Consider the following 68,781-nt stretch of genomic DNA (forward strand, 5'->3'; position numbering starts at 1 on the left):
CCCCGGCCTGGGAGCGGAGGAAGCCGCTCACAGCAGAGGCTGAAGCCACGTGAAATCCGAGGGGTTTCTGATATGTGGCCAAGCCCGTGTCTGAGGTCAGGTTTATTGACAGGGTCACAACATGCAAACAGCACACGCTTCCCCCGCTCCAGACCTTGTGCAGAAAAGACGCCTTGTGCACAGATAACCACAGACATGCAGGGCAGAATCCTGGCTTGCGCAAGGCCCGGCACCTCTCCAAATTATCTGTTTTGCACTGGCCTCTTCCAGGAGGCACTCAGAAAGTGTGTCTTGTGACGGGTTTGTCCCTGGGATCGGCAGCAAACTTTCTTGGACTCTCTGCTCCTCGTGCTGCGTGCTCTGTGTGGAAACATGACATGAGCTCAACATGGTAAATGTGGAACGCCAAAGCAAGGCTGCTGTGTGATAAGGATTCCCGGGATGCCGTTAGGACTCTGTCATGCTCCTCTCAGTTATGCACAGAGGCAGCGTATGGATCAGTTGGCCCACCATCTCCCTGTCTACCTCTTCCCTGTCCTGCTGTGTTGTGCTCCACTCTGTTTCTCGCAGCAAGGGGTGGTTCTCTGTGTTTTGCCAGCAGAGCTTCATGAAGATGCAGCCGGAGGGGTGCAGAATCCTTCCTGCTGTGCCCTGCCAAAACTCCCCGCACTTGGGAGAACAGGCATCTTGTGACTTTCCAAGTTTCACAATGCAGAGTGAGAGGATGCTGTTCTTTCCATACTCATTCTGTATATTCAGATTTTTCCATTAGTGTCCTTCCTCAGCAGGAGGAGAAAATTTTGCAGTAGGATCGGAAACAGGGAACTGAGCAGGGGGGAAACAGGGAAACAACTTGTCACCAAGTTTTTGCAATGCTTGTCTGAGAAGCGATCTTCTGTAAAGCTGTTTCCTACTATCGAATTCCCTTCAGCACTCAGACTGTGAGCCCAGAGCAGGCAATCTGATGGTTGCTGTTTTATGAGCATATATGGGATTTAAGCACACACCTTGCTTTCCTTCATCCTGGAGCGTTATCTCTGCAGCAGTGTCCAGGCTTCAGATTGAGCTCAGCTCCCACTGAGATGAGAAAGTCTCATCCTCCTGTTCTCAAAAAACTGCTTTTTGAGGGTTACATAAACCAAGAAATGGTACTGTTACAAAGACATGGTGTACACCATACATTCTTTCACTGGTTGTTCTTGTTTCTACAAGTACTTCAGACTACTATTGTGTTTGTTATTTTCCAGCTGAAACAAATACAATTCTTCTTCTGTCAGTTCAGAGCTGAAGCACAGCCACAAACCCAGCACTGAAAAGCTGGTGTTTTGCTCTTCACTCTGGTAACTCTGATGACCTGAAAATAACCTAATGTTTCTGTGCTGGTTTAATTCCTTCTGCTACATGGACGTCAGCATTAAAATACATGAATTTCAACAGGAAAAAGAAAATCTGGAATTTTTTTTTCTAATTGGCTGTAAAAGTCAAGGGAGGGGACGTCAGTGGGGCTCCATCTTAGCAAGTTATAGGCAGCTGGACTGTATTTATGCTGTTGTAGGATCATCCACTTGCCTCTCTGAAAGCTGGGATGCTTCTGTCCAGCCTCCAGGATTTGTGAGACACAGCTGCATGGCAGTTTCTCAAATATTAATTTTTTTCTTCACTTTCCAAGGCTGTTCCTAAAAAGCCATTTGAAAATGGGAACAGGTAGTGACTAGTCCCAGGAGCCAGAGACATATGAGTGGGCTCTTTGAGTAGAGGGAGATAAGGACAGACCAAAAGACTGTGCAATGTGTCAGACACTGGCACTTTCTAATATGTTGTCAGCCTATGGTGGGGTTGTTTCCCAGAAAGTCACTGTTCTGTCCCAATTTGTCACCTACTCCAGCTCTAGGTCAGTGTTGTGCCCAGTTCTGCAATTCCTCGAGGAACTGCTAGGGCTGACTCTGGGAAAGAGCAATTGTTTAATTGCTCCAAGTGGTACAAAGGAAAAGATTCACAGCTATGCTGCAAAGCATGTGTTATCAGGGTGCCCTGCTCACACATGTGAGGAGCAAATCTCTGTTGCAATTTCTTTATCAAACAGATCTGACACTCACATCTCTTCTGCATACCAAATATTCTCCTGGGCCCAGACACAAATACTGCGGTGGTCTGTGTAGTCTATTTAAGAGGCAGAAGGCTTTGTTTTAAGCCTACCCACTGCTGTATGTAAGCTTTTCTTCACTTTTGAAGGTTTAGTTAGGAAAATGTAATGGCTTTTGGAGGTATATTGTTGATACACTGAGTTTCCAAAGAGGATTTTACGGTAGCAATAAAAGAAATTTTGCTTTTAATCTCTCTTTTACAGAAACCTGTCTTAACTAAGTCTGCTGTTCTTGGGCATACTCTAGTTGCAAGCCAGTATTTGATGGCATTCTTAATGCTGCCAAAGAAATTAGCCTCTCTCTTCCAGTCTTAGTCTTTGCCATCTAGTCTTTGCTCATGTTCACTTCCAGACTTGTTTTTGGGTGAACAAAACTCAACAGAATCCAGTTGTCCTGGAAGCTGACTGAGCACTACAGGTCACCGCAGGCAGGCTGGGATTTCCCAAGCCATCCAGAGGGATTGCTGGGCATCACACTGATGTCCTAGCTCAGGATCTTAGGTAGGTTGCACAGGGAGGCACTGATACAGCTTCTTGACAACACAAAATGACAGCCCTAACCACATGTTTCCAACACAGCCCAGGATGGAAGGAATTGTGGTCAAAAGCTTTGTTTGACAGGACAGACAAGTAGAAAATGTCCCTTACATGCAACAAATTACAGTCAGAGTCATGCTCTGCACAGACCGTGACAGCTCTTGAAAGCCAGAATCATGTACCCTCCCACCTGTACAAATCCATGCAAGCTGCTTCTGCTGTGCCACCAGCAGACAAGTGTTCTCTCCAGAACTAAGGATTTTAGTGTGGGAAGTGAAAATGGTGAAAGTTCCCCACTTTCTGCCCTGTTTGTTCCTTATCTTTGAGACAACAAGAAGCACAAATCCGTCCAAGGCAAAGGATTTCTCAGCTAGATGAAATGATTTACTGAAGGAATAACCACATAATGATAGGCATGAGACAAGTGCTAAATTTACTACGGCTCTGTACGGGCTAATCTTGCATAAAATAAAGACATTCAGTAATAGCTGTCCCTTCTCATCCTGCTTCTGGATTACTGCAAAATATCCCTGCTGGTCCTTAGCTCTTACAAAATCCACCATATAGCTTTGGCAACATACTCAAAAACACTGTCATCTCCCAGCACACTGGAAATATCGGTTGTTTGCCAGAAACAGCTCCTGTGGGGAAGGGGGACAGTCACACAGAGATTCTGCTGGGAGACAAGAGCTTCAGGTTCTTGCAAAACATTTGCCTTCGAGGTGCCAGAGCAATAATTGACCTGTACAGGAATGTCTGTAACAAACTGCAGGAAGGCTCTGTTTCTAATGGCTCCATCAACATGACTGGTAACTGCTGCTGAACTTGGTGAAACAGGTTGTTTACATGATACATATTTTCCTGATGGTCTGATACACAGTAATACGCCATTATGCAGATTGCAAGTGTTGGTTTTGGCCAGACAGCAGTTCTAGAGGATCTTTGAGCATAATGTTTTCAGTTCTGTGTCTCTTGATGAATGGTTTGTAGGGAAAGTAGGTTTTTCAGGCTTAAAATTTAATCCAGGGTGTGGACAGGAGAGTAGGACACAGCACACCCAGTCCCACATCCAGGGGTGTGAGCCACTGGCTTCACTCTGTCTCCATTTTTGCTCTGTTAGATGGAAGCAGTTATTTACTGATGGTCAGGACTGGTGTTTGGGATCAAATGTGCTTGGCTACCTAAGGGCTTGGCTTGGGGTTCCCTAGAGTGAACGGCAGTGGCCTTTTGAAGCTGCCCTGGTAACTAAGTTAGTATCGGCTACCTCATGATGCTCAAACCAACACTTCAAAAGAGCAGCCACTTCCAGCTGGAGTCCCACATCTGCATCCAAGGCCTTCAGCAAACTGGTTTCCAGCAGCACTGAGCTGTATATACAGTGGGAGATGGTAGATCTGTCTAAATCAGTGTAAGATCTTGGTGCTGAAATCCTGGCTGCTGAAGGCTTTTTTGGTTGAAAAGTCTTTCCTGAGTTACCATATAACAGTGGTCACATAGCTTCGAAAATAAAAGCTAGGGTAGTCCTCGCTCAGGTGGATCCTTACACTCAGAACTACTAATGATATACTATCTACCATGTTCTTATCCAGTTCTCCTGCTGGGACATTAGAACACTCTCTTAAGTACACTAAGTTGAACTTCCAGCTGTTGCTGATCTCAGCTCAAAAATATGATCAGCTAAGTCTGTGTGATAATGTGGCGGGCAGGTGCTGAGCTAATGTATGCATGTTACTCCTGATGTCTTTAAACACGCCCCAGAAGTGTCAGTGAGCACAGGAGAACTGGTGAGAGGAGCTGGTACCAACAGATCTCTCTTGTCTTCTTGACTAAGAACACAGCAAACATCAGCTGGGTGTCACGAATGAGAAGCAAGATAACCACCTAGAAACAGTTATAAATATTCTGCCTTCTGAGAGGGCTGCTTGGAATGTTTTCCTATGTTTGAATGACACCTCATTGTTCTTTTAAAGACACAACACATGGAAGAGCATTTGAGAGCCCTCCAGCACATCCCAGCTGATGAAGAATCAGTCCAAAGCTGTGGACATCCAAGAGAGGCCACAATAGATCTCTCACCCATCTGCAGGGCTGATGCACTGTTCCATAACAGGCATGGAATTTCATCCCATGATGTCCTTTGCTTCCCAATGCCAGTCATGGCACTCCTCATGCTGAAGCTGTATCTGCTGGTGGTTTTGTTTGTTTGTTTGTTTGTTTGTTTGTTTTTAACTTGAAAAATGTCTGGCACCTGGTCCCTGAAAAGGATTCTGGAATGGATTTGGTGCATGAGACAGCTGTAGCAGATGACTCGACCAAACCACCTGAGAAAGGAGCCAGAAGAAATACAAATGAATAGAAAAGGAGTAAGAATTCATCATAATTCCTCATAAGGATGCACCAATCTTCTTTAATTAGACCACTGGCTCTTGTACACCTTTACAAAAAAGTTTCTGGATGCAGAATGCCTATTGAGACAACTACTACCACTAATTTAATTTTTTTACCCAGGTCAGACCAAAAAATGCAAAAGGTCAAATTTTGCAACATCTTTGCAATTCCTGTGGCACCATGCATGCCCTGGAGAGCAAGTCTACAACTCTGTGGAAACATTAACACCTCTTTTGTGAATTTTATGTTCAGATTTATTTCTTCCAGCACACGTTAGATATTCTTACCCCCTGCAGAACAGAGCACAAAAGATTTCTGGGAAGCTGGGCTCTGGCTTTTCACGAAAGTAGAACAGACATGCCCTCAAGCCCTCCTACACTATACCAAACACTGTGCATTCAACAGACCTGCTGGTTAATGATCTCGCCCATAAGTAATGTTTTAACCTTAGAATGGTTTATGTTTGCTTCAAAAGCCACAAAGCCAAAGAGGAAGTGTAGGAGAACAGTGGGCAGGACAGTGGCCAGGAGCCTCATGACCTCATCTTTTTCCGCCTCATGGGGATTGGTGGCTGTGCTTGGGACAGGGTTTAAATTCCTGGAGCTCAGAGATGTCAGGCAGCAGGGAACAAAGGGAGAAAGCCAGAGCTGCTGGGAGCCAACTGGCTGGAGCTGCTGCTGGCATCACTAAGTGTGCTCTTGTCGTGGCTGACTCCTTCAGCACCAGAAAAGGTAATATTTTTTTGCTTTTTTACCTGACAAGTGCCGATCCATCTGCAGCTTTAGCCTAGGAAACACTGAGCAGATCTTTGGAAACTGCTTCACTGGGCAGGCATGTTTGATATTTCTCTGTGGAAAAAGGTGTGCTTTTATAGCAGCAAGGTTGCTTTAGCAATGCCAGGTATTACACATAATCACAATTTTAAATTTGTGTGCTGATAGATGTTGGGAGAAGGTTACTGGAAACTCTGCCACTGAATCATGCACTAGAAACTCAGAGCTAGTGCTTGAACACAGAAAGCTTTCTTCCTCATGTAACCACTGCCTGGCAGTGTCCTTGTTTCTCCTGGCAGGCTCACGGTTTGTGCTGCACAATCCTGAGTGGATGGGACAGTCACACTTCTCTGTGAAACTGGAAATTGCAATACCTCTATAAGAGTGTCCCGTCTCAGGGCCAGCCTTACTGATGCATTTTAAATGTCCCAAGCAGCTTTCTTTCCTGCTGTCACTTACCAAAGTTTTGAATGACTCTTGTTCATCAGTAAATTGGTTTAAAGTCTCAGGGATGTTCCTTATTCTGGGAACTGGTCAGTAAGCACTGAAATTTACTGCAGCTCTCCTAATTTCAGCAGGAATCAGTTCTTTATTAAATCACTAAAGCTGCAACGTGAGCAGCTATGGGAACAGCTATTTCACTTAATCTCGTGTTTGGAAACGCAGGTTATTTTGTTCAGAGTTCTGGAGGGGGAAATGCAGGTCTATCAATAAGAGTAGTTTCGGTTCATATAAATTGACATTACTCAGCACCTCAAGTTAATAACCCTAAAAACTGGTTTTAAAATAGCTGACAAGGGAATACAAATTGTTTGCCTTTACCTGCCTAAATTTTTTAAATTATTGTGTTAAATGAATGAAGATAAACCAAAGCTGATACTTATAACAATTTTTTACAGAGCTTTTCCCTTGCCTATGCAAGTCAGTAGACACCAGGAGTCAGTTCACCTTTTCAGTGGGGTCTTTCTCACCACTTCTCAGCTCTTCTCAGCGTTCAGTTTCAAAATTCTTGTAGCTTTTTCAGCTGCTCAGTCATTACAAGGTGGGTGGGTGGTGGTGATGGGGGATAGAAGAAATAAGATTAGCATGGGCAAGATGAATCCACAGCAGGGACCTGGTCTTGGCACAGTGAAGCACACCATGATAAAGGAAAAGCCTATAGCATTTCTGTGGCATTTTACTTTATTGACATACTGTTCCAAAATATTTTCTAGGTAAAATATCACAATGAAGGTGGCAGTTTTGTGTCTATGCCTTATCGGCATCACCTCTGCATGGCCTGTGAGTGAACCACAAACACCATCCCCAGCACTTGCATTATATCCTTTCCACATCAGTGAGAAATACTGATAAATGTTTTTTCTCTTTTCTCCCTTCAAGGTGATTCAATCCAAGCAGCATGCCATTTCTGCCAGCTCTGAAGAAAAATACGTAAGCTCATTTTGTCTTTCTGTTAATTTTCTTTGATAAATACTTTGGGGTGGGTGGGTGGGTGTATGTTTGTTTGTTTGTTTGTTTGTTTGTTTTCCTCCAAAACACATTTTCTAGTACTTGTTCTGTGACTGTAGATACTTGCAGAACATGTCCTCACCTGGCTGTTATGAGCCAGTTTCAAAGCAGAGAGCCACTGATGTCCACAGACTTTTTCCTGGGTCATATGTCCCAGATGTGGACTTTCTATCTCTGGAGCAGCACTGGAAATCTTTTTTCTTAATGAAAAATGTGTTAGCTGTTAATTAAAAAGAAAAAGGGACTGCAGTGTGGCAAAATTACTATAACCCATATTCATCAGATGACAATATTTGGTGTTGGAGGAGCACCTTAATCCAATATCCCTTTTTTTTTTTTTTGAGTGATGTAAGTGAACTGCATTCAGTCTTGTATCTAGCTCTTTAATTTATTCCCCATTGCCAGCTGTTACCCTTGTAAAATCAATTCTTGGCTCTGAGAACCAGCTGCTGCATTTAGTTTAGAGTCTTCATGATGTGGGAGATAAATCACCCTCCAGAAAGGGCCTAAGAATTAGCCGAAGCAATGATTTTTAGATATAACTCCAGATTCCACTCAATAAAAACAAACTGGAGAAACTGATCTGAATTTGCCCAGGCGCTGCCAGTGAGAGAGGCACATCAGTCTAATTTTTGGGTACAATGTTCATCTGGGATCATGGCTTGTTCTGAGTCCTCTTCCTATTGCAATGAATAGCTGAGGACACATCCCATACAGAAGGACTATGTACAGCAGGTGCCACATCTGCCTGAACACACAGGTTGGGATGCAGCAGCTCTGTCTGCTCCTTTGAGGATTAACCCCTCCCTTTTATTTTCTCTTGAAGGACTCCAGGGGTCATCACCTGCACAGATATCACAATGACCATGTGAATTCTCAGTCTCAGGAGAGTCAGCAGCATCCGCAGAGTGACCTGGCATCATCTCAGCAGGTACAGGCACCTAACTGGAAGAGAAAGCAGAGCATCTTTCCATGCCAAGATTTGCAAGTTATGACTAAGTGCTTAAAGAATAGTCAACATGATGATCAGCTCCCCTGTATGTGCCTTTGTGTACTAACACTGAGCTTTGTGTTGCTTTCAGACCCTTTACTCTTCAGAAGAAAGTGTGGATGTCCCAGAACAACTGGTAAGTGTTTTGAAGGACAACATGTCAGTTGAGTGCTGCAGGGCAGCCAATGTGTAGCAGCTCTCATTTTTCCTCACTCAAGTGTGGTTCTTGCAGTAACATCTCTCCCAAAATAAAACAAAGCTCCAGGCAGGGTGAAGTGAACTCAGTGCAATGCCTGCACGTAGCTCCTCAACAGCGCCTAAGCTCTGGGTGAATGGGACAGACACCAGTCTGCACCGCTCACACCCGTGTTCATTTGCCTGATGCATAATAAATGTTTTCCAGAACTTTCCTGATGTGTCAAGCAAGAGCCATGAAGATGTGGATGATGATGATGACGATGACAATGATTCCAATGACACGGATGAATCCGAGGAGGTTGTCACGAGTTTTCCCACAGACATTCCAGTAACAGAACCATTCCCCACTTTCCCTTTCACCCGGGGAGACAATGCTGGCAGAGGTGACAGTGTGGCCTACAGGATGAAGGCAAAAGCCTCACTGTTGAGGGCCAAAGCCGCACTGTTGAAGTCTATCAAACTCCACAAAGCTAACAAAAAGGTAAATAGCACTTAGTGGTGCCCGCGTTCTTGGAAATGGGGAGTGAACCTGAAAATGGATATGGCATTTTATGGGAGCTGGTTTTGAAAACTGGTATGGGGAAAGTAGGCACAAGTGAAGGAATGCATTTCCTTTCTGTGGATACCACAGATCGGGGGGTCTCAAAGGCTGCCCATGCACCGACGCAGGAGGGTGGTCTGCTGCAGCAAGCTGTGCAAAACTGCAGCTTGCACTGTCACGATATACTTGCACAAGTGAAATCTGAGGCCAGGCACAAATGAGAGTTTCTGATAATGTGAAAAGTTCATGTAATCCCATAAAACACCGCAGTATCTCCATGCAGAGGTTCATCATGCAGGCTGTGAGCGTCCCCGCAGCCCGAGCAGCCTGCGTTAGTGTAGCACTTGGCGGAGCAGTTCCTCAGGCGTGACAGTGGCTCTTGTTCTGCTCTCTAACACAGCTCAGCTACGATGCCACTGAGGAAGATGAGAGCTACATGGATGCAGACAGCGAGCGCTCTGTCTCCCAGGAGGATTCTGCTTCCCGCAGCTCCCTGAGGAAGCACGCCAGCAGCGCGGTATGGTCTGAGCGGGACAGCAGCGAGCAGGACAGCGACCTGCATGACCGGAGCTTGGAAAACGACAGCTGGCACAAATCCGGCAGCCACGAGGCAGAAGGCGACAGTAGCAAGTCTGGTGTCAGAGGGGACAGCCTCTCGAGTGTGGAAAGCAAGGAGAGCCGGGACAGCCAGCCTAGTGTGGAAAGCAGGGAGAGCCGGGACCGCGTGTCAGCTGAGCTCTCTGACGATATCAGCAACCAAACCCTGGAAAGTGCCGAGGATTCTCAGGATCGCCACAGCATAGAAAGTAACGAAGTCACCGTTTAAAGGGAGACAAAAAATAGTATTTCCCTTCTTTTTCAATCCCTACCTAAGGGAAGCGGGGAGTAGCTTCATTGCGGGGAACTGTTTGTTAATGTAGTTCGCGTGGTGACTTTTGGGGTTCGGGGCGGTCCGTGGCCCCTGGGGTTGTGCCGGCGGAGGCTGTGGGACACGGCGGGCGAGCGTCGCCCCTCGGGCACGCTGCTCCCTGCGCTGCCGGGAGGTGTTTTTCTGTAACGGGAATTAAATAAAAACCTCAACCCCCTGTACCCGCGTTATAGTTCACTGGGGCTTGGACGGGGCGGGGGGAGCTTTAATACTACTTCTTCAAATGATGTGAAATCGCTGTTCCCCACAAATTTAACCAGTACAGCCTCTTCGCGAGGCCTCCGTGTACTTTCGCCGAGGATGAGCGGGAGTCCAAACACTCAGCGCCGGCCCCTGCACCACTACCGCCGGGGCGGTCTGGCGTTGCCTTGGGGAGGGGAGGGAGGCGTGGGAGGAGGAGGAGAAGGAGGGCGGGAAGGAGGTCCCGGCCGGCGCTCCCGCCGGAGCCAGGGCGACTACATCTCCCTCCGTACCCCGGGCTTTCCGCCGGAGGGCGGGGAAGGGGCGGCGGCGGCGGCAGGGCCGATGGCGGGCGGCGGCGGCTGCCGGCGCGGGCGGGAGCAGCTGGAGCTGGAGCGGCTGGGCCAGGCGGCGCGGGCCGGCTCCTGCCCGCCGTCGCCGCCGCTCTCCGCCTGCTCGCGGCAGGCCTGGAGCCGGGACAACCCGGGCTTCGAGCCTGAGGAGGACGCGGCGGCGGCGGCGGCGGCGGGCCCGGTGCTGGAGATGGACGTGGAGTGGGGCAGCCGAGCCGCGTCGTCGCTGGGCAGCGGCGCGGGGGCCGTGGCGGGCGGCGGGCGGCGGGCGCGGCGGGGCCCCGCGGGGCGCGGCGGGGCCGAGGGGCCGGGCCGCCTCCCGGGGCCGCCCGACGGAGCCGCGCCCCGCAGAGCGGCCTGGGCCAAGCGCCTGGCGCGGAGACTGCGAGGTGAGGGAGCCCCGGCCGCGCACCCCACACCCGGACCCGGCTCCCCGGGCGCGGTGCTGCTTCCTGCGCGCTGTAGGGTTGTCTGATGTCTGTCCTCTGGAGTTGTCTATAGTCCTCCTTTTCCTCTGCCCCGTTCTATTCCATCTATCCTTGCCTGTGTCTTTGTGTCCCCATCTCTTCGTGCACATTCGTCTTCCGATCCCCGTGCCGGTTATGTCCCGCAGCACACGCACCCACGCTTCGCTCCTTTCCCCGCCTCTCTGCCTTTCAGGTCTTACTCCTGGCTGCTTTCTGTGTAAAACACTACAGTGTAGGTGAGGTTTAGGTTGGATATTAGGAGGAATTTCTCCATGATGAGATGAGATGAGATGACATTGGAATGGACTGCCCAGGGAAGTGGTGGAGTCACGGTCTCTGGAGGTGTTTAAGGAAAGGCTGGATGTGGTACTCGGTGCCATGGTGATGTTGGGTCATAGGTTGGACGTGATGATCTCCAGAGGTCTTTTCCAACCTTGGCTTTCTGCCCCAGCACCAGGTCTTTGGAGAGTTGGAGCAGAATGCTTGTGCTTCTCTCTTTCTCAGCATCCCCCATTCTGCAGAAGAGGCGGTTAGGATGGCATGGGATCCTTGGAGTGGGTTGCTGGGAGGGTGTTGGAATCACATTTTCTTTTCTGCCATGTTGTGCGGTGCCTTGGTGCTGCCCTTGACAGTCAAGAGCTGCCTGTTGTCACACAACTGGTGACCAGGGACAGAGTTGGGAGCAAAACTGGGCACACATCAAGCGAACATTTGGGGTGTCGTTCAAAGCTTACTGCATTTAACTCCCTACTGAGCTGGCCTTGAATAGGGTTGATTTGACAACAGCAGAGAGAACGCTGGATGGGGTGTCCTTTGGGATTAAGGTCCTGGGAGCACATTGAAAAAACCCTCCTTTCTTTTCAGAAAAGCTCAAAATGTCAGCTTCAAACTGCATGGATTTTAAACAGAGCATTGGTTTACGTGGCGGCCAAAGTCTTTATAGTTATACAGCTGCAGAAAAAGCAAACCATATTTAGAAAATAAAGGTTCTTCTTCTAAAATGTGGATTTTCTGAAGTGATAGATGGTACTGTTACTGGCTGCCGTGGCATCAAGTGGAACTGTCAAAACAAATTTGACTTTAAGCAAGGATTTGTACCTTCTCTGATTTTCATGTGCGTTCAAAGATTGTTTGCTGTAACGATTTCTGTGGCTTCGGCTGTAATGCACCAAAAGAAATCCCTCTTGAACATTGCAATATCTTAGTGGTATGCAAGTCGGACTTGCAGTGATTATGGAATAGAGCATGTTTTCTTTTTAGCAGATTTCATTGGGACCATGTTCAATGACCCAAGTCACTTTATAACAAGAAACCAGAATAGCCAGGAAAAACTACCAGTAATAATTGCATTGTTCATGAATTGGCACTGCTCTGTTTGGAGTCTCCAGTGGTGTGTGTTTGCTTTAGCCTGTTGCTGAGATTTGTAATTGCCTGGGAAAAGAGCTGCCTCACGTGTAGTAAGTTAAGTCTTTTTATAAAAGCTTTTATCTAAGTTCAGATGCCCTCTTCATTTTAGTTGTTGCCAAGAAGGAACCTCCTGTGCGTGTTTTTAGCTGTGGTGAAAAGCAGCAGTGTTTATACATGAGGCAAGCATGAGAGTGACTTAGTGTGGCTTCTGTTCCGTCTCTGTCATGATTTGTGATCCCTGTGCAGCACAGTGTAAACGGCTGATTGCAAGCCTGATGTGATCATAGGGCACTTGAAGCGTAACTGAGGGTTTACTACTGGAAGGAATACTCCACGGCTCTTTTGACATTCCGTGGATATCCATGGGGATCTTTGAAGACTGGAAAATGGTGCATTCCGTTTTATTTCAAGGACTACAGGAAAGTTGGCATAGATTTATTTAATGGCATTTCATCTCACTAGACAGAATTCAACAAGAGGGAATAATCTTTTGGATATCACAAGTGACAGTGTCACCATGCCAAAAAAGGTGCCACTCAGTACTGAAGGACCTTCAGTGACAGCTTGCACTTTACTTGCTGTGAGTTATGAAAGAAAAATGTAGAGAGGATTTAAAGTATTGGGATTTTGATAATTGCAATTGTTGGGGAAACTGTAACAGGAGTTACTAAGTGAATAGAAAGTCGACTCCTTCAGACTATCAGTATTTTATGTTCTTCTTTATGTGGAGTCTGTTGAGATTCTAACGTGAGTGTCTGTGAAGCGTCTTTAGTTCCTCTAGTTTTACAGGCCTCTTCAGCCAATATCCCAGATGCTGGGAGGAGAAGAGGGGCTGACTATTCTACTCTGTCAAGGAGGAAGTTACCAGTAGTTTTGATGGGTTAAAACAAGGTGTGTTTCCAGAGCCAGCCTGGAAAGGTAATCCTGCTCTGTAGAGCTGTACTTGGTCACCCAGCATTGTCATGTCCTCATGTGTGTCATCACTGGTGTGTGTTGGGCATTTCTTGAAAAGCTTTCTTAGTTATTGTTAAATGCAGGTACAAAATACTCTTCCCAATGACTCATTAATTGTTACTTTCATGAAGACTGCTGCATACAGAATGAGTATGAGCAACTGTTTGTTGTGGATTTATTTGATAAAAGTACACAGACGCTGTCAAAACATTGATGAATAGCAAATGTGTATAAGGAAACCATTTTGTTGCTTGCAGCAGATGTCAAATCCAGCACTGCTTACCTCTGCTGTGTTTGATGCATCTAAATCAATATTTTAATAAGGGAAATAGGGGAATAATATATGTATATTGCAATAATGTGACAGCTAATGAAAGCTCTGAGATCGCTGATGAGCAAATTATTGTTCATTTAGCACAAAGATCATTGTATGATCCCTGGTGCTGTTTGGTTGGGTTTTTTCTTTGCTGTAACTTTCTGTTCTTTGCTGACTTGACTCCTAACAAGGTCTAATATGACAGAGTTTGAGTTTGGAAGCTTTCTGCTTCTGCTCACCACATTTCTTATTGGTGAGTAATGTGCTGACAGCCAGGACTTGGCTTTCTCGCCAGCTTAGCTCACTGGCTTTTCCAACCTTTTCTTCCTCTCTCCCATAATGTTTTCCTGCCTTTATTATGAGGGTTGCTAGTGCAACGTAGTGCTGTGCTAGAGGCTGAATTTGTTGAGTTATTATTATTAGTGACTCTGTAAATGTTCTTGCATTTGTGTTTTTGTCTTCAAGAATGACCTAATGGGGAGGATTTGGCATTCAGCATAGTGAAGTTGCAGTCTTTATCTGCACATTTTCAAACTTGGTCTTAAAGAACAGCTTTGAAAAAGCTCTCTTATTTGAGGGCTGAGACTAGGGAAGGCTCTAAGTTACTAATTAAGCCATGTGAACAGCGATTAATGCTAAAACTGTTAGTGCTTGCTGTGCCAATGAAAGAGTAGTTTTCAGGTTTATGTCATGACTTAAAAATGTGGTAGCTGAAAGGCTTCAAGAAACATCTAACATGTTATTTTTTTTCTCATTTATGCAGGTAGAGGGAAGAACTTGCTTATTCCCATCTCTGTTAGCACACAAAGGTCTGCAGCAGGCAGCTTAGCCCTTTGTCTTAGTCTTACACCAGTGGTTGCAGATTGACTGAACTCATGCTTCATTGTCAGCTTTATAATGTGTTTTGGCAATCCCTTGTTACTGTTCCATTTCAAATTACTGTGGTATGTTTGATGGATCCAAGATTTTTCCTAGGGAGTTTGAGGTTAGTGCATTTCCATCTACTGAGAATGTAAAGGATGTTTTGAAGGGTTGGCTGTTTAAAACACCTGAAAAGGATGGAAGTTTACTGCAGTTATGTAGGAGTGAGTTTTTAGTTTTAAATGCTTTTTCTCTCATCAGAAACTAAGGTCAAATGCCTTGCTTTAGGTTTAAATGAAGAGAAGCTCCATGAAGGGAACAGTCTGAGCATCAGCAGCTGTTCCCAGCTTTTTTTCTGCTCTGTACTAGGCACAGGAAACAAGGATGGTGGTTGCTAGCTGCATTTTGTTTCAAGGTGATGGTTCCTTTTAGAGACTCCATTTAAAAGATCCTTTTCTGTTACCCATTTGGAAGGGATCACCAAAGTTCAATAGCTTCTCTCCCTGTCTTCTGGGGAATGTCAAGCATTTTATGAAGTGGGGAACAGGCAGAAACAGTTCAGCTGATGCAGTCGCTCAAGCTGACACCTAGACTGGGCAGCACTTGCTCATTTAGGCTGCTACTGATGTTTAATTGACAGCTCTTTGTGTGCAGGGAAAGAAACCATGCAGAAATGCTCACCAACATCCCTGCTGTGTCTCTTGCCTATCTGGGAGGGGAAGGTTATGATGTGGTGTTTTAAAAATATGTTTGAGTCAAGTACCCTCCTTTCATGTAGGAAATTAAGACTGCTCCTAAAGGCTCAATAATGAATGTGCATTTTCGTTCATCGTACAATGATTTTCATGTTTAAAAGAAAAAAAACCAAAAAACCATCTTGAAGGATGGCTGGCTGTGCGTGGCTCTGTATCCTTGTAACTGTTTTTATTCCATGTGGTTCTAAGCAACAGCACTTCTGCAAATCTTCCACAGATTCTGTTAGAGTTCTGCTAAGCTGTTCCTAAATTATTATACTATCTCATTGATAGTTGATACTGCCTCTGGCCCCACTCTGTCTACCAACAAAGCTCCTCTTGCTTAAACTTAGATCAGCTTATAATCCATAGAAGAACCTGCAGCAATGACAAAGGTTAAGCTTTCAACACCACTCACTATGTCACTTGTGTATCTGTACCAGACATCTGTGCAAATCATTATATATATATATATATATATATATATATATATATATATTTTTTTTTTTTTTTTTTTCCTTTTAAGGTCTGTGGGGGACAAGACTCATGGAAGAGAGCAACACCAGCAGAGAGAAGTACTTGAGAAGTGTTTTACGGGAACTGGTCACCTATATGGTTTTCCTCGTGGTCCTGTGTGTCTGTAAGTACTGCTCAGCCCCTGTGCATCCAGTTCTGGACTACCTGCTTGTTGGGATTCCAGAAGGAAGGCTGTTTGATGTGGGAGAAGAATTAATGGGCAGGTGTCTAGCCAAATATTTGGAATCAAATATTTCTCTTTTTTCTGCGTGTGGACTGTTGCTTGAGACTGAAAATACTACAACTTTCTACACCTTAACAAGTTTAGAATCTTTAGGCAGGATGATAATATACTTGTTCTTTGTTTTTAGAGAGCATTTTTTTATTGTAGTGCCACATTTCAGTATAATACTTCTGCTACACTTTTTGAAATCACTGAGCAGAAGTGGTAAAAAGGGGCAGGAGTTAGTCCTCTAGGACAAAAAATTGAACTAAATCACCACATTTGAAGTTCTGTCAGCAAGGTGCAGATGTACGGATCACAGCTGGAGACTTCTGTGGTTTGTGCCATTTGTTGTCTTGATACCATATGAAGCATCATAACACTAAAAAAGGCAGAAAAGAGCAATGCTCAATTTACAATGCAAGAAAGAACTTGTGGAGTTACAAAATATCTGTTTTATTTGTTTGCTAGGGAGAAAACCGACAACATGTGTACATTAAGTTAGTGTATCTTTAGAAAGCCAGTATGTTTCAAGTCTTCAGTTTTTCCTGTGGGCAATTCTGCCCAAAAGGGCTGAAATGTCGGTGACACTTGAGTTGCCATTTATGATCAGTTGTAATAGAACAAGGTGATGTTTTACATTTTTGTGAGAGGGAATCTCGGAGTGGAAAAGCAAAGGCAAAAACAAAAATTGGTAGACTGTCTCTGAGAGCAAACCTGCTCTGCTTAAATGTAGCAGAATTACTAAAAAGCCCAAATTTTATACCATTGACACAACTGTTTTGATGTTGTACTGCAGGTATGTTTATCTATTAAATATCATGATGTTTTCCTTCCTGAGTCATTTAAGAAAGCTTGGGGCAGGTTTATGGACAAAGCAGTGCAAGGCTGCTTGTGGCCGGCACACTGTACCACCAGGAGAAGTGTAGCTGTGAGGGGCCTGCCTTAAAGTTAAATTTGTTTCAGCAGGAGAAGTTTGATTCTTAACAGGCTGTTAACTATTTGTTTTGCTACAGAAAAAAAGATTTTTGCTAACAGAATAAAGGAAAAATACAGTGTGTTAAATATCCAGAGACATTGCTAACTCATTAGTATTTTTTAAGTATCCTTTTTATTTTTCACATAAGCAACAACTGTAGGTCAGTCTGGTCTGTGGCTTGGCATGCCCTAGGAGAGTTCTTCCCAGTGCAGGCTAAATGCTGTGGGCATTTCTTGTCCTCTTGTGGTTTGGAGAGCACACATTTAGAGAGAACCCAGGTATTGCACAGTCATGTGATACATTCCATGTGCTCAGCAGCAGTCTATTGAAAATAGTTCTTCCTGCCTGGTTGTTACGGGAAGAAAAAATTTATGAATGTTATAAAATTGCCAAAACTGACAGTGATTGTTTAGGGTAGGCCTAATCTTTCAGAATCCTCAGAGTTTTAGCCATAGAGTGGTTCAAGTATTTACAGGTGGTAACAATACCCGCGCCAGAGACTTATTTTCTCAACCCATCTTAGTTTTGTACATCATTTTATAATTTATGCTCTGTGGCCCTCAGCCATATCTTTGGCCCTGTTACGAGGAAAAGGAGTAACACAGTCTTTTATTTTCTGTGGGGAGTTTCTCTTAAAGGCACTGCTCATCTGTGCTGGAGGTTCATTGCCTAATCCATGTCATTCCCAGTGCCTTGCAGTATCCTGGCTGATTGTCATCATCTGCTGAAGCACAGTGTAGTTGTCCTGAGGTCTTGGTGCCATCTGTGCCAGATCTCCTTGGATAGCACAAGCCACCTGCCTCTCTTCAGGCTGCTGAATTGTGCCTTTGTTTTCCTTGAGGTTAGCTTTGGTAGAAGCATTAATAATAGAATGAGGTGGGGGAAGGAGAAGAGAGCATTTTAAATTGATTGGTTGGTCTGCCTTCACTGCTTCTTGTATTTTAATCACCGTTGACGGATAAATGCTGCCTGGTGGGGATTTTTTTTTGGAGCTTAATTAGTTCCACTAAAAAATCTGCACAAATACAACCTGATGTATTCAAAACAAATAAAGTACTTTTTTTTTTTTCCCCTCATTCCTTTATCTCTCATTCCTTACCAAATCTTCTGCAGTGACTTATGGGACAGTGAGTTCCAGTATGTACTATTATACAAGGGTTATGTCACAGCTCTTCCTGGAAACACCTGTGTCAAAAACGGAGAGGACTGATTTCAAAACTTTGTCCACAATGGATGACTTCTGGAAGGTAATCTAAACCCAAGTTTTTGTATCTGTGTTGCTCTGGTTCACCGGTTCTGTTGTGAACCATAAATTTAACCTGCAGGAGCTTATTTCCTGACATGGTCAGGCTTATGCATGAAGATCTATGTGCACAATGTTAAAGCTATGGAACAAAGTAGGCCTTTAATATGTGAAAATTTGGAACTCAAGTAGTGTTGGTGGGGTAGGGTAGGGCAAGTTTGTGGAATGTCTTTGGAGTACAGGTAATAGTAAAGTCTTACATCAGAAAAGTTATGGAATGAAGAGCTACAAAAACAGTGCTGGCAACATGCAAACTAAATTCTCTCATCCTCCCCAGTTCACAGAAGGCCCTTTGCTGGATGGTCTTTACTGGGAGATGTGGTACAACAACAAAACCATGGCAGAAAACAAAAGCTTCATTTATTATGAGAACCTGCTCCTAGGCGTGCCTCGCATTCGGCAGCTGAAAGTCAGAAATGGTTCGTGCACCATACCTGAAGATTTAAAGGATGAAATCAAAGACTGCTATGATGTCTATTCTGTAGCTAATGAAGATACTGCTCCTTTTGGGCTCCGGAATGGAACTGCGTACGTAGCATTCCTGTAGATACATACTCCTTTTTAATATACTTGTGACCCATCTTTCTATCTTCATTTTACAGAGGTAGTCAAAGGAACTTCGTAACTTCTTTCTCAGGGGTTACATCAAAGCTTTGTAGCAAAGCTTTGCAGCACAAAACTTTGTTTTATGCCTTGAATTAAAGCATATTTGAGTAACTAATACATGGTTTTTGGTCGGGTTTTGTTGGTGTGTGTTTTGTTAATTGTAAGTTGAAGGTGGAAAGACCAGTGTGCTCTCTTTCACTTCTGAACTAGCTGGACATACACCAATGAGAAGGATTTGAATGGGAGCAGCCACTGGGGCTTGATTGCCACATACAGCGGGGCTGGTTATTACCAAGACCTCTCGAGGACCAGAGAAGTGACAGCTCTGCAGATTGCGAGCCTGAAGAAGAACCTGTGGCTGGACAGAGGGACCAGAGCAGCCTTCATTGATTTCTCTGTGTACAATGCCAACATCAACCTATTCTGCGTGGTCAGGTATGGACAGAACCATGGCAGTGTTCAGTTGTACAGTGTGGGTTGTAGACTTGGGGTTTTCTTGTGATGGCTTTGTTTGGGGGACATAGGTAACTGTATGTTTTGTGTAAAGGGGTCAGACAACTGAAGTGCCATGCCTCCCTGTCAAAGAAGTGAGGCTCCTCATGGGGTCTGTCCTGGCATTCCTGGTGTCACAACACCTTCGGTGCAGTTTGAAGGACATCTCTCTAGAGAGCTGGCTTATTCAAGTAAATACATGGGTATAGAGTATTTGCCTTTGGTTTAGACAGCATGAAACAGGCACAGATTAAAACATTTCTTTCTGTCTCTGTTTCCTCACTGTTCCTGAAAGGCTTTGAGTTTTAGTCAAAATTGAGTGTGGTCACGTTTACAACTTTTGTGTGGTGTCTTCTCTGAATCGTATGTGGGTTTGTTCCTATTATTTAGATAATTATACAAATAATTACAAATTGTATTTAGATAATTATACAAATATTTGTATAATTATTTAGATAATTATACAAATAAACCCAAGTGTCTTTTAGTGGTGCTTTTCATCAGTTCTGGTTAAATTAAAATCTTTTTTTTCTTTGCCTTTTTTTTTTAAATGCAGGTTGCTAGTGGAGTTTCCAGCCACTGGAGGCCTGGTTACATCTTGGCAGTTTCAGCCTGTGAGGCTGATTCATTACATCTCCACTTTTGATTTTTTCCTGGCAGCCTGTGAAATGTCCTTCTGTCTTTTTGTTCTGTATTATATGGTGGAAGAGGTCTTAGAAATTCGCATTCACAGACTTCGCTACTTCAGAAGTCTTTGGAATTGCCTTGATATCCTTATCATTGTGGTAAGTAACCTTTGTAATCAGGCTAAAATTACATTCTAAAGTGCACTTTGTGGGAGACCACAAATTACTTGGTGTTCCTATTGTGGTTTTAAGGTATAGGACCACCATTAGGAAGGACACTTACAGACTGTTAGGCTATTCAGTCCGGATAAGACAATTTTAGTCTGTGTTGCAATGTTGGTATGTTTTGCAAAGTTGGTTGTTCTGTCTTCAGTGGTTTCAGCCTGGTGCAAAGTTAGGGCATTTGTCCATCATGCTTTTTCACAGTTTTTGTTTATACAGACTTAGCTTTTATTGGAGGTGACAAACTTGCCCTCTCTTCTACATATCTGGTACAGACTATTGCACTGGCTTTCAAGTAAGAAAATCGTCTGCTTTATAGGAGTGATTTGCATTTCAAGGAATGGGACTGGGATTTGAATCTGTTTGCAAAGAACCACAAGGAGATTTATCATGGTATTAAATATTCACCAGCTAATACCAAGTTTGAAGAAGTGCCTCAGAATTGTAGAGTGTTAGCAGCTGTCTAGGTTAAGTGGACAGTGTTGCACACCAGTAATCTTAGTGCATCAGAAAATATGAGCTTTGGATATAAAGCTGCATAATATAATTCTCTCTGGACTCAGATCAAGCTGTGCTTACCAAAAGTATACAAAGCCAGAAATGCTGAAACAGTTCCAGTCCCACACTCGTTTTGTATCTTCAGGCTTGGATGAATCAAAGGTTTCAAGTCTTGAAGCCAGTATTTGTAATCCTGGGAAATCATATTTGCATCACAGCGCTTTGTAAATGAAGGGCTGCTTAGGAGGATGTTTACATGAACTCTGTGCTTTTTTCACACTTAATGGTTTGGCAGTGATAAGATGCTTTGCTATTACAGTCAGTGAAGAGTTTTTAAATGTGAGTGTAAAATTCAGTTCACACAAGAGGTCAGAATTCTATGTTTATGCCTTGCCTGAGGGGCGTTGTTTAAATGTAGGATTATGTACTTGTGACTCTGTGTGTGGTGAAGTGTTCACTTGCAGTAATGAACAGCACAATTGCAGAAGTCAAAGCAAGAAACCTCTGTGGTAAAACCGCAGCTTCTCTTTTGTTGTTTGTTCTGGGCAATACTGCTCAGTCTGTGCTCTGGAGAAACTGTAGTACCTTTTTGGCTACTGATGTCTTTCTACTCTGTGTTCTTTTTCACCTTTGTCTGAGTTGTCATATTCCCTTGCTTATATTTTCTTCTCTGTGACAGCATCACTTCTCTAATCCTGCTAGGTGTCACTGTCACCTTGTTCCTCACCTGTGGCAAGGAAACGACTCCTAAACCTTCTTACTCCCAGACTATTTGTCTGTAGTCCAGGACTACAATGGTTTTACTGTGAAATGCATGAAGTTCCTCATATCTTAACTTTATCTGACATAAATGTCTCAAACAAGTTGTCACAAAACCCTGATCACCTTTTGTAAATGTTTATGTTTCTTTTGTCCTCAGCTGTCTGTGGTAGCTATAGGAATTAGCATCTATAGGACATCAACTGTTGATATGCTCCTGAAGAAGCTGCTGGAAGATCAGAACTCATTCCCCAATTTTGAACCCTTGGCATATTGGCAAATGCAGTTCAACAACATTGCTGCAGTCACTGTGTTTTTTGTCTGGATTAAGGTAATTCCAAGACACATCCTTATTCTAACATTAGAATGTAAGGAGTATTTTTAGTTTCATGAGACACATTATTTGAGGTTTACTCATCTTTCTCTCAAAGTCAGTTGTGAGAAAATCAGAACAGTGATAACTTCTTGCAGATGAAAAGCAAAGTTGTAACTTGCCACAGGTTTAGTCCGCTCTTGTTTAGGTCTAGAAGATGTAGTCAGTGCTTGTGTTTTGTCAGCAGACATGTTAAGAAACGTTTTTATTATTCCTCAATTGATAAGTCAGTAATTCCTACTGGGTACTGCTTTGTCTCCAGTCGTGTTCAGTAGGACATCTCATGTAAAAGAGTGGAGAGCAGTTATGTTAAGAAATTGTCTTCCTTGTCTTTTCAGCTTTTTTCTTTTCTTTTTTTCTTTTAACAGCTTTTCAAATTTGTCAACTTCAACAGAACAATGAGCCAGTTATCCACCACGATGTCTCGCTGCGTCAAAGACGTCATTGGCTTTGCCATTATGTTTTTTATTATTTTCTTAGCATATGCTCAGTTGGCCTATCTTGTCTTTGGCACTCAAATCGATGACTTCAGCACTTTCCAGGACTGCATGTAAGTACAGATATAAAAAAATGCAAAGAGGATTCTGGAGCATTGGTGAATCAGTTGCTTTACAAGAGGCAAATCCTGTGACATCCATCTAAGCGGATAAGCTGCAGGCACACTGCTGTTGATATAACCTGGTAGCAAACATGTTTTTATAACATTTTTATCTCAGTGTTATTGCTGGGAGATTAAATAGTCAGAGCAGTGAGCTAAAAATGACGGAGTCGGTGTGATATCATTTTTACAGCAGTTGGTTTCATTCCTAGACAAAGCAATGACTCCATGTTCAGTGGTTAAATATTTACTAAAGTGTTGGATGCATAGTAAGGCCATGTTCCTGAGAGTGTTCACAGTTGCTTGACTCAGAGTCTGTCTTAGCCAACCACAAAATGTATCTGGAAAGCAGCAGAGAGAGAGGACTTAATATAAGATTGCTAATCAATTTTTCCTTGGTTGATTTGGTGCAACTGATTGTAACTGAGGCAATTAACAGGTTGTTCAGTCACTGATTTCCCCTGCTCCCTTCCACTGGAGGAGTGTTACAAAGAGTTTCTTGCAGAGAAGTGAAGAAACTGGAAATATACTGATGGTGCTGTAAATTGCCAAGCTTCTTCCAGCTTAGTGGGGGAGGGCTGGGTTTGTATGTGTGTGAGAGAGATGGGAGTGGGTCTCAGAGCTTCACAGTAGTAATTGTTAGTTTGCTCTGCTTCCTGTTGTGACCAAAAGGGAGAAGTGACCACCATGGTTTTGTTCTGTGTGTGGCACCTGACTGTGAGTTTGGTTATGCCTAGACATGTGCTTGGTGAATTGTTTTTGCAGTTCCTGATAAAGTGTTACAACAATGCAGACTTCTCTGCAGCCCATTAGCCACACTGCTAGAATAAAATAGTTTGAGAATCCTTGTACAGCTCCAGTAGTATTTTCTTCAACACCTGGATGTGTTTTGTTTTTTAAGATTTACTCAGTTCCGCATCATTTTGGGAGACTTCAACTTCACAGAGGTTGAAGAAGCTAATCGAATTTTGGGACCCATTTATTTCACTACATTTGTGTTCTTTATGTTCTTCATTCTTTTGGTATGTACCCTTTGTTTATGTGGGGTGGGTGGTTTTGCATCACTTGTCATTTGATTCCTCCTGCTCCTTTTGGGGCTTTTTCTGATAATGATGAGTGTGTGGCTCATGAAGGGGCCTGACTGCTACATAGCTGGTCACTGCACTCTTTCTTTTTTCTACTCATTTAGAATTGATTTGCATTGTATGTTTGTTGTCACTCTCATGTAGTGCTCCATGTTGTGTTTTTTTAATTTATTATTATTATTATTATTAGTTTTATTTCTAAAATTTGAATAGTGGCTGATTGGTATACACAGCAAGGCTGCCCCTTTTGATGAAAAGTGGCTGTACTGTTCCATGCATCTCTTGGTTCATAAAGTGCTCTAATGTGTGGCTGGCTGTGTTTACAAGAGCCTTGTTCTTGCCTGTCACCACACAGCTTTGCCTGCTGCAAGAGCATGGCTCTAAAGCAGTCCTGTATCATTATAATTTTTAATGCTATTTAGTGACCCTTAGACTTAGTGCAGCTTTTCGTTACTGTTTGAGATGAGGAGGCATGGCATTCAGATTTTATTTGTGAGAGAAGACTTCATCTTGGATGTTTACTAGTAAGGAAGCAGAGAATTTTAAGTGTTTTGTGAGAAATTTAAGTGTTTGGTGAGATGGACCAGGTTTCAATGGGAAAATAAAGTATGTGTCACTATGTGCTAAAGGCTCACATAAAGCAGGTTTCCTATTTGCTTTGTAGCACCTCACACATTCCAGAGGAACAGTCTGGTGTCCAGCAAGGGATAGAAATATCTTTCTTTAAGGGGCAGCAGAAAAGCACTGGAAGGTGCAGTCAGAACAGGTTATCCAAAATACTCACTGTAATTTGTGTTTTTTTAATATCTGTACAGCCTCTCATATAGCCTGAATGAAATGATGCTATAAGTCCCTTGAGACCTGAAAATTAAGTTAGGGAAGATGGGCAGAAAGCACCAACTGTTAAAGCTGGGCTAAATAGCAACAAAAAATAGCACAACAGTGAGTTGTCAAGTTACCTCTTACTTCTCTAGTGTTGGGCATGAATGCATAAAGATACAGCACTGAAAGATTGTTCCAAAGCACATTTTTTAAGTCCATGAGGAAACAGAGGATAACACTGCCTTTCTACATTGAACATGCCAGTAAATTTAGTAACTCTTCCTGAATGTGAACATGCAATTTGCAATTCAGTCACGTTTATTCCATGTCCAGCAGGAACATTTCAGTAATGACAGCATGGTTTGATTAAGTTACATGCTTGGCACAGGGTTAGTGAGACCAATATTTTCTCCTTTCTCTGAATTACAGATACAATATAATAATTACAGATATAACCTGCTGCTTATTACAGGATGAATAGTTAACTTGATTCCTCAGGCATTCTTGTTGCCAGCTGGGTTGCCTGGATTAATTCACAGCTGTTACCTGTGTAATTTTGGCCTTGCAGGGTTTACTGCCACTGCTGTGTGTAGCTGTGAACTTTCTCTGGAAAGTAATTGTCCAGTTCTGTTAATAACCAGTGATGTTGATTAAAATTTGTTATACTGCAGCACATCATATTTCAGTATCAAGCTCTGGATGTTAGTTTCTTTTTAAACAGACCACCATTTTCTTCTGACCTTTTAAAAGAAAATTCATATAATGGTCTGCACAAGAAGGTCATAGGAGTAGTAGGGCTTAGTCTTGTTGAAGTTTGAAATGTCAACATTTTTGTTTTCTCTTATGAACAGAACATGTTTTTGGCCATTATTAATGATACCTACTCTGAAGTCAAATCAGATATGGCACAACAGAAGGCAGAAATGGAATTGTCTGACCTTATCAGGAAGGTAAATGTAATGTTTTATTTGTTTGACATCTTATTCCTCCCATCTGAACTTATTTCATAAAATACTACATAAACTGTACAAAGTAAAGCTGGCAGCAGCTGGTGACAATCCACATCTCAGCTGAAATAAATTAATCTGAGCTGAGTGTAAATTAAATGAGTGAAAACTTCACATCACAGTGTATGTCAGTGATCTGAGACTTTGCCTTGAATGATCACACTGAGCACACTGAATGAGATTGTACAGTAGCTGATTTCTGTAATCAATAAAGACATTAGAAATCTCGTTTCATGAGAAACAACAAAATTTCGCTTTCTCTCTTAGGGCTACAACAAAGCCATGATCAAACTTAAATTGAAGAAAACTACTGTTGATGACATTTCAGAAAGTCTGAGACAAGGTGGAGGAAAACTTAATTTTGATGAACTCCGGCAGGATCTCAAAGGGTGAGGGAGTTGTTACTTCTTACCTTGAATAGTATCCCCAGGGACATATGATGTTAACTTTTTGATGTGATTTTCCTCTAGCAGAAGTATACTAATGTAGATAAAGACACACACCAGAGTATTTTTCTCTGCCCAATGGCTGATGTTGGCATCCCACACCAGAGAAAGGTTTTGGAGCTCTGGGGTCCAATCTCCTTGAATTTCCGTGTTTTGGGGAGAAAAACACAGAAATCTGTGAGGAAGCAGAGACCTAAGGCCTTTGAGGAAATGGTAATATTGCTGCAGGAGTTTGTGGACAGTCAGGAGTCCAAGGCAAGGGTACAAATCAAGGACATATAGAAGGGAATTGTGAAGGAGAAAGGTTCAATGTGAGGAAGATTGGTGCTTTAACTAATGGAGGGTAAGGCTGAGGGTTTTTTATCAGTGTTGTGAATTTACAGACAATACTAGGATGTCTTTGTCTTGAGGATGAAAGTCTGTCTGAAGTGAAATGTTTTCTAATACACAGAGTTCTTTCAGCATCTGCAAAGTGGAAAGTAAAGGAACTACTTTTACTGTCTTTTCAGGAAGGGGCACACAGATGCAGAGATTGAAGCAATATTTACCAAATATGATCAGGATGGGGACCAGGAATTGACAGAGCATGAACACCAGCAGATGAGAGATGACCTGGAGAAAGAGAGGGTGAGCTCAGCATTAGGAGTGGGATGCCACCAGCACTGTTTTCCAGTCTGCTCCCTGTGCTGGTTTCCTGCCTCAGAAGAATCCTCTTGTCTCCCGTCAGTTTTGCCATCATTCCTTCCTGTCTGAGCAGAACTGTAAAAAGGCACAGGGGAGCTGATAGAGGACAGGAGCTCTTTGACCTTAACGCCACCATCCCCCATGTACAGATGAAAGTTTTTACATCTCCTCTCTCTCTCTCTCTCTGGCTTGTGTTTTCACAAAGGAGGACCTGGACCTGGATAGGAGCTCTCTGCCACGTCCTCTGAGCAGCCGCAGCTTCCCCCGGAGCTTGGACGACTCCGAGGAGGATGAGGACGAAGACAGTGGACACAGCTCCAGGAGGAGGGGCAGCAGCTCTAGTGGGGTTTCCTATGAAGAGTTCCAAGTGTAAGTTTATACTTCTGAGGGGGACAAATCTGCATGTTGGGTTTTGGTTTTGTTTTTTTTGGGGTTTTTTTGTTGTTGGTTTTCTTCTTTAGGTTATATAGTATTCTCTCCTTGATATTAATCAAATTATTAATAAAAGCAAGCATTATGATTTTGTTGTGCTTAAGTCACTCCTTTTAGTAGCTTTCAAATAATATCTGAACTGGATAGCCTCATGGGAGTTGGTTAGAATACAGAAAATCAGAACAAATGAAAAAAAAATCAGCAACAAAACCCCTGTCCTTAAAACCTTGTCATTGAAAAGTCAGAGAAAGGGATCATGTTACAATAATGCCAGAAAAAACTTTTCTGTTTCTCTAAGTAGTAAACCCTTAAGTTTTTTTTTAGGTTCAGTGAGAATTTCAGTGGTTGTTTTTAATAAGTTAAGTTACTCATGAGTGTCTGTTTTGTCTGAAGTGGTAGATCTCCATATTAATTAATTATAGCAACACTAGATGAATAAAGAATTGTGTAACTGGAACCAGCACATTTTCATGATGATGACCTAAGAGCAGTGAAAGCAGAGTGCAAGATTTTTTTTTCCCCCATGTGTTTTGCCCATTTGACTTTCTTGCTCTGATGTACCTTGTCCCTCCTGGATGGTAGGACTGGTTTGTGGGAAGTCAGAGGCGTGCTTGGATAACCGTGGTGTCTCATCCTCCGCTCCGTGTGTTGACATGCTAGAACGGTGCTGACTGGGCAATGTCCAGGTCACTGAAGCTCCCACTTGTTGCCCTCAGACTCATGAGGCGGGTGGATCGCATGGAGCACTCCATCGGGAGCATCGTCTCCAAGATCGACGCTGTCATCGTGAAGCTGGAGGCCATGGAGAGAGCCAAGCTAAAAAGGAGAGATGTGTTGGGAAGGCTGTTAGATGGAGTGACAGAGGTAAGAAACTCACTCTCGGTGGTCTGGTCACAGCCTGCATGTCTTCCTTTCTGTTGGCACTTCGTCCTATGGCCTGGCTTGGCAGGATTGAAGGGGTGGTGGTAAAGAGAAGATGGGTGCTTTGGCAATGGGTGAGTGATTTCAGTTAGGTGTTAGGAAAACATGAGATTTAAAACATGAAATTTTGGGAACGTGATTCAAGATTCAGGTATGACAGCATGTCTCACAGCAGGCCTGTGTCACCATTTAAACCTGTGATCTGGTCAGCAGTGATGTTCGGTAGTTGCTGACACAGCTCCTCCATCCCTTGGTGTCTGTTGGGATTAATACAGTTTTTTTTTGTGGACTAGTCTGTTAGAGCCTATGGAATCCAGCCCAGTCTGCTCTTATTCTCCTTTGTTGCTTCTGGGGCTGTGTGTGACAGGTGGGAGTCAGTCACCAGGGTTACCAGAGTTCTACTGCCTCCCCTTTCACTCTCTCTTCCCTGAAGGCCCTTTGGAATGGCCAGTGGGAGAAATGTGTTATTTCTGTAGATGCTAAAATCTGTCAGGTGGAATACAAGTTGTGCTTTCCTAGGTGGCAACCTGGGCATTTCATCCCTGGAAATAAAAGAATTTGCTGTGGGAGCTGTTTCCGCATTAGCCTGTGGAAGTACCCAAGCGGTGTAAGAATTTCCTGTGGTTGTATAGGGTTTTGCTTAGACTGCAGTTTGGAAGCTGCACTTCCAGCTTGTGTCTTTTCACGTGTTTAGGATGAAAGGCTGGGCCGGGACAGCGAAATCCACCGGGAGCAAATGGAGCGGCTGGTGCGAGAGGAGCTGGAGCGCTGGGAGTCGGATGACACGGCCTCCCAAATGAGCCATCGGCTCGGAACGCCCCTGGGGCTGAACGGCCAGCCGCGCTCCAGGAACTCCCGGCCCTCTTCTTCCCAGTCAGATGGTGTCGATGCGGGAGCAGGAAACGGCGGGAGCAACATCCACGTGTAGCTTGAGCTGTGTAGGTGATCCCGAATGTTTCAGGTCAGTGTTCAGCCAGCAAATGTCCCAACGCCGTTCCCCAGCGTCAGGGGATCGTTCTGCTTACTCAGACCTCTCTGATCGCTCGTCCTCAGACCACTGAGGACAATCCTTCACTGGTGGGGAAAAGCTAATATTCGGCCCATAAATCATTTCCAGGCCTGTGTAATGCCAGCAGTGAGAGTGTCACCCTTGGAATCAAGAATGCGGGACCCTGAATGGCTGTCAGGTGGGAAAAAATCTACTAGGACAGAAACTTGATTCCATGAGGGCAGCAAGCTTCAGACAAAATAATGTGCAATGGCTGGCGTGCTGAAAGGCCGTTAACTTTCTGCTTCCTCTTGGAAAGTACAATTTTTAAAGGTTTTTAAAAGCAAATGTTAAAATAATATGGCATCACTTCTTCTTATTCATTATAACAGCTGACAGATAAACCAGCACTTTTTTAAAAAAATATGAGTTTCCACTTGTCTTTCTGAGTTATTCTTGGTATACTAATATTTTACTTAATTTAAAATATTCTTTTTTTTTCCTGTTTTGAGAGGTACATTTCTTTATGCAGAAGAAAGTGCACTTAGTTTGTACAACTGTAAATTACATAATTCTGTGGTAGAAGCTGAATGCATTATAGTTAGCATTATGGAAGAAGTATTTGAGGACTGCCTCTTCACGCCCGACTAACAATAATTTTCAGCTATGTTGCAAAGTGCCCATTTTTTATCGCTACATTTTAATGATTTATGTGTTCCTGGGATAAACATTCCGGAGGTTCTTAGATAAATACAGCTACTTTGCATAAAATACATTATTTGAAAGCATGCAAAATTGAAAAACGCTATAAGTTTTCCTTGGGTGTGACAGAGAAAGGGGGAGAGAAGTTTCTGAAAGTTGGGAAAATCTGATCTTGTGCCATGTGAAGTTCTAATCACATCTTAACTATGTGCTTCTAGAATTATTAGGTGCATTTCTACACAGACTTTTCTGCTGAGGTGCAACACAGGATTCCTTTGGGAAGGTGTTTGTAGTATAATCACTGATTTTTAGTATTTAATTCCCTCTGCTTTGTTTCATAGAAGCTTTATTTTTGAAAGGGCATGCAGCGTGGAAATTCTGTTGGTTTCCTACAGAGAGCACTGAGGCAGTGTTTGGAGTTTTGCCTAGCAATATGTTCCCATGTGTGGAATGCTGGTTTAGGAGGGAGGCTGTCAATTGTGCTTTTTTCCTGAAGATGGCAGCTGTCTGATGTTTAAAGACTTGAGAGCTGGTGAAAAAGAAAATTGAAAGCTACATAATCAACCACATCTCAGCTATTAGTAGGATATATAGAGGAAAAAAAAGCCAGTTCAACAAAGTATAAGTAGCATAATGTGTTATGTTAGTGCCTTCTGTTTCCAAAGCAGTTATCTCTTCATTCTTGTGGGAGCGCTGCTTAGGTGAAGCTTCCATGTTCCATATATTCTTGCAATGGCATTGCCTGGATGAGCAGTAGCTCAGAATGCCTTTCCTCTAACCGGGGAACTTGCTAAAACTAAATAGAATTCATGCCTTTCCATTTTTGTGAGAGACCATACGCACAGAAACCTGATTTATATAAGGTGGAAGAGGGGGAAATTCAGTATTGGAATTTTATAATACCTGTGACTTGGGAACAGAATTATGTAGGAGAACAAGTTGTGGTTCTTGTGTGGGTTATTTTGTCCTGTATTGGGGAGAAATTCATACCCTTTCACAAGAGTCCTCATGAACTTGCCAAAACAGGGCACAGCAGAGTGGATAGGGCATTTGTGTGGGTGAGGGCATTCAGATTAAGCTCTCTCTTGCCTTGATTGAAGGGTTTTACATCTCAGAAACCTTTCTGAGGAAAGCTTTTCGGTGTTGAACTGCATTTCTGACTGTAAACAAACAGACCAAAAAGAAACACCAGCTGTACACATGGCCAGCTGGTGTGCAACAAAAGTAGAAAATACAATACCAAAGCAATTTAAATATTCAGAGCCTTGTCTTTATATTCATATCCAAAATGTGTCTTTCAAAATGTAAATTCAGTCACTCGGTTCACCTTTCATTTGTACATATGTGTTTATTATGGAAATGTTTCCATTAATAGCTGTATTTGCGGGGTGTATTTCTGTAACGTGTCGTTACTTGATAACAAACTTCATCTTGAAGTGCAATAAGTTTCCATGGGGTACCCCTGTGTGTTGACAGTGGGCCTTGCAGTGAGTGCATTGCCACTTGACAAATGTTACAAACATTTTATTGAAGCATTTTTCAGTTTTAGTATTATTTGTTGCTTATTATGAAGGTACAGTGTTTTGCATAGTAATGTACAGTGTTTGGTCTTATTAGGAAGCTGTTAATTATGCAAGTCTTCTACAATGATCAAGAATGTATTGATCTGTAAAACTGAGCACTTTACTTCCTAATAAACATTTTATGTAGTCTACTAAGCAGACATTGTGCCTACACTTGGTTTGTTTGTAATGGAACATGAAGAATCCTACATTTTATTTGTGCTACTTTTATCTCATACTTTATTCTCGGATTACCTAATAAAGAGGGTGGAGGGTGTGAATGAACACAGAGGACTGGGCTCATCCTACTGCCTCATTGCCCAAACAGTCATTTTTTAACACTTTATTTCAGATCTGTATTTCTGCGAATGCACAGGTCTGCTTTCTGCTACTACAGGTAGCAGCTCCCATTGCTAATAACTGTCTCTTCATTACTTGCTGTGTAATTTAAGTCTTTTTTTTTTTTCCTCCATTCCCCTTTATTTTCTCCCTTGTTTCAGGAGGGAATACTACAGTATCTGGAAAGTTTGAATAAAAGCTTGGAAAGCCCAAGCTGCCATGTAAGACCCATAGTTCTCTCTGGACAGCTATATTAATGAAAATCTATCAATGAAAATGGAATAATTAATGTAAATACGTCTCAATCTTTAATGAAATACATATATACTGAATTTATTAAGTATATTAAGCCTTTTGACAGAGCACTATAAAAGTCACAGTGTGTGGGAAGTAGGAATTTTATTTATTTGTTTGTTTATTTAATATTGTGTGTATGCTATAACATTGCTGATTTTGGAAGGTTTCTTCAGGAAGTGCAGTTGGAGATGCATATTTGGAGTAAGAGCTTTTTGAAGTAATTCTTCCATGTCCACAGGCATTACTTGGGTGCCTTGTATATTCCAGGATTTTTCTCCAGTAAATCTAAACAAGAAGAAAAACTTGGTCAAAAAACTGAGAAAAAGGTTATGATAAAAGGTCTGCAAGCGATTGTCACTTGTATAACAAGGACTTCCAGCTTTTAAACACTGATCGTGCGAAATAGGTGCAGAAAGGTGGAGTGACACCTTAGTGGTTCAGGTGACAGACTGACATTCCAAAGAGTTGTGTTTTCTTTGTGTCACCTCACACTGATGCCTGAACACACACTCAGCTGCTTCCAGCTTGGGCCGAAGGGCTGCTACAAACATGCTGCTTAAGCACCAGTAATGCTAAAACAGCAGTGGTAGCACAAGTTTTTCTTTGCACTGGGGATGCTGGCAGCTCTTCTGCTTTGCTTTTACTCCAAGGAATACTCAGGGAGACTGAAGCTGCACCGCAGGAGGCAAAGAGCAGCAAACTTGTGCCTTCTGTAACAAACCTGGATTTGGATGAAGTGTGAGGGCAGATTTCCTACAGCCAGCCAGGTGTTCAGGTGTTTTGGAGCAGGCCTGCCTGCAGTGGGGTGCCAGGAAGGGAGCAAGAAGGGTTTTGGGATGTGGGGAGTGTACTGGGTTTGTGTGGCTCTCAGAAAGCCATTAGTAAAAAATGCAATAGGATTGCCAAAGGACCAGTCATGACAGTTTGCATCAGCTACAGTTCTGCTGGTGGCATTTTGACAAAAGTTGAGACCAGAAATTTCATTCATTTGCAAAGTCGTGGGAAGAGTTAAAGATTGGCAGAGACTCACAGGGGACAAAATGCTCATTAAGGAATTATTCATAAAAAACAAATCAACAATGTTCAACTCTTACGGAGTTAGAATTTGTTTTACCTCCTGTTCAGTTTTTAAGACTTTTAGTTTTGAAAAAAAAATAATTTCCAGTGAGAAGAGTTAGACTTTGTTTTCTGGGAAGTCACATTTGAGGTATTTTTGAAATAAAAACACTGCCAAAAATCCTCTGTGTGTTGCTGAGGCTGCTGCTTTTCACTGTTGCATGGAGAGTGGTGTGATGTAAACTCTGAGAAACACTCAAAGGAAAAGAATGCTCCTTTCAGGCTAAATTACCAGATCATTCCAAAGTCTGAGGTAAGCACACTTCTGTACTGCCATCAGCTTTTCCTGGAGGTGGATGCTGTCAGACTGAGTTCCCCAGCTCCCCAGTTTCAGATGTCTCTGTGCAGAAAGATGCAGCCGCCAGAAACCTTGTGCTGCAGAAAGGCAGAGCTGGTGAGCACTGGAAAGAAATTTCCATTTCTCTCAGTGTTCCTGTGATGCCACAGCTGTGTAATAAAGGCCAGCTGTGTTTCCTGGCTTAGTTATTTGAAACAGTTAAGTGAAGAAACAGGTTTGACAAGGGCTTTAACTCTCTTAGTGGTTGTAATTTCATGCCTGGCAAGAAGAGGAGGGAGATATGGACTGAGGGAGGAAAAGCATTTACGTTCAGGAGACTTCTTCCTTTTTTTATGGCACAGGAAGATGAAAATAAGGTCCAACTGACAGGAGAACTAATTTTTAAAAAGAAGGGAAATATTTAGGTTGAAAAAAGTTGTTCATGTCTGTAAGAACCATAATCACAGATTATTTAGCATGTAGAAGTGTGTCACATGGAAGACCCAGGGGAGCAACTCCAGGAGTCTTTGTTGGCATTGCTGTTATTTACATTATCAGATTATAGTCTCTCCTCCTGCTATGTACCTTTTGTGTAAAAAGACACATCTGAATGCAAAGTTAGTGCTTGCACTTCCCTGAATGCTCAAGAGACAGCAAGTTGATGCTTATAAAAATGGCATTTGCCAGTTACTATGTGAAAACTATTCACTTTTTTTTTTTAAATTTTCCAAATTATGATGTTCTCTTTTAGAAGACCATTTGTATAATATGTGCAGAAAACCTGGCACAGTAGCAAGGAATACTGAAATTTTTATATCCAGGAAATAAAAGTTTGAATACTTGTAGTGTTTATCAGCATCCCAGAGAAAATTTGCGAACTGAAACTACGTAACCACAAATCCATAACCGGGATCATTTGAGGACGTTTGACTCACCTTGGACTGATGCTGGTGTGCACCCAGAAACAAACTCCCTCAGGTTACCTGCAGTGCCTGTCTGCAGCCATACACAGCAGGGTATTGCATCCTCAGCACTTGACTCTGCGCCCACCGGGTCAGTGGAAAAGCAGCCAGAAGGCAGGTGGCTATTTCACAATACTGGGGAGCGAGGGAGGAATTGCAGTGTTGTGTTGTGTTCTTGAAGAAGCAGGGTGACTAAGATTTTGGCAAGGCAGCTTTCTTGAGAATGAACCAGACATGACTCAAAACCTTATGGAGGCAAAGATGATTTCTCTTGAGATATGAAGGAAATACATGCAACTGGAGAAGCAGAGTTTCACTAGTTTTAGCAGGCTAGGTTAGGCTGCCCTTGAGTCTATCCATCTGTTTTCACGTGTAAAGAAACTCATTTTGAGCTCTTCATCTATAACTATTTAGTCTCTGAAGACAAGAGATAGACATACATAATTTTAAATTTTTTGTGATGTTGCTATCTTAATTGTTTTCTTTCTTCCTTTTCTAGTGGATATGTTCATTGTGATTATTGTTTGTCAGCTTCCAGTGTCCACCTGACATAAATTCTTTCTGTCTTTTATGATATTTTTTTTTTCAATCCTTCCTCTGTACTGGAACAACACAGAATTGCAAACTTTTTAATTGATTTATTCTCTGCTTTAGTGGGATGCTACTCTACGAGCACCTTTCTCAATGCCTCCTGGAAAATTAAACAAATATCTTTCCTCACAGGTGGTTTAGTGTACAGCCTACAAGGATCTTATTTTACCTACCAGCACAGAAGTCAAGAAAGATGATGACATTTTTTATGCAGCCCAGAGCATCCAGCCACTGGTAGTGGCTTCATCAGTAAAACATGCAGGCCCATGGTGAGAACTAGATGGTCAGCAAGCACTCAGGCACTTGTTAAATCCTTGCTTGAACAAATACAATTTCTAAAGCCTTGGTACACTGTAAAATAAGTCACAATACCCAAGTCAGTGTCATGGGCATTTTACAAGTGTCATTTGAAAAGTCAGCAGCCTATATCATGCAGTTATCCAAGTGTGTGTAAATATGTTACAGAATTAATTGAAGAACTCACTATCAGTTTTGAAAATAAGGCAGTAGTTCTGAAGATGAAATTTTTTTTTCCATACTGATTAGCTTTCTGCCTTCTCATCAAAAGCCATTCATGCTGCTCTGCCACCAGGCTTACTAACCTGCTTCACATTCCACTGAAATAATTCTTTATTCCAGAAGAATTGCTCCAGCAACTGATCCTGTTGATTATTAAATATTTTTAGCACAAAGAAGAAGCTAAAAGAGTAAAATTGAATACCAGTGATTTCAGTTTTGCCAGTGCCCTTCTGCATATTAAAAGCTCTCAATTAATACAGGTTTACTCCTTAGGTTGCTCTTAGCATTAGGTTGCCTTTTACCTTTTTCTACTTCTTAATAAATAAATATAGAGCTTTTTCAGGCTCTTCTGAATTATGGCATTTCAAACCTGTATAAGTTTTAAATATTCTTCCTAGGACATGACCACTCCCACTGGGTGATGATGAAATGGTATTCAATTTTATCATGTTTATAACTTGTTGAAATTATAAGGACCACCCGCAATTAGATGGGCTGTAGATTTCTATATCTTTAAATCTGGGATGATTTTCTTTTTTCCAAAGGCAAAAATTCCACTTTCATTCATAGATACTGGCTGGCTGTATCTAGCCAGTTTGCTGTCTGTTCTTGTCTTCGTGAACATTCACTACATGGAAAAGGCAATTACTTTCAGTTACTGGCACAGAAAATAACAAAACCTTGGTTTCTGTAAAGAAAGCAATAAAACTTAAAAGTGATATCTTGTAAGATGATTATCATAAAGTTTCATTCAAAAAATACGAGTTAAATAACTCTTCCGAAAGTAACAACCCTCAGATTGTCATTTATTTTAATTGAAGTTGTTCAAAAGGAGGATGTAAAGAAAAATCTTCAGCTATATTGAATACTCTAAAACCTAACTAAAAGTAAGTCTTTTAAAGTTTCCAAGAGTCCAGATTAGATCACTTGCTGTCAATGTGGAAGCAAATTAAAGAGGAATTTTCATACATGAAAACACGCTTTCGGTCAAGTTAGTGACATAATCAGAATCATTAAGTTCTGTACATCGCACTTTTTAAGTGCTAAATGACGAAAAGCTCAGGAAAACAATGGTATCAGGCAGTTCTGTCATTTTTAAGCCCGAGCAATGCATGAGTCTTAACACCATAAACTACTTGATCCTGGTACCCTCTCGCTAAGATCCTGCCGAAAGGAGCAAACGTCAGGGATAATTCAGCTCCTAAGCCCATTGCAGTGGAAAGCAGGGATCATTTCAAGACCAATTTGGAGCAGATTAATGAAAAAAAGGCTTAATGAGCCGTGTACCCTTAAAAGAATACTGGACAAATCCACCCCTAATGAGGGTGGGGAGATAAAAAGGATTGTGAGAAACAAGTCAGGACCATTAACCTTGTGCTGTGAAGGAGGTTTTTGAGAGCCTAATTCTTGTCACAAGGTCAAGCTTTTACAAAGCAATTATTAAGGATCTCCATAGTATCAACATACAGGCACACACACAGGTACTCAAAGCCTTTTAACCTCGGGGATTCTGGACTCATTTCCTTTCTCCTAATAATCTTTTTCCCCCCTGCTTGCACTGCTTGTAAAAGCACACAGTAGAGTTATTGTAGGGATGATATGTCTCCTGGCTTGTGCAAGCAATGTAGTTGTATTAACCTGTCCTAAAGGGGAGAACCTGATAAATCATAGAATAATAGAATTTTGGGATAAGAAGGGGCTGTAAAGATCACCTAGTGGCAAAGCCCCTGCCATGGGCAGGGCCGCCTTTCGCTAGAACATGTAACATGCAGTGCTGGACAAAAAGAGAAAAATAAAATCTTAATTTAAAGCCTATGGTGTGACAGAGAAGTCTGATGTGACTACTACTGTAATTTCTGCCCATGCAACTGAGGTATCAAATTTTACAAGTTTACACAGTTAAGTATTGGACCGTACTGGAAAAAACATTTATTTTACATAAATACATTGTTATAGATGACCAGCTGCTAAAATAAGTAGTAGAAAGCAAGAAAAGTTTAGGAGTTTTGTGGTAAATATTATCTGCGTAATACTGTATCAAAGCCTGTTCAAAATGTGAGTAATTCAACTTAGTTTATTTCCTTTCCTCAGAAATCACTGCTGTAAACTGAAATTATTTTCTTTTATGACTGGAACACAGTCTGTGCGATCACGTTTATAACTTGTTGAAATTATAAGGACCAGCTGCAATTAGATGGGCTGTAGATTTCTGTATCTTAAAATCTGGGATGATAGTCTTTTTTCCAAGAGCAAAATTCCACTTTCATTTTTTTGTAGTACCAGGACCTGGAGTTCCTGTCAACTTTTTTTGAATTACCACATGACTTATCTCCTCACAGTTTCCTTCTACTTAAAAAGGGCTAAGCTAAAGCTACAGAACACTCTCTGCCAATTCTTTGTGCTCTGAAGCTTTTGTTTTCCTCAGCAGCATGTCATCTTACAAAAAGCCAATAAAATAATCGGTGATCAGATCAACATGGATTCTACTGTCATAGGTATGAAGATGTTAAATTTACAACATATGTGAGCTGCCCAGCAGACAGAACTACAACCATTCTCGAGGAGTGGTGTAAGTGAAGGCAGAGAGGCCTTGAGAAGGTTCAGGGTCTGGAGGGGAAGCATGTGAGGAGTGGCTGAGGTCACTTGGTCTGTTCAGCCTGGAAAAGAGTAGACTGAGGGGAGACCTCAGCTCAGTCTACAGCTTCCTCATGAGGGGAAGAGGAGGAGCAGGCACTGAGCTCTTCTCTGTGGAGACTGTGACAGAGCCCAGAGGGACTGGCCTGAAGCTGTGTCGGGGAAGTTTTAGACTGGATAGCAGGAAAAGGTGCTTCACCCACAGGGTGCTTGGGCACTGGAACAGGCTCCCCAGGGAGGTGGTCAGAGTGACGCTGTTGTACGCCACAAAGACACAGAACCTCAGACTTCTGAACTTCAGAAGGCTGAAAATGACTCCTGTATTTTTGGGGTGTGTCTCCCTTATATACTTTTTTACACAGACCAATTTGATTGGTGACAAGAAGACAAACCTCTTCAATCACACTGGTCACACCAGAGGGACATCAAGAAGAAGTCCCTCCTAGGGAAAAGAATGTAAACAAAGTTACAGTTACAAAAACACTTCTCTTGTTTACAAAAAATTCCCTGGGAAAAGAGTTTCAGAAAACCAAAACATCTCAGGCACGAACCAGAGCTACAGTCAGAGCACCAAGCCAGACAGAGTTCAAGAAGCATTTGGGCAATAAATATTAATCACATCTCTCAGGCACCGGGTGTGATTCTTGGAGATGTCCTGTGCAGGGCCAGGAGCTGGACTCGATGATCCTTGTGGGTCCCTTCCAGTTTGGCGTGTTCTATGTTTCTAAATCTTTTACAGAAGTAAGGTCTTGTAAGTTTGGGGGGTTTTTTATGACCTACACAAACCGAGGCAAACGTTGCAGAAGCAGCAAGATCAACAGTAACAACCCAAGAAAGAGCTGTAAAGTTGTCTTCTATGCATTTTTATGCTTTTACTATGCATAGCTCTGCAGATAAAGGAGACAAGCTAACATTGCTGCACATGGCCAGGGAAAAGCTGGCCTACCAGGAAGGGAATGCTGCGATCTATGGACTCTTACAAAGGTGCTACCATCCTGTTCAGTCATGCACTTGAAATTGGTCACCATAAAAATGACTAAGAACTACTCATGATAGCAGCACGAATAGGACAGTGAAGATGACTTGCAGGTATGCAGAGGAAATACAAATTCCAGGACAAGGATTATGGGAACTGACACTGTAAGTAAGAATACCTTTATTTTAAAAAAATAAGTGCTTCTCCCACTTGAGTGAGGCAAGAAAGGCTTGATGGCATCAATAAGTACATTCTAGAGCAGTAATGATTCCCAAACAGAAAAGGGCACTCGGATGGAAGGGATTTTGTCCCTGTCTCATATATCCTGTGACCATGTAAGCAGCTGAGACTGTGTTGGTGTCCTGATAAGCATCACTTTGGACTGAATTAGTTCCTGGTGAAGGTAGGTGCTAATTAAAGTGTGGAACCACTATTTTTTTCAGGTTAAGCCACTAAATATTAGATACACTGTTTGACAAGTTCATAGCTAGAGCATGCAGAAAGACTGAATAGTATCTTGAAGAAATAAATAGCTGTACACATTTTTGTGGCAAAGAGGAGTGAGCAGTGCTAGACAATTTGGCAGAATAAATTAACAGTAAGCATTTCATATGCAAGGATGGTGTTCATGTCACTGGCTTGGGTAATAATAAAAGGTCTCTAAAAATAAGTGAGTTGCACAACCAGTTCAGCAAACTACTGAACAGTGGGAATTGCATCTTTCTCTCTGGTTTTAAGAGAACTTCTTCATGAAGTGCAGCTTGATGTAGGCAATGGCAAGGAAGATGAATGTCATGCAGGCCAAAGCCAGGTGGTTCTGCCACAGACCCCAGGGGCTCGGATCGATGCCTTGACTCCTCAGATAATCCTCTCCAGTACATATCCTGCAGACAAAACATGCACATTGATAAGCTTAGTCACGTCATAAACCAGTCAGCAGGATCTAGGAAGATCTCTAGAAGTTGTAGTGTGGTTTGCATGTGTGTAGTAAACACACGTTTGGCCAGGCAAAAACCAGCTCTATGTCAGTGGTTAATTTTCCTTTTGTAAATTTGCTTTTCTTGTAGCTCCAGTTTCCTGTAGGAAGCTGAAATGGATTTTGTGAGGCTGTACAGTTGTGTGTGTCTGCATAGCTCTCAGTAAATACAGTTTGAAGAAAAGTAAGAGGCAGAATGCCAGATATTTCTAGTGTTATAAATACTAAATATGGCAACAAGCAGAATGTTCCATGCAGTCAGAATGTAAAAACCCAGTCAAAGGTTCCTTGTTCATGTAAAAGCTCACGGATTCTCTGGTAATCAGTGAGTATCTCTGATACTCAGACTGATGTTCTAGGACTTCTAAAGTTACTGATGGTGGGATTCATTTCAGTGTACCAAAATACTTACAACTGGCCTGTCTGTCGATATATATTGTCGCTGCAAGAATCTGTGTTGTTACTGCTTAAATCTGTGTTGTTACTGCTCAGATCTGTGTTGTTACAGAAGTTCAGACCTGTGAACTCATTGATCTGTAAAGCCTTTTAAAATAAAAGAAACAATAACAACAGAAATTAGTAGGTAAAGGAGTGATACATTAACAAGATGAGATATAATGCGATTAAAATGAATTCTAAAAAGTGCTGGTATCACTATTATATTTGCCAAATCTCCATTTTTTAGCAGAGTTCTTTTTTTTTCTTTTAAGAGAGGCATGCATACAGCCTGTACACACCTGGTAAAGCATTCACCACAACAGGCTTTACCACCTCCCCCTGGCCAGACTATTTCTGCACAGGAATAGAAAAGTCCAAATTTCTCTGCAAAACATCACTCTGGCCTAAATTTTCACAAGTTAGGAGGAAAGCTTTAACCTGAGATGACAAGTTTTTTTGTTTGGTTGAAGGAAAAGACAAATAGAAGATTTTTACTTTTTTGGGTGGGGATAACATTGTTCTTTACTTTGAAACATTTCTGTCCACCTGAAGTCCAGTGGATGTAGCAGCTGTGTCTCTCATATGAGGTGTTTTCAATTTAAAGAAATGAGCTCTTCTAAACAGCAGTGGGCGCTGGTTGATGAGAAGCCCTTCTTGTTTCAAGACACTGCACAACACTCTGAGGTTGTTTTACTTCATTACTTTCCTTTTGCTCATTAGGCCGTCAAGTTTGAAGATTTCTTTATCATGATTAAAGACATTCCTTTCTAGCAAACCATTTCCAGGTTGGTACACAGGAAATCAGAGCACTTACTGTCATTCCATATCGAGGGATGCTAAAGTATTTGAGCCAGGAGAGCCAGGACATGACGCTTGTGAGATTGACCAGCAACCCAGAGAAAATCTAGAGGCAATAATTACACAAAAAAAAGCCACAACAAACAAAAAACAGATTACAAATTACATGCTTTTATCATGTGTTCTTCTCTAGCTCTTGACTTTGCTTCTTCAGATAAAAAGGAATGGGAAAGCACTCCTAGAGGAAGAAACTCTTCCGGCAGAAGAACAAAAGGGAAGGATTTATATGTTACCGATCTTTGGGCCATAAGCTCAGGTCCTTCCCCCAAACCAAGGAATGCTTTCCCCCGTGCAGCAAACCCACGCGCTTCCTGTCTGGGGATCCCACATGGGTTCACATGAACACTCTGCTGCTCCTCAGTATGGGACTGCTCTAGGTTTTGCCTGTGTGCCCTGTGTCTGAGGCAACGTGGATTCTGACTGTGGGTTCAGCTCTGCCTCATCTAAGGTGCCTGTCTCCTGACTGTGGCTGTGTGTTGTCCAGTTTAACATGTCCAAGGTGGGCTCTGCAGCTGAGGAGGACAGCTGGGGTAATGGTCTCAGAAAGCAGGGGGCTGCAGGTCATATTCTCAGCCAGAGACATTTGCCTTTCACAAAGTTACGGGAGAGAGAATGAAATGTAGCCCTAAGTGGCTTCTCTACTTTCCAGGCAGTTTTCTGTCTACCAGAGCCACAGAGAAGAAGTCAGAGGAGTCACTCTCCTCCTCACACCCAACCCTCCAGCCCCCCACTTCTTGTTCGTTCGAAGGACAAAACAGAATATTCCACCCCACAGCATCAGGATACTCAAATCAGACAAATCACGATATTTGACCCCAACAGACTTTTTGCAGGATTCAGCTGAACTCTGTGCTACTAGGATTTCTGGATTTCAGCATTTCTGGGATTTCATGATCCAGTCTAGAGAACTGAACAGTGCTACTCACAATCATGAAAACAAATGTGACCGTCATGAGTAGGTTTGCTATAGAGACCACGCTCTGTCCTGTTGCAATGGCAAGTGCCATGGAAGTGGCTGTGTAGGACACCATCATAAGGCTGAACATCATTATAAAGAAGGCATCTACTGTTGGTTTCAAACCTTAAAGATCAGAAGAAGAAGGGTTTCAGAATGATCCTGCTGAAAGCTCTGCCATAACCTGAACACTATCCTGAATTTCCTAGTGTGTCCTGCTTACAAATAACACCTTGTCTGCCAGCACAGGCATGTCACTGAGACCCAAGACTGCTGTGATGCTTGTAACAACCCTTATGTGTCTGTCCTGACAGTGGAAGACAGGGTGAATAAGTAGTATGCTGAAAACTGCAGTAAGACTGAAGACAGAATGTGTAGAAGTACTGCACTTCACACATCCAAAGTGGCTGCAAGTTGTCCATGAAAGAAGAAACTTCTAGTTCACTTCCATGAGCAGCACCTGTACAGCATTTCACTAGTTTCCAGCAGAGAGCTCTCCTATAAGAACCCAGCAGCCTTTGAGGTGGCTATGGATTCAGTAGCAAGGTCTGTTTCATTCCACTTTGACATTTGAGAGCCTCTTGCTGATGTGGCCTTGTTTCCTATTCCTTAGGGAAAAAAAACTCAGACCAAAGCCAAGGAGCTGTTATCAATTTACACAGTATTAAGATCTTAAAACCTTTTCTTTTAGGTGTTCTTGCAAGGATCAGAAAAGTATCTTATAAAAGTCATCAGAAGCCAAGAAAGCCATAGATGAAAAGGAATAAATCAAAGCTATGTAGTAACGGTGATGGCTTCCTTCTAGGCACAGTGGAGATGAGACATGCCACAGATTCTCTGATGAAGGCTTTAATCTTTGCATCTTTTCTGTAGAAAACAACATGGTGTGCTAAAAGTAAGCTCAGTAGCCACTGCCATGCCAGTGTAGGGCTTTAGCCTCTGTAAATATCCATGTATTCCTACCCAGCTATATGCACCTGCCATGATTTAATGAGGGGGTTGGAATGGGACAGTAGGAGACCATACTTGCCTAGCATGAAGTAAACAATGCAGGTGAAGATGATGCTGGGCAGAGTCCTTATGGGTATTAAATCAGCCATTAGCTTTGCTATGAAGTATGCAGATGTTCTGTAGTACCCACTGATATATTCATGTCTGGAACACAGAGATAGGTACAGCACATTACAAATTTAACCACTGAAAACCAGTTTGATTTTCACCTCTTGACAAATTAATTCTAACTCAGACTGGAAGAAGATCTTTCATACTTAGGCTATAATGCAACTTTCCAGTAAGCCTACACACTACAGAGCTGGTGACATTTTCATATGCAGACAAACATGGGTATTTGTGCACATAATTTTTAGTAAATTTATGTGTCATGTCATCGAGACAGAGAGGGTGAAGTTTGAATAAATTTTCATATTTTATACAGCATAATATGCATAGCTTTAAAGAATCCAGTTAGATGATATTTATTGCCCTCACTAGCAAGTCACAAACTTGTTAATCAATGCCAAAACTGAGTATTCAAGGGTTTTTTTTTTCCCTACTGTTTCAGTAACCTTAAACTCTGAGCCATTTGTAATCACAGGTACCTTTTGTGGGGTTTGCAAACAACTCACTAGCAGACTAACAGAGTACATCTTCAGTGAGCTCTATCAGTGAAATAATTTGAAAATTCTGCACTAGCTGTGCTTAAATGACATTTTCAGCATGTCAGACAAACTCACAGTCTACCAGCAGAGGCTGGCAACCTTTTTGTATATTTTACTTACATAAATATCTTCTTTTCCACAACAAAGAGTTCAATAGCTGAGACGCTGCTGAAACACTGGTTGGTGGTCAGAAAGAACATTGCACCCACTCTGCAAAATAGCAAAACAGTTATTTAAAATGGGATGTAGATGTAGTGTTCCCACAACAGAGTACATAAATCCACCTGCAGTGCTTGAAGTTTGGCAGTGTTGGACCTCCCATCCCAAAATCCATGGGAAGAGTCTTGGCTACGAGTCTGAGTCTGTAACAAGCCTGACATAGATGTGGTACAGTCATTATTTGGTTTTGGCATGCAATGATAGCACATTCTCTGATGCAGTCAAAAAAATAGAAAATCAACTGAGGTTTTGAGGTGCTGTGGTTTGGTTTCTTTCTTAATGTAATTTCCTGACACGTTAAAGATTCTCAGATTGTGAGGCATTTGTCTTCTGCAAACTGTGAGGAGCCAAATAAACAGTGTGAGTAGTTTTCACCTTTTCCACAAAAATTTAAGGCACTTCCTACTCAATTTAAAGCTGGGCTGTTTTTAGCAAACACTGTGAAGTGTTTCAGGATTAAGAACCCAGAGGTTTCATAGCGGCAAACTCGTGTCAGGTCAGGTACATACAGCTGTCAAAATGATACACAGAGCAGCAAAATTTGAACATCTCTTACTGCTGGTAAATTCAAGTGTGCGAATACAAACAGTTGCAAGATTACAACTTTAGTAACCTACCTTTATGTAGACACAAGTCTGTATATTTTAACCCTCTCTGCAGGGACCTTGCTAGAGGAAAAAAAATCACGCCTTCACTTCCATATCACACAGGCTTGGCCTTACTGATGTGAGGGGAAGCATTTGCTTTTAAGAGGTATTAAGCTCCTTTAAAGAGAGCTTTATCAAATGTTGGAATACCCATTACCTAGACTGACTGACCTGTTCTGTATTCCAGCAGAGTTGTTTTCAAGCCCGAAGTAAATGGCACCTACAATCAGTCCCAGAAGAGCTGTAATTAAAAGCTAAACGGGAAAAAGAGAAAATAGGAAGGAAAGTATCATTCTCAATATTTCAAAGGTTTTCCTGCCTGCCAGGATAAGGATGACAGTTTCTTCTCATGCTCTACAGTGTGTAATTACTGGGCTCTACCATACATCTTACTCATGGGATTGTTTTTAATGAGATGCAACAACAGGGCTACAGATACGCTGATATTTGCAGTCTGTAACTGTTTAAATAGCAGATATTACAGCTGCCTCATGGGTGTCACTTAAAAGACTGAAGTGTGTGCATCACACTTTTTAAATGCTAAGTGCAAAAGACAAAAAGCTTAGGAAAACTGATGGTATCAGGCAGTTCTGTCATTTTTAAGCCCGAGCAATGCATGAGTCTTAACACCATAAACTACTTGATCCTGGTACCCTCTCGCTAAGATCCTGCCGAAAGGAGCAAACGTCAGGGATAATTCAGCTCCTAAGCCCATTGCAGTGGAAAGCAGGGATCATTTCAAGACCAATTTGGAGCAGATTAATGAAAAAAAGGCTTAATGAGCCGTGTACCTCTAAAAGAATGCTGGACAAATCCACCCCTAATGAGGGTGGGGAGATAAAAAGGATTGTGAGAAACAAGTCAGGACCATTAACCTTGTGCTGTGGAGGAGGTTTTTGAGAGCCTAATTCTTGTCACAAGGTCAAGCTTTTACAAAGCAATTATTAAGGATCTCCATAGTATCAACATACAGGCACACACACAGGTACTCAAAGCCTTTTAACCTCGGGGATTCTGGAATTGTTTTAACTCCACACCAGCCATTTATTCAATCATTATATAAAACACGATGAAGATAATTTATACCCCTGACTACGGGCCAGTTTTTCTATTGGTCTCTCCAGAATTGCTGAGAATTGCAGTGGGAGTTTTGGTGGTGCTGTGGCTGCAGAGTTTGGCCCATGAATTAGGGGATTCTCGAGGATTAGTCACTCTGCAGAGGCCAGATGGACATTCTTCATTTTTGAAAGCAATGTGCACTCTGAAAGAGTCTACACTTTAGGTGCTGATCCTTCAGAAAAAGTAGCACTAACAGAGCCAGTGATTATCTTTCATGTTGTGTGTTAGACCCCCTTTTTGGACTTCATGGCACCTTATCCAGAAGGCTTTTATCACCCATTATGAACTGTCAAATGACCAAATAGCACACATATTACGAGACTGCAAAAATATTTTTGCACTTGAGCCAACTGCCAGCACTTCATTTTCTGCTGATGTTGAATTAAGTATGCAAATGCAGTCTGTTAACCTTTCCTGGTAGGGGAGAGGATTTGAGGCCAAACTCCACAATGCCAAGCTCGGACAATTAGAGTCATATCTAAAGAATGTTCTTGAGCAAATGTGTGAAACTACTTGGGACATAATGTGCTCCTGGCTGGGACCAGCAGAATGCCCTGCTGGGACAGGTCTTGCCTCCCAAAGTCTTTCAGTAGTCCAAAACTAAATACTGAACAGTTACCCATTCGGGAGCATTCAGGACACCTTCTATCCCCAGATTCCTAGACCTTGAGCACTCTTCCTTCAGATGCTTACTGCACTCAAAATATCAAGAGGCAAAACCATCCCAGTGACTTATCTAATAAACCAGGAGCCAAATAAATTCAATGTATACCACAAAATTATAGACACAAATAGTCTTACCTGAGCTATGGAAGCCTGAGGGTTTCCTATCAGGTTTTTAAATGTGCGCCTGGACACCCATTTCAGCTGGTGGAGGAAGGAATTGGCATATGTGATTTGCCTGAAAAGTCCTTTGGTTTTCTTTTTATTTCCTGAAGAAATGCTCTCTAAATGTTCTTTTGTTTCTTGGTAGTAGGCAGAGTTGGAGTATTTTTCTGCTAATTGCTCAGCCAAGGTTTTATCATACTCAGAGTGTTCTTCAGTGCTCTCTGCTGGAAAGACTGGAAAACCAGAAGAATTAAGATGCACACGTAGTTCCAGTGATTCACTGCACTCAGTCCCATAGCAGACAGTTCAAAAGAGTCGGTATAAATTAGACCCAGCCTCTGTGTTTGTCTGTGCAACCTGTCCCACAGGCAGGAGCCTGAGGCAAACCCTTGTCTGCCCAGGGAGTTGCAACCTGGCAGCAACATGGCTTTTAATCAAAAAGTGATTTTTACACCCCCTTTACTCCCAAAGGTTTCTGTAAGTGATCTGTTTCACTGATCTGATGACATAATCCTGGAATTCCCAGACCTTTAGATCCAGGTAATCCTGCGTGTGTCTACTTCGGTCATAAATTTCAGCTGGACCTCCTTTTTTTCCTTAACTACATTACAGTGTGAGCTTTTCAATGACAGATATGATGTGTGTTGCCAGCTATAATATTTGCCAGATCCTGATCAGAGCATTTTTGTAAAATGATGGCTGCTCCTTTGGTAAAGGTATTGTGAAGCTGTGTTTGGGCACTCAGCGTATTCATTACTTCATTTGCCTTTTCACTCTTGTGAAAAGAGAGTAAGCTATTAATGAGTGGCAGCAGAAAAGTATGAAGAAAGCATGCCCCAAAAAAATAGGTGAGAGCGGATCCGTTAGTTTGGGGATAATTTCTGCCTTAGCACAACTTCAGCAAAACACCAGGTGAGCAGAGGTACCCTATCTCTGCCCCTTCCCACCCTGTTCAGAGGAAGGAAAATAGTAATTTATGAACAGAAAAACTGTTCCATTAGGTAAAACAGTCAAGTCATAACTGCACCAAATTATGTCCTCAACAGGAGCAATTGTCCTGGTTTATCATCTCTGCTTCTGCAGGATTTCAGCTGGTTTGCCTTGAAGATGAAAGAAGCTCTTTCTGTGTTCTGAGAGTTACCAAAACAGTTTCTTGAATTCCCATTCCCACTCCTGCTAGGATAACTTGACTCAGCTCTGGGTTTCATACCTGTGTTACTTTCATTAGCCTTGCTCATTGCCACGGCAGTGGAGTCTCCATTGATGACGTCCAGGAAAAAGTCAGCGGGGTTGTTGAAGGGCTCACACTGGTAGCCTGTGGTGACAGGGACACTGTGGTGACACTGTTACGAGCCCTGGGTGGGGTTATGTGACTGGCCAAGGGCTGTACTTGGCTGTCAGGAGCACAGCCACACATCTTGCCCACAGAACAGCCTGCCCCAAAGGCACGGCAGCCTTTGGGAAGTCCGTGATTTCCCGAGGGATGAGTGGCACTGCTGGGCAGCACCAGCAGCGACAGCCAAGTGACAGCTGGCTGAGTGCTCTTCCCAGCCCTAGCCTGGGCTTTTTAATTAATTAAGAAAATTTAATTAATTAATTAAATTAAGATGCACCCAGGAGCAGCTCACCCAAATCCACATGTGAGTCAAGAGGAGAAAAACCCACTGAAATGCTCAGCCTGTTAAAATGCTGGGCTTGCTTGGACACACCGTGTCCGACTCTGGCCCAGAGCTATTGGCATTTCACTCACGTTGGTGCAAACCAAGGGTTGGCCCTGCTGGAAGTTGTGCTCACCAAGGGACTGGAAGTGCTCGATGGCCTGCTGGGCTGGGCCATGGTACAGCACCCTCCCTGCAGCCAGCAGTGTCAGGGAGTCAAACAGTCGGAATATGGAGTACCGAGGCTGGTGGATGGAGAAGATGATTGTCTTTCCTTGTTTTGACATCCTGAATGTGAAGAATGACAGAGATGTCAGCTTTGCAAGTTGATTCAGTGTTTAGATAAGAGCATTTGAAAGTTCTGATGAAGGCTGATTAGCTTGGTATACCAGAGAAGGGAGAAGAAAGGAAAAAAGAAAAAGAAAATATTTAGGTCATATTTACAGTGTCTGTGTGAGAAAAGAATTCTCACTTTGGAGAGGGAGAATTTGTACATTTTTTTTCCTACCCCATTTGCATCTTTGGCTCACTGGTAAATAATTACATGTCTGAATTCCCTTTTTGCTCATTGGAACTGTAATTCAAGTCTAATACAAGTGAAGCGTAGCAGAGTGGAGTGCTGAGAACGGGAAGCTGTTTCCAAGGCCATCACCTTTTCAGTAGCAGTAGGACAGCGTTAGCAGTGCTGGCATCAAGTCCCGTGGTTGGCTCATCCAAAAACAAGATGGCAGGATCTGTGATGAGCTCCATCCCAATATTGGTCCTTTTCCGCTCTCCTCCAGACACCCCACGAGTGAACTGGGTACCGACCTGATAAAAACCAAGAAACTTTTCTTGTTTGGCCCAAAGAGAAATCCTTGAGCAAACAGCATCCTACCCACATGGCAGTATCTGGGGAGAGGTCTAAGGAATTCTGGCCCTACTCTCAGAAACAGATTCAAATGTTATCTCACACACAACTTTGTTCTTAATGTTAATAATACTTGAGGTCTTGTCTTCTTCTCCAACCTCTAGCTTTCCCTTTCACCTTTCCCTTTTCCTTTCCTTTTCCCTGCAATGTGATACCATACAGCAGCATCAGCACAGTCTGTACAGGTCTCCATACAGAAACGTCACTAATTATTGTATCACTGAAACAGCCTGTAGAAGTTTACTTTTTTTTTAATCTGCCATGATGAGCCATTTGGTTAATTAATAAACCACTTACTACAGTTTAAGTACCATGTTTACAGGCCTTACCTTGGAATCTGCCACTTTGCTCAAACCCAGTTCCTTGATGATCTGATTCACGCGTTCATTTTTTTCCTGTTCCCTCACTGACTTTGGCAAGCGGAGTGCTGCTGAGAAGTTCAGATTTTCTCTTACAGTCAGGGTTCCCATCACCACATCATCCTTCATGAAAAAAAAAGGGTAGATACTTGGTAGTTGCTCAGCAGTTTCTGTTTATTCCCCTGAGAACTGTATCTACCTATGTTTTATGCTCTCCTTGCATGCAGAAGGACAGTAGCAGCAGCCAGAACATGCAGTAAGGTGCATCTTCAATGCCTGTGTCAGAGTGTGGATTTCATGCACATAATTGTTTGCCTTAATTCATAAAGCAACGCCATATAGGAACAGCCTCCCTCATGCATGATATCAAAATTGTATAAACAGCAAAGTATCAAAAACAGTTCGTTGTGTGTGCTTACCTTATTCAGGTTTTTTGGAGGAGTTGAGGGAGAGACTGAAGGGCTGAAGGGACCTGAGGAGCAGCTACAGCTCAGGTCATTATCACAGCGTGTTTGCCAGTGCAGCCTCAGCCCACCACAGGTGAGAGCAGGGAGAAAAGAGGGAAGGTAAAGAGAGGTTGGGTCCATGTGGATTAGGGTGAAGGTGTTCCCACCTTGTTTTGTCAAAGGAGGAAGGAGGGGAGGTTTTTAGATGCCATCTGTTTGTCTCTTGCAAAGGGAATCTGTCAGCTGTGGGTAGTTGAGATTTACATGTGCTTTGAGAGACCACCTTTCCGTAACATGTAATTTTAAGGAGTTTTCCTAGGTTCTTGGATCAAGGCAAGGTATTTGCAACACAGCAGCAAGTCCTTACAATAGAATCCACAGTGACAAAAATTACTTACCTGTACTACGTACCCGGAGGTACATTTAAAGTTGGCAGGCTGAGGAGCTCCATTGATCAAAATGTCACCAGAGAGCCCATGGGGATCCTTCCTTGCAGCCAAAATGTCCAGTAGCCTAAAGGAAAAGTTGGTTACTTTGTCAGATGAACATGCAGGAGGCAAAGCTCTCTGAACCACAGCCCGGTTCACAGAACAAACAGGTACATAAAAGCAGATCACATTAAACATCTGTAATCTAGAAAGCCCCCAGCAACTTTCATGGGCTGTGTCTCTTTTGTCCTGGTTTCCTAAGGAAATGAGATCTGGGCACATCCATGTGCATTTTTTCAATAATTTGAGTTTAACCTCAAGTTGGTTACACATCACCAGAATGGTGTGTAAGGAACAACTGTCAGCAAAGTGTGCACTAAAACTGAATTTCACCTCTGTCATATAAACTGATTGTCTTTTTGAATTCAAGTATTTCTCAGAAAACAGTGAGATTGGCACCGACCTATATAAGAACTCAATCTTTCTCTGAAAGAGAAGTCCATCACTGATAAATGTGTACAGCTTCATTTTCCCCTTGGTCTAATTTCTGTGGAGGGCAAAGGAGGCACTTACGAAGATTTACCACTGCCTGTGGGTCCCAAAATTGCATTCAGTCCTGGTTTCATGATGCCACTGTAAGACAAAACAGATAAGTTTTACAAAATAGTTAGGGTGGGGTTTTTTCTTTGCCTGTTTCAACTGGTAGGCCAGTGTAACTTATCTGTACAGCTACTTTCTGCATCCCATTAATTTTGGAATTAATGAAGCTGCCTAATCGCAAGCAATATTTATGATCAGAGTTCACCTTAACTTTTATTTCTAATTCCAGAAAAACTAACAGAACATAAACATGACTAAAATGTAGACAAACCTGTACATGCATTTTTACCACTTGGATGTCTACAAGAGAAGCACACACTTGCTTTAACCATAGTCAGTTCTAAAGATATTAATCTCCGAACAGAAAGAATAATAGTCTCTGTAGGCAGAATAAACTAGGGATTTGTACTTAAAATAAACTAGGGATTTGTACATTTGATAAAATGCAGTGCTCTGTATCTGACATTAAGGCCCCATGAAATTCAAAAGTCAGATGGTAAATGTCACAAATGACCCATGTGAGTCAACTGAGGTACCACAACACAGGGCTTTTGAGGAAAGAAACAAAGCCTTTAAGAGCTCATGTTTAGCAGGTGTGGGAATTCCCTGGGCAAAGGGCAGGATAGACAGAGCTACACAAAAGGGTGAATATTTATGATAGAAATTGGAGTTAGGGAGCTGAAAGTCATGGATGACTTGGAATGGCACATTGTATGAGCCCTTGCCACTCAGTTTAACTACTGAACTGTGAATGGGCAAGTTTTACTCACTGATTATTGAACAAAGGCCGTAATGACATGACTGCTTTACTGCAGTAGCACTCACTGCTGGGGAAAAAAACTCCACAAAACAACTCAACAAAAAAATGCCAAAACTCCAGAAACCTTTACATCTCTTCAAAGTTAACCTAACCCTCACTTATATTAATGTGTTTAACATTTTAAATTAAAGCCCCCGAAAAACTAACCTTTCCCAAGGCGGCCTGAGGGAAGGAAGGATAGGGAGGACAGGCCGTTGGTATCTCAGCTAAACACCCCAGCTCAGTGGGAGGATTGCCAGGCAGTGTAGGGCGAGCAGAGCTGGCCGGTGTGCCCTGTGCTGATAGCAGCCAGGAGGGCTGCACCCCCAGGGCCAAGGGAGGTGAGCTCTCTGATGTACAGGCTCAGCCCAGGGACTGAGGACAGCAAACATGAAGCAGCCACACATACAAATAATTTTTCTAAACCTCGATCAGCGTGTTGTGGTGAATGGCTCAGTGACATGAGTGAAGTCAACTCTCCAGACAGAAACAAAGCTTACACATACTCTAAAGAGATGTTTAAATACGTACTTGACATCTCTCAGAACTTCTTTCTTGGTGGTTTTTCGGAAACACAGGAACCCAGTCTTTATCTTCACACGGTAGCAGATGTTGTGGAAAGTGAGCACGCTTCCTGCCTTGCCAGCCAAGTCTGGCGTGGACTGCATTCCACTGGGAATGCCATTTGTACCAGATTCTGACATCTGAATGCACAGGTGTGGCTGGTCCTCTGCCATCTTTCCTCTGGAAATGAAACATGGCAAAGGGAAGATTTGATTAGGTGTGAAGAGGAAAGATGTGTCTTTTGGACCCAGTGTTTGGCACAGGGCCCACGGTGGGCCTGGAAGAGGCCCATCTGGGAGTCTGTCTTTTGGCCAGGAAGGTTGGGTCCTGTGGGCTCAGACCTGGAGATGACATGAAGCTGATGGGTCTGGCTGGGTCTGCCAGAGGTAGGGAGATAGAAGAGTTTCCCTCCACCCTGATGGTCTGCTGGGGTGGGCTGACCTTGGGAGGCCACAGCTGCCCACCCAGCCACCCTCTGAGGTGAATATCTACTCCGGCACCTGGACTTCCTTCTCTGGGGTCTGTTTCTCCCACATTTTCTCACTCCTCTCTCCCAGTTGCTGAACAACCTCTTCTGCCCTTTCTTACACATGTTTCCAGAAAGGTTCCACCATCACCACTGACACACTCAGCTTTGCCTCAGCAGCTGGAAGTGGCTGCGTCTGCCACAGCACAACTCCAGGATCTTTCCCACAGAATCCTCCCTCTCCAACTACCCCTCAGCAGCAGCATCACCTGGCCACAGGCAGCAACTGTTCCATTAATCGAAATGAATTTGCCAAGGATATAGCCACATGGGAACTGACACTGCTGCCAAGTAAATATCTTCCTTTGGTTTGATTTTCATGTGAAAACAAGAAGGTAGTTGTGGAATAATTAAAGTTATCTCACCTCCCCCATCAGCCAGGCTTCTGCCTGTGAGCCGTTCACCTGCACCATGGAGCATCCCTGGCTGTCCCTGTGCACGCAGACCTTTGTCCCCTTTGTGCTTCCTTAAGGGTCATCGGAGTGAGAGGTAGGGTCTGGGCTCACTGTATAATGTGTTGACTCATCAGAGTCTAATTACTTTAATTGTCACTAGAGGATATGTTTGCAATGCAATAATTCTTGGGAATCAAGAGGTTAGATGAGCAGCTGGGAGCTCCGGGGTGACCAGTCCCCTACCTCAGCACTGTTACAGTGCTTACAGCAAGAAAGAAGGCAGATTATGACACACTTTCAGACAAGCTGAATGAATTTGAGAGCCATTAGTAAAAAGGAGCCTTGAAAAAAAGAAAAACAAGCTGTTTAATCTAACAGGCTCATATGGTCACAAAAAACCCCAAACCCAAGCCCTTATCTTGCCAGTTTGTTAAGGTTGCTTGATCAACCTTTCAGTATTATTGATGCAACATTATGAGCAAATTAAAAAAAAATGAGGTAGAGTTTGACCTCAGGCATAATCAACAGAATGGTTAAATTTTCTTTGTTTCATTTGTTTTTGTTGGGTTTTTTGGTCTTTTTTTTTTCCCCAAAGACTGGCATAAAAACCTAGCTCAACACTTGCACTGAAATTCCAGAAATGCTCTTCAGGAAACAAACTTTTCTTTTTAGGAATTAAAGAAATTCATTCTTCCAGACTGAACTAGACAGGTAGACAGTAAGCAGAGAATCAGAAACTGTTTACACAACTAAAGGATCACACTGCTTTTATAGTGTCATTCCTAAGAACAGACAGTCTGTCATAGTCAAATTTAATCTGTCAATCAAGTTATGATGAGAGTGTACACATCCCTGCAAAAATGTATATAGAAGCCATATAATTAAATCAGGCATGGGAAGAATTACATATATCCATAGCAAATAGGCCCTCAATAGCTATTTAATACATCTGTCAGCAGGAAAATTCCAGTTCAGGAAGGCCTGATAACCCAAATTTCCAGAGAAAAACAATGTTCTTTGCTATTGTCCCTTGGGAAAGCATTAACTACTGACAGCTGTGAGCAGAGGCCGGATTCAGGTCTCACTGGACCTCTGGTTTAAGTTGTCACAGCCCTTCCTGGCTGCAGGGTGCTTGTGCCACTTGCAGGGACAGGGTGGGGTGCAGCAGGCGGAATGCCTGGTACATGGATTTACCTGTGTTCTGTTCCTGCCTCCAGAAAAAAAACCCTGTGTATTGGTGGAGACATGCCATTTATCAAAGTAAAAACAAACAACCAAACAACCAAACATCTATTTCAAATGTTACATTAATACTGAAAATAGCATTTCACACTTCCAGAGCTACTAGAATTTCTTGCAGAAAGAAACTGCGGAATGCTCATTCGCTTAGAGCTGGAGTGGTTACTTCTGCTGTGTGAAATCCATGTTGGCTGCTCTCTCCTGAGAGGGGCATAACCACTGCAAGGTCTTCACCAGAGCAGCCCCTTGGGCTGCCAGAATGACAGGGCTCTGGACATGCTGGTAGGAACTGGCTTGGGGAGTCCCAAAACCCAGCTTCTCCCTCAGAGCAGGGAGCACCAACACAAGACCGGGTTAGCAGTGGCTTTGCCCGGGTGATCCGTGGAAGCCTCCAAGGGAGGCCATTTGGATCTCAGCTAACAGGGAGAAGATGAAGTGCTAACTGTAGAAATTATACACACGTGCTATAACTAGGCATTTGATTTGCTTTGCTTTTTTGGATGCCTCTTTTGCGCTCTGGTGTAAAAAGTTGTAGTGAGATAATCAGTTTGGTATTTCACAAATCAACCTTCTCATTTCTGATCCAGCAATAAACTTCACCAGAGGAAGAGAGGGTCCTGCTCCTTCACAGCTAATGTAATTGTCAGCTGTTTGCAACTGCTCCTCAGAAATAGAATTTTTAAAGTATTGCTGATTTTATCTGTTTAAAAATAATTCATTATGTTTAATGTAACATACAGCCATGAAACATTTTAAATCAGAGCTTGTACAGGACAAAGAAACAACCAAGTTGAATGTTAATCAAATCAATTTCAATGCAAATTTTAAATGAAGTTTCTCAGATTTCATTGCCAATGGCTTAAAAATATTTACTTCAGATCGGAAATGAGCAGGAGATTCTATGAGAACATATATTGCCTGCTGTATTCAGAAGTATTTGTTAATCTCAATAAAGAGTTTCATATCCTTAGCATATCAGCCCTGGGTATACTACACTTTGCATCAGCAGAATAGAAAATTTATAGACTCTCTGGAAATTTTTTCTGCAGAGAAAAAATTCTATTTAGCCTCAGAAAATTTTGTCAGAAGACAAAGTACTGGATCTAGAGATTTAACCTTTTATTAACGGCAAAATGAAACCACTTTCTTTAAAACAACTGAGAAATCTCTTTGCCCACTGTTTCAATGCACATAAATGAAGGTCTCAGTACAGTCACTTTCCTGACTATTCTTCTGAGACTTGTAAAAGATGAAGTCTCGTTTTTCCTACACACACGAGTGAAATAAACAAAACCACCAAACGACAACAAAATGTGTTACAAAGTTTAGTTGATTCAAACATACTTGAACCACAACTATGCCATACCTGGAGTCTTTCAAACAGTTTCAGTAAATATATTTGTGTGCTTTAAGATACATTGTCTCTATAAAAAGCTAAGGAAGATTTATTCCTGTAGTCTTCCTGCAAAGCTTTTGGCACCAGAGGGATTTGGAGTTCAGGTAGAAAAAAATCCACAATACTAAAGAACAATACGATAGGAGGGGTAGTAATATTAGAAACAGCAAAATTCAGACCTGCATTTTGGAAAATCCAGGCAGTTACTCAATAGATTTTATCTCTATAGAGGGTAAGCATTGAAGTTACTTGAGGAGAAAGAGTTTTAGAGACACAAGCAGCTTTCAGCATAATTTTCTAAAGGAAGCTGACCCAAACCCTTTTTAAAAACTGTCATTTGATTTTTTTCTGGATATTTGAACATGCCAGAGAAACTGCAATTAAGTGTGCTATTATTTCTCGTATTTTTAGTAGGTACAAAGGTAAGTCTTGCAACAGTACTGCATGTGCATTTTGGACTTCGGATATATATAAATTCAGAAGTTGAAAGTATACCTTCTCTCCCCGCTTCTTTAGCCATTTCCAGGGATGTAGACTGACCAGAGAATGGGGATAAGAAGGGGCCCGGACCATACATTCCTCTTTCTCAGGAACACGTGCAGGAAACTAAAACCGTTTGAGTAAATAAGGATAATGCGATTCAGGCAATCTGTAAGTTAATTGCCAGCCGATTTGCCGGGGATTTGTAACCTGCCTTCCATGAAAAGAGCCCTGTGTGTTAACCGGGGACCGAGCAAGCAGCGCACGGTGCGTGCAGGCGTTTGCACGCGTGTTAACATGCATAAGGGAACACCAAGAAGGGCAGCTCCCACAAAATTTGCTCATGTTTCACCTTTTTCCTGCCTTTAATTTATGCCTTGAAGTGTCCCCCCCCCCCCCCCCCCCGCCTTTTATAAGGCGTATTTTCATTGATTTCTTGCCTTCTCAACAAAATTCCCTTGAAAAGCTGGGAGAAGGCAGGCGAGCGTTTTGCCGCTGTTTCCTTGGCTGTTGGAAAAAAATCAGCTGCTGAATGTCATTCCACAGCAATGGCAGTGCAAGAAATTCACGGACGAGGAAGCAAGCCGCTACACCGAGCTAAATCTGCCTCAGCAAAAGGGCCGAACTGCTGCTACCGACTTCACTCACCAGCAGCGGGTCCGGGTCAGCGCTGCGGGGCTGCTGAGAAGGCGGCAGAGGCGCTGGCAGGGAGGGATGCGGGATCCAGGGAAGGGAGGAGGAGCGTGGCGTGCAGGAGCACAGCTCCGGCGGCTCGCTCAGCTTGCGGAGCCGGGCGGTGCCACGCGGATCATCACATCTGCCGCAGGACGAGCTGGCAGCTGCGTTCCCTATGCCTCGTCACCGCGGGCAGTCTCCACCCTCTCCCTTTGTGGGGCGGGCAGGGCCAGGGCGAGCCAGGGCTTTCACCTTTTCCCCTTTTCCCCTTTTGGCTGAACGAGTCGTAAGCTGCCACAATCCAACCTCGCCGGCCGTAATGACTCTGTGAGTGAAGGAGAGATACTCCAGACCTGCCCGAGGCTTGCAGGCATGGATAGAGCTGGCAAAGGTGGCAGGGTGCGGTGAATGCCAGCATGGCGCGTCAGACAAGGCTCAGTTGGCTGTGATGGCTTCTCCCCCAGTGTCCTGGAGATGGGAACGTTTTCCTTCAGTTCCAAATACCTGCAAAAAGGCAAAGGCTTTTCTGAGCCCATCAGAGCGGGGTTTTCACAGGACAGTATGTGGATGTGACATTGGTGCTGTGGAAGGAACCAAAGGTGAGGCAGCCTTTGTTATACAAAGTAGGAGCACTGGTCCCCAGCTGTGGTTACTGGGCAGCATCAGCCACAGCTTCCCAGGAGTTGTGCTAACCGGGACCAGGATCAATGACAGCCATGCCACTCCTCCTATGTGCTCCCTGATGCAGCTTTTCTTTCCAGGACAGATGTAGCTTCCAACAACCCCAAAGATGAGATTGGGCAAACTCTGGGGGATGCTGAAGGAACTCCTTCCATTTTCTTGGCACCGTCTCATACAAGGGCTCTGCCAGAGCTTTGACGAATGCATGAGCCCATGAAGTCACAATCTTTCTCCATGGCAGATGACACAGAAGAGCACATGTTACGGATGTTTTCCATTTAAAATCATGATATTTTTATCATCTCTTTTTCCTAGAAAGACCTGTTAAATCATTAAATATCAAGGCTGCCTGTAAGAGCTCTCATGGACCAAAGACCACACGGCCAGATTTTTAAGTGGCTGTAACCCGGGATAGGTAAGTATATAATTGTTCATAAACCATGCTCCCGAGACCTTGTTCTTTCCTTTATCAACAATTTTACAATAATTAACTCTCTGCTGTATTTATATGAGACTTAGAAGCATGTCAGCAGCTAGTAAAAATCATCACGTAGACCCAGTGGCATTTGAGAAGGTGCACACGTGACAGAATAGGTGCAGAAATCTCTTGCTGTTATCTCATTCAGGGAGCGTATCTGCAGCCTGGGCCGGAAACCTCAGCAGGCAAAATGTAGTGTCAGATCTGGACTGTCTCCAGGAGGCTTGGATGCAGGACTCAAAGGTGTACTAAGTAAGTCACTACATTGGGATGAGCTGTTGACTCCCTTGAAGGCAGAGGCCTTGCAGAGAGACCTTGACAAGTTGGAGGGCTTGGAAATCACCAACAATGTGAACTTTAAACAAAGACAAGTGCTGTATTTTTTCTGGAAAAAATACATTCTGGAATGAGAGGCTGGTGAGCAGCGCTGTGCAGAGAGCCCTGGGGCTCCTGGTCCATGGAAAGCTGAATGTGAGCCAGCAGTGCCCTGGCAGCCAGGAGGGCCAGCCCTGTCCTGGGGGCATCAGGCCCAGCATGGCCAGCCGGGCAGGGGAGGGGATTGTCCCCTCTGCTCTGCTCTGCTCTGGGGTGGCCTCACCTCCAGGGCTGGGGCAGGTTTGGGTGCCACAGTGTAAAAAAGACACAAAACCATCAGAGAGGGTCCAAAGGAGGGCCATGAGGGTGGTGAAGGGCCTCAAGGGGAAGCCATACCAGGAGTGGCTCAGCCTGGAGTAGAGGAAATTGTGGGAAGACCTCATTGCAGTTACAGCTTCGTTATGAGGGGAAGAGGCGGGGCAGGCACTGAGCTCTTCTTCTCTGTGGTGACAGTGACAGGACCCCAGGGAATGGCATGAAGTTTTGTCAGGGGAGGTTTAGCTTGGATATTAGAAAAGAGTTTCTTCCTCCAGGGGGTGGTTGGGCACTAGAATGGGCTCCCCAGGGAAGTGGTCGCAGTTCCAAGCTGACAGAGGTCAAGAAGATTTTGGACAATAGTCTTGGGTACATGGTGTGATTCCTGTGAATTCCTGTGCTGGGCCAGGAGTTGTACTCTGGGATCCTTCTTGGGTCCCTTCCAACTCAGGATATTGCTCTATGAGTTAGGAAAAACCAGAGCACTTGCACAGGATTCAGAGAGAGGTGGCTGTTGCTCGCAGCATGACTGGTGCTCAGGCTTAAACCAACCAAACAACAACAAGAACAAAAGGAGAAGAAAAACTGCGGTTATTTTGTTTGCAGAAATATTTGCTCTACTTTTAAGAGCCAATATGAATTGTTTTGTTTATTTTAATTGTGGGCACAGGTATCCTTGAGATTGTTCCCAAGTGTGCCAATTCACAGTTGTTCCTGTCTTCAGGCATGGAGTGGACTGTCTGAAGGAAAGCTCCAGCTGATGCTTGCATTAGAGTCTGAAATGCTGAGTAAGCAGAATTCAGTCTGTCTTTCTGCAGTTTTGGGAGCTGGCCAGGAGCAATTTAATTTCACTGGGAAGTTTTTTCTCTTAGACACATGTATGGGACACATGTATAGACACGGTCTGAAGGGACTGTGTTATCAACTCTGATAGCTGCTGAGATATTTAGTGGTCCTGTATGAAGATAGTACAGAGCCATTCACATCCAAACCAGTAATAAAAGGAACGCATGGTAAGAACATGATTCCTCAGAGATAAGATTACAGATTTCATTAGGGAGAGACAGCGCACACTTTGACATCTCATCGGCTTTGCTGCTGCAGGGTTCCCAAAGGGATCAAGGTTCATGTACTGCTGCAGGGCTCAAAACCTGTGCCCTCAGGAGTGCAAAACTCAGTAATTCATTCTACCCTAAAAATATTTTTCTGTCTTGCTGTCTCCAAGGCCATGCCTGTCCCAGGTCCTTATTTGTCAGGTAAGAATGCATGACAAGTGTTCATAAATTTTTCCTCATCTATCTTTGGGCAAACCAGTGGTGTATCACAGGATTACTTAATGTTAGTAACTGATTATGTGTGAAGTTCAACCTTTCACGCTTCTGTTTTGTGTTTGGTCAGATATGAGGCACACCTATAATATGCAGCTGACCTTTGGTCTGTTCACAGCACATAAACCCTGAGATGTTAAACACACCGTAAATGAGGTATCCCCTTATCAGACAATCCTTCCAAGTAACTTGCATGTGCTGTTTAAATATTAAAGCTGGCAGAAAGTCACCACCAGCTGCCCATTACCCAAAACAAAGGGTGAAATCTGTGCAGCAGCCACAGCAGCCAAGGTGAGGTCCTAAGCTGTGCCCTTTCTTTGTTTGGAGTTGAATGAACCTCTGCACTTTGACCTCAGCACTGGGAGGCAATGCCTAAGAACATAATAAAAAATTATTACAAGGAGGAGAAGAAAACACATATTGTATGAGTAATTGCTATTGAAAGACTTAAGGTGATGAAGGAAGGGATGTAGTCATTGAATCTATTGTTGCTCAACATGATGTTCACCAGGCATCCTCCTGAGCTGCAGATCAGGCTGGCGTGGTACTGTGCAGTACTTCCAGCTTGGTGTCAAACCTCCCTGGAAATAACGTGATGGGATTTCTCTTGTAAGGCTTAACAAATGACTTCAATTGTGCCCCAGAAAAGTACCAGTTAAATCACTGTGATGTTAACATCACACATTTCACTTGAGTGGGAGGTTTCCTAGCAGGTTCCCTGTTGCTCAGGGTGAGTTGCATTTCGCTGATGTGTTCCAGCCTCCTGAATTTAGGCTTAGAGCTCTAATCCTTCACAACCCTGCTTTGTCTTACAGGTGTTTTGACTCTACCTTGCTTTGCTGGCCAAAACCTGGCTTGCTTGAGAATTAACATACCTAGGAAACACCCAAGAGCTCTGTTTCCTCTCAGTGAAAACAACAGTCTCTTAAACTGCTAACACCAGATCCTTCCTTCTAACACCTTTCCATGCCTGCAGTCATATTTTCCTCCCCAGGTCTCTGATTTCTTTGAGACGGCAAGTCCCAGGGAGGGAGTGGAAGCACCCCAATGGCAAGCACTGCACCCTCTGTGAAATGTCCTGAGCACGAACAAAGGGCAAGGACAACTCGATAGATACCCTCAGAGTTTTTACATGGATCCACAGCTCTTTTACTATGTACCAGCTACTGAGATGTTTCCTTCTCTCTGCTAAATTGCTGCCATCTTGGGCCAGAGCAGAAACGGGGGAATTGCCTGTGGACAAACAGCGGCAGCAGCAGCAGCAGCAGCAGGGCAGTGCTGAAGAGCTGTTCCCCCTCCATGTGCTGAGCTGTGCAGCAGAAAAGCAAGCGGAGCTCTCGGCATCCTTCTTCCCTGGTGCCCTCTAGTGACTGACACTCTGCTCTCCCGGCTCACGCTGCACAGGCTCCCGAGACACAAAGCTGCTTAGAGGCCAGGCCCGGGGCAAGGAAAGAAATAGTATCGAGTTTGTTCATTAATAACAGTGCGGGACGTGAAACTTGGTGATCTGTTCTACTTCCCTGTACGTCATGCAGGCAGCACCACCGCTGCCCTGCACCAAAACTTTAAGAACAGCAAAAGAGCTTCTTGGAAACATGGAGAACCGCCCTGGAAAAGGAGGAAGGCTGTTTCAGGAGGGGGTAGCATTAGTTGTGCTTTTACCACTATCCACTACATCAACACTCACACTGCATTAGCCTTGAAGAGAGAAGAGCTGAAGAGAGTGTCTGATCCAATGCTCAGGATCATGCCTCACTGCATCATCTCATGTCCCTGTGGGATCAGTGCAGAGCTGGGGATGTCTACGCTGGAAAAAAAGGAGGCTCAGGAGAGACCTTATTGCTCTCTACAACTACCTGGAAGGAGTTTGTAGAGACGTGGGGATCAACCCTCTTCTTCCAGGTAAACAAGTGACAGGATGAGAGGAAATGGAAGGAAGTGGCCTCAAGTTGTGCCAGAGGAGTTTTAGATCAGGTATTAGGAGAAATTTCTTCATGGAAAGGATGGTCGGGCATCAGAACAGGCTGCCCAGGAAAGTGCTGGAATCACCAACCCTGGAAATGTTAACAAAATATGTAGATGTGGCACTTGGGGATGTGGTTTAGTGATGAACACGGCCGTGTTAGGTTGATACTCAATCCTGGAGGCCTTTCTGACTTCAACAGAGTGGTTTGTGAGCCAGGCTGTCTCCCATTTCTGAGAACCCTTCAGACTGCTTGCCAACACCCCCCAGACCTAATTTCTACCTCTGGAAGCAGTAGGAGCATCTTTTCTCTGGTGTGCGCTGGAACCGAAGTAGCTCAGGGCTTCAAGTAACCTGAGGTGGAACACCCATTGCCTGTAATTAGCACACCACATCCAGGAGCTGGAATGGCCTGAAACTCAAGGGAAACCCCAGTGTCCCTAACCCAGGGTGGAATGAGGCGAGGAGGTCTGCTGGCAGGAGCATCTCAACAGCAGAGCAGCCAGAACTTTGATCTGGAGCTGGAAAATGCAGGAGTTGAAATCACTTAGAGCATCAAATTCCTTGAGCTCTAAGCAGCTGGAGCATTCATCAGTCAGAGCTGTGAGAACCAGGAGCATCTCTAATCCAAAATAGCTGGGATGTCTATCAGCTGGAGCCAGGGTGTCTGTCACCCAGGAGCCACGTGGGTTGTCCCCTGCAGGGAGCTCTATCCAGCAAGGAGCGTGGCCTCTTCCCTTGAGGATTAAATACATGTGACATGCTCCTCGCTGTGTGGAGGGTCTCTCTCAGTCCTGCTCCTGACAGCAGAAGTGAGATGAGGGTGAGCCTGGCGCTGAGGGCCCACAGGCTGTGACTGCAGGTGAGGCTGCAGCACAAGGCGGTGGAGCCTCCTCTGTACCTAAAAAAGGAGAGACAGCAGTCAGTCAGAGCTCTTGGGAGCACACCCCAGAGACTGTCAGGAGATGCCTGTCCCCCTCCCTATCCCAAAGAGTCACATCTCTCCCAGAAGGGCAGCCCAGGAAGGGCATTTGCTCAAACCCCTCTGTGAAGCAGGGTGCATTTTACCTGCACTGTGCGCACAGGAGCTGTACCCACAAACACCGGGCTGTCCCCAGCACTACACAGAACTGCTGGCAATGGGGTGCAGCTGGCCCAGACGCCAACAACACTTTGTTCACCTTTCCTGAACTCCCTTCCAAGCTGCCAGGCCCCCAAACACGAGGCGCAAATCTCCTGCGCACGCACACCCATTTGCACATTCACACCCATTTGCACATGCACACCCATTTGCACACTTATGTGCGTATTTGCACATGCACACCCATTTGTGCACTTATGTGCGTATTTGCACACTTGTGAGCGTATTTGCACCCCTGTGCGCGTATTTGCACACTCACACCCATTTGCACACTCACACCCATTTGCACACCCGTGCGTGCACTTGCACACGCCCACCAATTTGCACACTCACACCCATTTGCACACTCACACCCATTTGCCCACCTGTGCGCGTATTTGCACACACACATCCATTTGTGCACCTATGTACATATTTGCACATGCACACCCATTTGCACACTTATGTGAGTATTTGCACACGCACACCCATTTGCACATGCACACCCATTTGCACACCTGTGCGCCCATTTGCACATGCACACCCATTTGCGCACTTACGTGAGTATTGGCACACGCTCACCCATTTGCACACCCACACCCATTTGCACACGCACACCCATTTGCACACCTGTGTGCATATTTGCACACGCACACCCATTTTCACACTTGTGTGCGTGTTTGCACGCGCACACCCATTTTCACATGCACACCCATTTGCACACTTGTGAGTGTGCTTGCACACGCACACCCGTTTGCACACTTGTGCGCGTATTTGCACACGCACACCCATTTGCGCACTTATGTGCATATTAACACAATTATGTGCGTATTTGCACACGCACACCCATTTCCACACGCACTCCTATTTGCACACTTATGTGCGTATTTACACACTTCTGCGTGTATTTGCACACGCACACCCATTTGCACACTTATGTGCGTATTTGCACACTCTCACCCATTTGCATACGCACACCCATTTGCACACTCACACCCATTTGCCCACCTGTGCGCGTATTTGCACACACACACCCATTTGTGCACCTATGTGCATATTTGCACATGCACACCCATTTGCACATGAACACCCATTTGCACACTTATGTGAGTATTTGCACACGCACACCCATTTGCACATGCACACCCATTTGCACACCTGTGCGCGTATTTGCACACGCACACCCATTTGTGCACTTATGTGTGTATTTGCACTTGCACACCCATTTGCACATGCACACCCATTTGCGCACTTACGTGAGTATTGGCACATGCTCACCCATTTGCACACGCACACCCATTTGCACACGCACACCCATTTGCACACTTGTGTGTGTTTGCACGCGCACACCCATTTTCACATGCACACCCATTTGCACACTTGTGAGCGTGCTTGCACACGCACACCCGTTTGCACACTTGTGTGCGTATTTGCACACGCACACCCATTTGCGCACTTATGTGCATATTAACACAATTATGTGTGTATTTGCACACGCACACCCATTTCCACACGCACTCCTATTTGCACACTTATGTGCGTATTTACACACCTGTGCGTGTATTTGCACACGCACACCCATTTGCACACTTATGTGCGTATTTGCACACTCTCACCCATTTGCACACGCACACCCATTTGCACACACACCCATTCACACACCTGAGCACGTATTTGCACATGCACACCCATTTGCGCACTTATGTGCGTGTTTGCACACTTATGTGCATATTTACACACTTCTGCGTGTATTTGCACACGCACACCCATTTGCACGTGCACCCATTCACACACCTGAGCACGTGTTTGCTCACGCATATCCATTTGCGTGCACACACCCATTTGCACACCTGTGCGCGTATGTGCACACGCACACCCATTTGCACACTCACACCCATTTGCACACGCACACCCATTTGCACACCTGAGCACGTATTTGCACACGCACACCCATTTGCACACCTGTGCACGTATTTGCACACCCATTTGCACACTTATGTGATTGTTTGCACACGCACACCCATTTGCGCACTCGCACCCCATAGCAGATTTGGCTTTTATTTTATCTTCTCCTCATTAAATGTTGTGGTCTGGCCTCATTTCAGTGTGGGTGTGCAAGAGAAAGCCTCCTTTTACCTGACAACCTCACCATGCCTCTGGCCACACAGCCAGAGCACTGATTCTGATGCTGCAGAAAGACACGGAGACATAAATAACAACACACGGGACGAAGACAATCCTTTTAATTGCTGGCTTTACCCCGGGAAGAGGGGATCGAGCACAGCAAAGGCAAACTCCTCATGGTGCACGTGCCAGCATCCAGGGCAGCAGCAGCTGCTGCCTGCAGTGTCTCCACAGGGTGCACTGAAGGTGGCAGCATCTGCAACAGGATAGGAGAGCAGGGTCACCCTTTCCTCAGCCATTACTGCCCCGGCACTGCAGCACCCGTGTGTCTGGAAGCGTCAGAGGAAAGGGAGACCCCGGGAAGCCACTGGGTGCTGTGCGGCAGCGAGGCAAACCAGCGCCAGCAGCCTCAGCTTACCAGAATATGCCCATTTCCTTCCTCCGGTTGATGTCTCTCTTCAGCTGGCAGAGCGAACACGGGCTGCACCACATGATGGAGCAGAAGTCTCCCAGGATGGAGCCCTGTGGAGTCCGGGACACTGCATGAATAACCCCTTCCCACACCAAACGTTTAGCCTTTCAATCTTTCTATTTTACATAGTCAGCACCCCATGGCAGCTCACCCGGGCCCCGCAGCACCCTGCTGCTCATTTCCAGCGAGGACTGGGAGGAAGAAGTGTGTACTGGGATCACCTCCAGCTCACTGTGGTGAGGGAGATGTGTCCCTGACTCCTGGCCTGCTGGCACGCCCATGAAACTCCCCGCGTCTGCCCTTCCCCTTGGGCATCCCTTTCTCCTTCCCTGAGCCCCCACCCCAGCACCCAGCCCGTGGCTGCTGCCACTGTTGGGACGGGCCCTGAGCTGTTCACGGACCGGGATGTTGTATCTGGTGCGGTACAGGGTCCTCATGGCCACGCTGGCGCCACACAGGCAGCACTCATCCATGTCCCCGGCCACTTGGCAGTTCAGGCAAAGTAGGCAGAACATCCCACAAAGACCTGTGGGACAGTGAGATGTGGGCTCGGCTGAGGGGTGCAAAGACGGAGGAAAGGGGGAAAAGCCAGCCGGCAGCTGTGGCTCTTGACATCAGGCAAGAGCTGCTCTGCCTCCAGTACCCACAGGAGTGGGGTTTGCAGCAGGAGGAGCAGGGTGAAACACCAGGAGCACACAGCACGAACAACACGGAATTTGGGGCAGGTATGTACTCACACACGCCGCAGTCAGAGCAGCAGTCCATCAGGCCTGTCTGCCACTCCCCTCGCTGCTGGACAGCTGAAAACTGGGGTTGGACCGTAATCACCGTTTGAGAGGCCATTGCCAGCACGGGGTCAGGTCCCTGCAGGCAGTTTGGGGTCTGGAAAGAAGATCAGAGGAAGATGCTGCAGGTGTTTCTGAAGTGGCCGTCTTGCTCAGGCTGCTGCATTCAAAGATAGAGCTCCTTGGGGAGTCCCCACTGCCAGGGTAATGCCACCCTCACCACAAAGGGGGGCACAGTTCTGCCAGAAGCTGCCACTAGCCGCTGAAGCAAAGTCTCCCCCAAAACCAGTCTCCCCCCTAATGCAGCAGCACATCATCCCTTGCCTATGCAAGTAAAACGCCTCTGTGAAAAGGGAGGTTCTTCTGCTTCAGAACTGCAGTGCTTCAACACCTCGAACCTGTCTTCTCATCTCCACGTCATCTTTTATCGTGGTAAATTACTTCGTATTGTCTGCGTAAAATTGCCTGCGTTTTGGGTTGAGGTTTTTGTTTGTTTGTTTTGTTTATGATCGCAGTCTCCCAAATTACTGCTTCTCAGTTCTAGCCTCCCCAGCTCTCAGGAATCACCTTAATCTTTGCTTTGTTCTGTGGGAAGCTCAGCCTATTTGCTTCCCCCTCTCCCTTTCTTCTTCACTTGTCTTCTTGGTGTGCTTCAAGTCAGTGGGTTTTCCTTGTCTCTTTCCATCACCCTAAACCCTGTCACCAGTTCCTACCCCTCCTCCACTTGACTGTCTGTTGTCAGCACCTCATCCTCCTCTTCCTCAGTCCTGTGGGATCACCATAGCCTGTGGAGTTCTCCTCCATCCCATCCTTCCTCAGCAAGGAGCTGCATCCTCTGCGAGTAGGAAAGCTTCTGCTCCGCAGCACCATCCCCAAAATCACCTGAGCAGTGTAATAACTCCACCTGCACCAGCACCTCCATCACTCCCTGCCACCCCTGCAAAGCACAGCACAAGCTTCTGCCACTCTCACTTTTCTTTCTGGAGCTTTAATTAAAATAAACAAACAAACAAAAACAAAAAATAGAAGATGGTCCCACAGGAGAAGTTCCATGCAGACACACTCCCTGCCCTGTGCCCAAGCTCTGCACCACTTCGTTAAGCGCTCTAAGAGGATTGTTTTCACATCAGAATTGCACATTTACACAAAGTATTAAACAACACGAGAAATGGGGTGGAACAATTACTGTGTCCAGCACTCTGATGATGCCATTGAGCTCATTAGGCACATCAGAGTGGCTCCGGCTGTGGCATTGTATTTGTACTGACTAATGCCAGCAGGTGGCAACGGGTTGATGGCTCTGCTGGCAGCTCCTGTGACTCCCCAGCATTTAAGGACACATCCCAGCTGTCAGACACAGCCTGTTGCTGTAGGGCCAGCCCTGGTTCCTGGTAGCCCCAGAAAGAGGAAAAAAAGATTGTTGAGATATGGTACAAGAGGGAAGAAAGCTGGTAAAAATCTCCACGGTTTGCTCCTGACTTTTTGCAGCTTTCTGGCTGGGCTGTCCCTATCTGAGACACCTGTGAGTGAAGCAGGGGACACTGCAACTATTGTCCCTCTCCGGACACCTCCTGGCCCTGCCTTGGCCAGCTGTCCCTGTTTGTTCATCCACGAAATGCCAGGTAATTCCAGCCACCTCTGCAGCCAGTGTAACACCTCCTGGCATGCCGAAACAGCATCCCCTTCCAGAAGCCTTGGCACACAATGATTTAAGAAGCAAGAGCCAGGAGGGGCAGGAAAGCAGGCAGAGCATGCACAGGCTATGGAGTGGAGAGCCCAGCACGGGGCTCCCATGCAGGAGCAGGGATGCCCAGCAGCAGGCAGGACCACAGAGACCACAGGGAGAAGTGTGCACAGGAGCAGCAGCAGCAAGAAAAATTTTAGGGGCAGGATCCCTCCAGTCAGGCTTCCCCTTCCCCTCCCCAGGTGCAAGCACACCACATCCCTGCACGGGTGGAGGTTGCAGTGCAGAGCAGCAGCCTCGAGAAGCCTCTGCCACATGCTCACCCCCCCAGGAGATGGCCCAGCACACCAAACATATCACAGTTCTACAATTCACAGCCCAATGGCATCACCAGCCATGCTGGAATGACTGATGGGGACAAAAGGATCCTGAGGTGCATGCAACCACATTTCACCAACAGCCAAGGTCATAAAGCAGCATCTATAGGCACTATATGTGCACAAATGAG

General features: G+C 44.0%; 4 protein-coding genes across 12 annotated transcripts in view; 2 read left to right on the forward strand and 2 right to left on the reverse strand.

The window, feature by feature from the left end:
• The first annotated feature begins 5,718 nt into the window (after window positions 1–5,718).
• On the forward strand, window positions 5,719–10,169 carry SPP1 (secreted phosphoprotein 1). The gene is made up of 7 exons (XM_066186462.1): window positions 5,719–5,799; window positions 7,056–7,122; window positions 7,222–7,272; window positions 8,177–8,281; window positions 8,433–8,477; window positions 8,745–9,020; window positions 9,481–10,169. The coding sequence occupies exons 2-7, from the start codon at window positions 7,069–7,071 to the stop codon at window positions 9,904–9,906; spliced, it is 957 nt and encodes a 318-aa protein (XP_066042559.1). The 5' UTR covers window positions 5,719–5,799; window positions 7,056–7,068; the 3' UTR covers window positions 9,907–10,169.
• A 338-nt stretch (window positions 10,170–10,507) lies between these two features.
• PKD2 (polycystin 2, transient receptor potential cation channel) lies at window positions 10,508–31,368 on the forward strand. Of its 5 annotated transcripts, XM_066186464.1 has the most exons (16): window positions 10,508–10,930; window positions 15,807–15,920; window positions 18,112–18,245; window positions 18,579–18,829; window positions 19,118–19,342; window positions 19,956–20,184; window positions 21,665–21,835; window positions 22,246–22,427; window positions 23,377–23,497; window positions 25,234–25,332; window positions 25,657–25,778; window positions 26,345–26,462; window positions 26,725–26,888; window positions 27,668–27,815; window positions 28,567–28,833; window positions 28,990–31,367. In XM_066186464.1, exons 1-15 carry the CDS (start codon window positions 10,534–10,536, stop codon window positions 28,798–28,800), a joined length of 2,709 nt encoding a protein of 902 aa, XP_066042561.1. In that variant the 5' UTR covers window positions 10,508–10,533; the 3' UTR covers window positions 28,801–28,833; window positions 28,990–31,367. The 5 variants fall into 5 exon arrangements, with proteins under 5 accessions (XP_066042561.1, XP_066042560.1, XP_066042564.1 ...); XM_066186463.1 differs by having other exon boundaries at window positions 28,567–31,368; XM_066186467.1 differs by having other exon boundaries at window positions 10,868–10,930; window positions 26,728–26,888; window positions 28,567–31,366.
• Window positions 31,369–39,000: 7,632 nt separating this feature from the next.
• Window positions 39,001–57,143, reverse strand: ABCG2 (ATP binding cassette subfamily G member 2 (JR blood group)). Of its 3 annotated transcripts, none has more exons than XM_066186469.1 (16): window positions 56,982–57,143; window positions 52,265–52,477; window positions 50,908–50,967; window positions 50,305–50,419; window positions 49,431–49,583; window positions 48,844–49,001; window positions 48,328–48,479; window positions 47,744–47,848; window positions 46,507–46,766; window positions 44,758–44,840; window positions 43,841–43,930; window positions 43,093–43,217; window positions 42,034–42,188; window positions 41,064–41,153; window positions 40,224–40,354; window positions 39,001–39,719 (listed from the first exon to the last, which is right to left on the reverse strand). In XM_066186469.1, the coding sequence occupies exons 2-16, from the start codon at window positions 52,468–52,470 to the stop codon at window positions 39,569–39,571; spliced, it is 2,034 nt and encodes a 677-aa protein (XP_066042566.1). In that variant the 5' UTR covers window positions 52,471–52,477; window positions 56,982–57,143; the 3' UTR covers window positions 39,001–39,568. The 3 variants fall into 3 exon arrangements, with proteins under 3 accessions (XP_066042566.1, XP_066042567.1, XP_066042565.1); XM_066186470.1 differs by lacking the exon at window positions 56,982–57,143 and adding an exon at window positions 56,349–56,366; XM_066186468.1 differs by lacking the exon at window positions 56,982–57,143 and having other exon boundaries at window positions 50,305–50,967; window positions 52,265–52,301.
• An 8,161-nt stretch (window positions 57,144–65,304) lies between these two features.
• Window positions 65,305–68,781, reverse strand: part of LOC136290704 (placenta-specific gene 8 protein-like) — a 3,698-nt gene continuing 221 nt past the window's right edge. For 2 of the 3 annotated variants that reach the window (XM_066185027.1, XM_066185026.1), the window contains exons 2-4: window positions 66,542–66,686; window positions 66,206–66,330; window positions 65,747–65,854 (exon numbers count right to left, since the gene is read on the reverse strand). In XM_066185027.1, the coding sequence (XP_066041124.1) occupies window positions 65,747–65,854; window positions 66,206–66,330; window positions 66,542–66,647 (339 nt within the window). In that variant the 5' untranslated portion in view covers window positions 66,648–66,686. Of the gene's footprint in view, window positions 65,589–65,746; window positions 65,855–66,205; window positions 66,331–66,541; window positions 66,687–68,781 lie in introns of those variants that run through there. The other variant, XM_066185028.1, reaches the window with a different exon arrangement.

Source organism: Chamaea fasciata, unplaced genomic scaffold, assembly GCF_029207755.1.
Source record: "Chamaea fasciata isolate MVZ Bird 193981 ecotype frontalis unplaced genomic scaffold, bChaFas1.0.hap1 SCAF_6, whole genome shotgun sequence".
Lineage (NCBI taxonomy): Eukaryota > Metazoa > Chordata > Aves > Passeriformes > Sylviidae > Chamaea > Chamaea fasciata.

What these genes read in the sequence shown, in the direction of transcription:
- SPP1 (XM_066186462.1), top strand. Translation starts at nt 7,069, where the DNA reads ATGAAGGTGGCAGTTTTGTGTCTATGCCTTATCGGCATCACCTCTGCA. An exon ending in TGGATGTCCCAGAACAACTG is followed by an intron (nt 8,478 to 8,744) that starts GTAAGTGTTTTG and finishes AATGTTTTCCAG; the next exon opens with AACTTTCCTGATGTGTCAAG. An exon ending in TCCACAAAGCTAACAAAAAG is followed by an intron (nt 9,021 to 9,480) that starts GTAAATAGCACT and finishes TCTCTAACACAG; the next exon opens with CTCAGCTACGATGCCACTGA.
- PKD2 (XM_066186463.1), top strand. Translation starts at nt 10,534, where the DNA reads ATGGCGGGCGGCGGCGGCTGCCGGCGCGGGCGGGAGCAGCTGGAGCTG. An exon ending in AACCTATTCTGCGTGGTCAG is followed by an intron (nt 19,343 to 19,955) that starts GTATGGACAGAA and finishes TTTTAAATGCAG; the next exon opens with GTTGCTAGTGGAGTTTCCAG. An exon ending in TCCTATGAAGAGTTCCAAGT is followed by an intron (nt 26,889 to 27,667) that starts GTAAGTTTATAC and finishes TGTTGCCCTCAG; the next exon opens with ACTCATGAGGCGGGTGGATC.
- ABCG2 (XM_066186468.1), bottom strand. Translation starts at nt 50,862, where the DNA reads ATGAAGCTGTACACATTTATCAGTGATGGACTTCTCTTTCAGAGAAAG. An exon ending in GTCCTACTGCTACTGAAAAG is followed by an intron (nt 48,480 to 48,843) that starts GTGATGGCCTTG and finishes CTTCACATTCAG; the next exon opens with GATGTCAAAACAAGGAAAGA. An exon ending in CTCAGGCTTCCATAGCTCAG is followed by an intron (nt 44,841 to 46,506) that starts GTAAGACTATTT and finishes TTTCCCGTTTAG; the next exon opens with CTTTTAATTACAGCTCTTCT.